A 62,938-nucleotide genomic window follows, 5' to 3' on the forward strand; every position below is an offset into this window, starting at 1 on the left:
TTTCTTTTCCATATGGGTTAGGCCAACCTTTTTTAGCCACTGCTTGGATTTCCTGATGTCAGCTACATCCTATGTTATCATTGGTACATCATATCCAGGGACTTGATCATCCATGATTGTTTCTCCTCGTGTTCCTCATCACCATTCGCCTTCAGCCATCTAAAGTACTTTTGGAGAAAAATTCTCAGGGAACCAGATGAACTTCTCTAAGAACTTCTCCATCATCCTGATCATAGAGCCTCAAGGTGCTGGACTTCAGCTGGACACCTCAGTTGTGTCCAGCCCCCTTGTGAGGAGTTTTTGTGTGTTGACATCAGTGACATATATCCTCTTCTGTGCCCATCTCTGACCATTAGGATGTATGTATTGGAGGCTTGGATCTAATCTCTACCATTCCACTGACTTCTCAACCATTGCCTTACATTTTGGAAGTATTTTGTTGTGGTTGTGGTGTTTTTCCAGACTTGTGCTGTCAGGCCTTCATTGAATAATATTACTGTAGCTTCTTCATGCCTGAGAGTCAGTGTTAGATATCTGCCTTTGTGATGTTCTGATTGTAAAACGTGTTATTTTTGACATTTTTCCTAGATTCAACTAAAGAAATGGGAAGAAATTATGGGTTTGTGACTAAGTGTCTAAAAGTGGAATTTCTGATTGGTTCTTTGCTAAGTGTAGACAGCTTGAGTTAGGTGCCTCATAATGCTGAATGGTTTTTAATTCGGTGGATTAAAAAGTAAACACTCCTTTAAAAAAAGGTCAGGTACAAGAATTGAAGAGCTCTAAAAGACTTTCAGAAAGCCTGGACCAAGACCACTTTTTAAAAAAGGACAAGACAGTTTGACTTCTTTGGAAACAAAATATAAAGACGTGAGGGATGACTCAAGATGTTTGCACAGTACTGTCTACATGGCATAGATTACAATGTTTTTTTCTATTGTACTTATACCAGTAACAGACTGACAGCAACTTTTACTGCTTGTCTTTGCCCTTGTTTCAAAAGCCCCACCTATTTGAGCAATGATAATTACTGAATTATCTTAGTGTGTGACAGCAGGGAAGACTCATCTATTTGTGTCAGAAAACATCTGACATAATAAAAAGCTTATCGTTGTGCTGCCATCAGAAGTTAAATTAGGTATATTTCATAATTCATACTCTATCTTCTATGTAATCAGGTTCAAAGTGTCAATCACAGGACTAATGTTTTAGATTCACGAGGGCTAGAAAAGATAAGATAACTATAATATTAGCTGAGAACAGAAATATATAGTTGGATGTTGCATTATTACTGTGTTACTACCCATCTGCAGGCTTGTTGAGAGAAACCAAAAGGTCCAGGTAATTCTTGGTGAATACTTTTAATGCAGAGGTTATTTAGAGAAGAAGGAACCAGAATTAAAAGACTCCTGTGAGACAGTGCCATCTAGTGCTTTGAGGAGTGCACTATAAACATCTTCAATTTCACGCAGCTTTTGACTAGTCCATGCATTAATACAAATAAAAACCAAACAAAAAAATAATACATGCAAACAACAACAACAAAATCTAACCTATTCTTTGAACTCTATTTGACCTCTTTCCTCACTTGTTTCAGGGAATTTCCACCTTCTGCTGAGTTCATCATCACGTAAATTCCAGTATTAAACAACATCAGTTGTGAAATCAAAGTGTGACTGTAATCTGCACTGTTTTAACAGATTTAGTAAATGATTTAAAACTTCCTCCCAGTAACTCACGGCTGTTATAAAAACAAAGAAGGTAAAGCAACCCTACAGCAGAGTCAAACATGACGAGTGTTACTGTGACATCCTGTTGGAAGAGTCTTCTGCTGGTGGCACTTATGGGTGAGAACATTTCATTTGTGTTCACTGTTATTATTCTTTTAAATGCTGACTATGAACATGAATGACAATAGTAACAAAGTAAGTGATACAACAGTTAATAAGAGGCTCAAGAATAAAGGTCTCTGTGCTTTGATTCAGGTTTTATTTTAGCAGATGTTTATCACATTTATCCCTACATCTTCTGAGTGTAAAGATTTTTCCTCGTGATTTAAGAATACATGGAAGGAATTAACTGAGTAAGGATTAAAAAGTAGCTTTTTCTTTATATTATGTGATCCTGTTTTTGAGGTTGTTGTGCCCAAACTGTGCAACAGCCTTCCTCAGTCACTCAGGTCGGCTGACTACGTTAATTCATTTAAGTGACTGCTGAAAGACAGTTGCTTCTTTAACTTCTGTTTTCTTAAATGTAAATTATCATTATTATTTGTATGTTAGCAAAGTTTATATTTGACCATACATCTGTGGACAGCTTTGAGTACCTGCTGATTCTAATATATGTCTTACATCATCTTTTTCTCACACTTAAGTTTGTCTGGACACACGTCTGAACTCCTGTTTAGTTAACTGATACTTATGCAGATAGATATCCATTATGGAGTGATGGATTATATATTATCTAATTCTCAGATTGAGTTATTTTGTGCTTTTAACCAGTATTGTACCAGTATTGACACAGAGTGGCTTTTACTGGTATGTGTTACAGCCATCCTGACTGCTCTGTCCCTCAGGTTTACCAGGTTTGGGGACCAAGGTGCAGATTTCTTGGACTGGCAGGGTGACAGCTGGTTCCCCCACTACTTTCACATGCTCATCTAATTGTTTTCCAAACTGCATCTACACCTGGTCCTTTAAGGGCAGCACAGTCAACGGGAGCACATTAACTTGGACACCAGATGGACTGGATGATACAGTGAAACTGCACTGCACTGTCTTCAATCCACAGACAGGAGTCTACACAAGTACTGACACCATTGTAGAAATTACAAGTGAGTACATCAAATTAAATGTCACATTAAATAGTGGAAGGTAACAAAGGTACCTTTTATTCTGTACTTCTAAAATGTTTGCCTTGATGACAGGAACAAGGTGAGTGTATGAGTTACACATAATTAAGACACACTACATGGACAAAACTACTTTGCTACCTACAGATTACACCTACCCTGTCATGAGGCCCTGGGCACGCAGTTTTTCAGCTGATGCTAATGCCAAAGGAGGTTTAAAACTCTGCAGTTATTGAGTCAGGAGGGAATATCTAAGAGGAAGGAAATTCCACATACTGATTTTTATCAATGGTGGCATGTTATTACATCTCATTCAAATTCAGTGATATTTATAGAACAACACATTCTTTCACAAATATTTGTAAAGGCAGACTGCATGGCTAGGTGCTTGACTTTACACACCTGGGACAACTGAATGCAAAGATTAAGAGGTGTGGCTTAACACTACTGCCCATATTTTTATTCTCACTTTATGAATTAAAAATGTATTTTTTCTTTTTGTACAGATCAAATATCTGTACATGTCAGTCCGCTGAACACTGTACCATCTCTCAACCAGTCATTAAATCTCATCTGCCATGATGCCAGATTTGGTGATCCACAAGGTCTATCAGACCTGGTCTGGTATAAAGATGGACAAGAGGTGACCCTGCGTGAAAATATGTGGCTTCAGCAAAACAACCTCACACTTCACTTTGACTCCCTGCTGCCCTCTGATGCTGGTTTCTACCAGTGTCAAACGTATCTGCCTACATCACAGACAACAGTTGTCAGCCTGGGCTATCTACTCAGCTGTAAGTACAAGGATACAGAGATTAAACCAGAACGAGAGAGGCTGTGTTTTGTCATAACTGCAACAAGCTTTCTAATCTTTTGCAGATGATCAGTGGAACGTCAGCATTAGCGGACCTGACACTGTGTTTCCTGGTCAGTTAAGTGAGTTCACCTGCCTGACTAGCTGCACCTTAAATGTGGAATGCACCGTCAGGTGGGAGTTCAGGGGAGGTTTCCCTGTTGGAACCTACTTTTCAGTTCATAAAAATGAGGTCAGGTGGACTCCTTCACTACCTGGGACTTTTCGAAATTTCACCTGCATTGCAGAGAATAAAGCTGCTGGACGTTCTGCTGAGGCCACCAAGATGGTAGAAGTTAAAGGTACGCACAACTCCTTAGCACTTGCTTGTTTCTATTCTTACTGCTAAATCAATTTCAATTACTTTCTTTTTCTCTCAACAGATATCCCAATCTCTGGATCGGAGGCGATGCAGCTTAGTGGACTTTTTGCAGGAATCCTCAGTCTGGGAATGTGGGTCCTCTTGGGTTGGGCTCTAGAAACAGTATAATTATATTCACTTTAAAGAGACAGTTCACCCCAGTATCAGCTTTATGCCCAAATAAACACATGACTACACCATGGATTATCATAGAATAGTTACTACAACTAAATGCAGCTGATATCTACAAAACTTTTCAACTCAGACTTACACTCCAGAGAAAAACAACTTAAATTTGATTTGGGGGTTTTAGTGTGAATATTTTCCACGCTATTTATTTCTGTAGCAGCTTATTCTTTTTATTATTATTTGTGCAAAAGAAACATATGTGATGTCAAATGTTAGAAAAGTAGAAGCTGTGGTTTTTCCTTATGAATTTTTGTAAAACATCTGAACTCGCATATGAAAAATAAATTATGTGCATTAAGTCACAGTTGGAGTTGATTCCTATTTAACAATTAAAGTTGACACACGATTTCCTTTATGCTCCTTTATAGTGTACGTTTTAATTACAAGCCATTTGTAATTAAAACGTACACTGTAATTAATTTAATTTAACCACAAGGTGTCACTAACAACACAGAAGCACTGGATTTCAAGGACAGTGGAACATAAAATGTAAAATATTTCTGTGAATGATATTGCAATAAGTACTTTGACTGTTTTGTTTTTTTCAAAAACAAACCTCAAGATTTATTAAAAATGCTTTCGCTGGGACGTAACTCCTTCAGTGAAAAATTACTTTTGTAAAGCCAGCTTGATAAACAAACTGTGTGACGTCAATCCTGCGCATGTGGTCAGTGATTCAACAATCTGTTTCATGTTCCTTTGAAAGTGAACAATTAATGCAGAGAAGACAACCACGCTAAGCAAACTGAGAGAGACTGAGGTTTTTACCTTTGTTTTTCTCTTTTCTTCTTTTGTCATATCTCAGTTGCTTTATCAGGCGTAAGAATAGGTGGGAAAAATGAAACTAAAACATCTGCTTTCATTTTGTTGTAAAAGAAACCAACATTTGCATGTTAACCTCATTGTAGTTTCAGTTGAAATGCTGCAAACTCTGTAGTATATGTATATATATCCTGTGTTTAATTATAAACTAGAAAATGTAGGTTGGTGTTTTATGTTATGTCTGTTATGTACTTTCTCTTTTAAATTATTGAAACAAAAAGATATTCAAAAAAAGATTAATTCCAAAATGGAGCCAAATACAGGGCAATCTTGGAAGAAAACCTCTTGGAGTCTGCAAAAGACTTGAGACTGGGGCGGAGGTTCACCTTCCAGCAGGACAACGGCCCTAAACATAAAGCCAGGGCAACAATGGAATGGTTTAAAACAAAACATATCCATGTGTTCGAATGGCCCAGATCTAAATCCAATCGAGAATCTGTGGCAAGATCTGAAAACTGCTGTTCACAAACGCTGTCCATCTAATCTGACTGAGCTGGAGCTGTTTTGCAAAGAAGAACGGGCAAGGATTTCAGTCTGAAGATATGCAAAGCTGGTAGAGACATACCCTAAAAGACTGGCAGCTGTAATTGCAGCCAAAGGTGGTTCTACAAAGTATTGACTCAGGGGGCTGAATAATTACGCACACCCCACTTTGCAGTTATTGATTTGTAAAAAAATGTTTGGAATCATGTATGATTTTCGTTCCACTTCTCACGTGTACACCACTTTGTGTTGGTCTTTCACGTGGAATTCCAATAAAATTGATTCATGTTTGTGGCTCTAATGTGACAAAATGTGGAAAATTTCAAGGGGGCCAAATACTTTTGCCCCACAGGGAACGGTTCTGGCTCCATTTGTCTTCACCATCTACACTGCAGACTTCTCTCACAACTCCATCTTTTACGGTGTGGTCTGCTGAGGTGGCAAGATCTCTGCCGGGGATAGGAAGAGACTGAACAGGTTGATCCGCAGGGCCAGCTCTGTTCTAGGATGCCCTCTGGACCCAGTGGAGGTGGTGAGTGACAGGAGAATGGTGCCTAAGCTGTCATCCCTGTTGGACAACATCTCCCACCCCATGCAGGAGACTCTGACAGCACTGAGCAGCTCCTTCAGTGGGAGACTGCGGCACCCACGGTGTGGGACGGAGAGATTTCGCAGGTCTTTCTTCCCCACTGTTGTCAGACTCCACAACAAAGACTTTTGCAGATGATCAAACACACAAACCCACACATGTGCAATAACACCAAGTGCAATACTCTTTTCTGATGAAGTTGTATTTTTACTCAGTTGTATATAGCATTTGTATTCTATTTTTAACCTATTGTAGATATTATTTTATTTTATTCTATTGTATATAGTATTTTATTTTAATTTATTCTATATTCTGTGCAGTTGTGTGCAGTATATTATTCTTATTGTATTCCAGTGTTCAAATAAAGGTTATCTTATCTTATGTTATCCTAGGTTTCCTGCAAGACCTGAGGCATGACTGTAAACAAATATTGAATCTGACTAGGTGTGCCCTCCAAGGATCCATGATCTGCTCACACCTGCTCACATTGAAGTTTTGGTTTTTTTTGTTGAGATGATGTCAGGCCTCCATCAAATGTTTCTGTTTCGTTCCCTTCTTTCCCTTCAGGCTCCGTGTCAAGTAAGGAAGGATGACGCTACCTGTTTATGGGAAAAGTGATTTCTGATAATATGCGTGCTGTAATATAAACTCCGCATATGAGGGTATCAAAGAGAAGCTCTTCCTCTTCCTCATTAACATTTTATTACCATTTTCTACTTATTTATTGTTGTTTTTGTTGTTCTCATTCTATTTACATGGTCTGACATTTACTTTGTTTTTCAGATGTATCATACAATATACTTGTTTTAAAAAGTACAACAGAACTTTGTATATGATGAATTCAAAACATATTACACCAGATATACTAAAGTCACATGATGACAGCGATGTTAAAAATATTAATGCAGAAGTCTGACAGGTAGTTCATACTTTATTCAAACCAAATAGTGAAACATGATTAAGTACCTAGCTTAGCTTTTAAGTCCATTACATTTGATTGATTAGCTAGCTAACTATTGGCTATTGGTTATGTCAAAAATTTGTAGATTAAACTACAAAGTATTGCATTCACTGGCTGAAATTAGACCCACCATTTCACCCTTAGCATTAAAATGGTGTACAAAAACCATTATCAAATGCAGGATGCAGCTATACTACATCATATTTGTTTGTAAAAAAAACATAAGGTTTTTTATAAAACTCTGCCATGGCTCATCAAATGTTGTTTTTTCTTTTCTAGGACTCTGACTAGTGATCAGCAATAGGGAACTAAAGAGTTAAGACTATAATTTCATGTTAACAGGGCCCCTCACACTTACCTTTAAAATCTACAAATGACCTATACATCAATCACATCTTCTGTTTGGCCAGTATACACAGCACAGGTTTGCTCAGATGCTGAACTTCGTCCCGTCATAGCTCAAACAATACACCCGCTGTTTACTCAGTGCTATTGAGAGGGGCATAATGGTTTGCCTGTGCTTCACATCCAACGTGGGAAAGAGTATTTCTTAGTGTGTGAAAACAATTGGTTGTCTGAAATAATACAGTTTTCTAAAAATTGTATCACCTTTCTGAGAAGTTTGACAAGCATGAAACCCAGATGATCTATAACACCTGCAGATAAGAAGCAAGTGGAAGCAAGCAGGAAAGTTCCTCATCCTTACTTGGCTTGGCCAGGTTGCGGTTTTTACAAATCACAGTAGGAGGGCGTCTGTCAACATCCTCATTGGAACGCTCACCCTTAGATCCGTCACATCTGTCCCACAACTTAGGGTCAACACTACCCTTACAGTTTTAGGTGAGAACAGATAAGTAAGAGCTGATGTTTAAGGTTGGGAGAACCATTTTTGTAGAATTTCAACTTGTTTATTAATAATGGTTTGAAGTTGGTAGTTTCTCACCAAACATTATAACTGAAACACAAGCATTTAAGGTAAATGTGAAAGCATAAAGTCCGAGGGAAAGGTTGGGAAAAAATATAAGAGCTTTTCCTAAAGTGTTTTTTTATTTGTACTTTTTATTATTAGCATAATTTTTTTTTTTAAAAAGTTTATCATTTATTCTGAAACATTTCAGCAAGTCACTCTGACACTTAAATCCTTCACCCTGGCTTTCATGCATTATATTTATTACTGACTTTTTATTTTGGGAATGCTGAAGTATGCTTTGAATAAACTGTGATCAGTGTTGAGTAAATACTATGAGATGAAATGCATGTGGGTTTTACAAAAAATGAAATCATCTTTTGTGGAAGTCCAGTTTCTGATAATGTTACGTAAGGAAAAAAAAAAGAAAAGTTATCTAACCTTAAATGACTTTAAATGACGCAGCAAATTGTGTAATGTAAGGGAGAACAAAGATAAATCCCATGAGCAAATAAAGGCACCATAATGAATGACATATTCAAAAAGCCAAAGCAAACTTAAAAGAAACTGTGAACACTGGCTATGAATTCTTACAGTTCTGTAAGGTGACCAAAAATATTTCGACACACTGAGGGTAAGCGGGATGGAAAAACTTTAAAAATATGCTGATGAATTGTTTACACTAAACACTTTACTGGAACAGGTTTCTGCTGTAATGAAAAATGATCCCAAAATAATATTGGAAAAGGTTTAATGGAATTCAGGAGGCCCCTGTCTCGTGGTATTTGGACTAACAACCAGCAAAGAGAAAAACAGCCTGTTCCTTACCGTATGTCTACGTTCTTTTGCTGTTTGTTGTTTTTGGTGTGCTGTTCGTCACGTTGCAGTGTCATCTAGTTTCTGCCTGTGTCTGTCCAAAGTAAGTAAGTATGTTAGTATGCTTCTTTTACCCCGATTGTCATTTCCAGTGTTGAGGAAGTTACATTGAAAAAATAATTAATTATAGTTACTAGTTATTTCTTCAAAAAAGTAACTGAGTTAGTAACTGAGTTACAAGATTCTAAAAGTAAGTAATTACTTGAAAAGTAACTATTGCTTTACTTTAAAAAATGTTTAACCCTCTGGGGTCCAGGGTATAATTGGCCATTTTTAACCACATTTTACCTTTAAAAACTGTTTACTTTGCCTTGTTTGGTATCATCCTTTTCAGCACAACCTCACGTGTCTGAATTTACAGTTATGTTTTCATTTTGACATACTGTATTAACACAATTGATATGCGGTAAGCCGAACACAGCTTCAACCGTCTGTTTGTTGACAAATAGTAACGGACCGCATTTTCTTGTTAGCAACTGTAACGGCGTTGTAACGATACTCGTTACTGAAAAAAATAACGCCGTTGCTTGTAACGCATTTCCATCACTGGTCATTTCCATACAACAAGGTTAATGATACGAATCTGCTCAGACCGCACCTTTTATTTGAATTTACATGTTGTTTGCATCTGGTTATTTGCAGGTGCTCTGGCTTCGTCCCTCAGTCCAAAGATGCCTATTTGGTTAATTGGTAATTTTAAGCATGGGAGGGTGTGGTTGTCTGCGTTGTTATGTTAGCTCCGTCATGATCCAGGGTGTAACCCACCTCTAAGTGAGCTGGGATAGGCACCAGCCAGAACATGGATGAATAAAGCAGAGAACTTCAGCTTGTCACATTGTTTCTGGCTTTTTGTTGTAGTTTAAATGTTCAGATAAGGCAATTTGAGAAACAATGTAGGGTATTTAGACCAAAATATTTTGATACTTATGGCAGGGATTATATATAATATTTTTTATTAATTATTTTAAGGTAATTAAAGCACAAAAACAAATAATCAAATAATAAAAGAAATATGGCTAAATTCCCATTTGTGCGTAAAGTTTTTGCTTTGTCTGTACTGTATACTGTCCTAAAACGTCATGGCTAATGATGGTATTAGTTTAGGAAACAATGATGGTGTAAAGCACAGTCATCGTTTAGTTATATCAGTTATATATTCAGATATATTCAGATATTTATAAGTACAAAATGAACGGACCGAACATTTTTCCTTTTTAGCTGGATCCAATCTGTCTGCGGTCTGTTCTACATTCTCCAATCCTCCAGCTCAGTTTTAGTGGGTTCAAAGCTGTTACATGTCAGCAAAGACCAAAGTGGTCAATATTGCTGTCTGGCCTTCAACAATCACGCCAACATAAGAAACGACATCACCGCAAATGTGCTCATAGCAAGTGCATTTGTTACTATTACAACAGCAACATCAGTACTTCTTGGTTTTGTTCCAAACTAACTTTGTTTTGTTTTTTCTCAACACAAGCTGTGTTCACTGTGGAGCACTGCCTCCCTTTGCTTTTCACAGATGATAGCACGTTCACTGTGATGAACCGAGCAGCGAAGGAAACTTAGGCACAGGTTAAAGTAAAAAAAAAAAAAAAAGGTCAAAATAACAGAACTCTACTCAAAGTTAACAAACAATACTGATAACGCAAACAAACTGAACTAACTTAACGAGACAAAGGGGAAACTTAACAATGCCTGATCACCCACAAAAACACAAAAAGGGGTAAAACACACAAAACCTAACTGAAACTAACACAATGAACTCCAATTCCCCCCCATGGTCCTAAATTATGAAATGAGTTAATTTGCAGCTTTCCATCAAGGCTTGTTCTGCCCCTTTTCCACCTGTTGGCTCCTCAATCAAGGGACGGGAGCAGCTGCAACTAAAGTAGCTCAGAAAACAAAGATTAAATCATACGTAATAGTGTAAACTAAAATGTGCACACTTATTTTAGAATACTGTGTTATGTGGATATGTGAACTAATTCTAAACCAAATCCAGTTATTCATTGTCCTGTAAATTAATTCCTATTTGAAGAAAGACAAATGTGAATGTGATGTTATGTATAAGCCTCTACACTAATATGGTGGCTATTACCAATGTGTGGCTGTAAGTGCAGCCATCACCATTATCTACTAGAAATACTGTCATACCTAAATTAGGATGTGACCTCAGCTAGTGAATGCAACACCCTTGTTTTTTAACACCACATGTTATTAGGTGCTCCAAAAAAAGAAAAGCAGATATCGTGTATATTGAAAATATAAAATTGAGCTGATTGTGAGAGGTATTTGTGAAAGTTTTTTTTATTTTTTTATTTTATTCTAGTCTTATGGGGGAAAGAAAATTGTAATTTTGTTTAGAGATGAATAGTGCATTTATCCCGTGTCTCTTTGGTTACTGTAAACAAAGTAGGAGAAGGAGACGATCCAGTATAGTGGGACAGAGAGTCCATTGTCCTCTACAAATTCTTTAAGTTTTGATATTCTGGGTGCAACTCATAACCAAATAATCCAATAAGAAGGCATTTACAGATATAGATTTGGATGGATCATCATAGCTGAATCTACAAATGCCTAACCCCAAAATTAGTTTTTATTTTGTCCAATTCAGTGGTTTCCATCTCTATTGTGGGAGGAAATGACTCATCTTTTTTATGAGAATACTAAAATGACGTTCAGAGACCAAGATTCCACAGATTCGGTTTGCATTCTAGGTACAGAGTCACGTGTTAAAATTATAAACGCTCTCCACATGTTTCCTTGGTTTGAAAAAGTTGCAGAACAACAGTATACAGTAAATGGACACTCATAGGTGTGCACCTGTAAAGCATCAATATAAAAGGGTAAAACAAGGTGTGGTCATGACTTTGAGGTGGTATGATGATGGTGAAGGCAGGGGAAGGCATTTGCATCAAGAACACAGAGAGCTGCAGTGTTACAGAGTAAATATTAGCTGATTTGAAGGCAGGTAGCAGAGAATATCACAGGATTTTATTCAGCAAAGCCAGATTCAAGTTTAGGGAAAGGATACCAAGGAGCTTAATGGAGTCTCCAGTGGTGTTCATCCTATTCTTGGCTGCAGTAACCTTCACAGGTAAAACTGAATGATAAGTGAAGTTCAATGAGAGCTTTATTGACTATTACAATAACTACAGGGTCAGAGAATTAGACAATTTATAGATCCTAATATCAATTAAAATTCTTTAAATATACTACTTTGACATATATCAGTACTTTTGTAACTACTTCTGTCCCAGTGTGTGGATGACAACTACGTGGCGACTGAATATTTTACTTGCTTTCTCTTTCTAGATCTGACACGCAGTCAGACATTATATGCCTCTGAGAACCCCGTCGCAGTGGGAAACAATGTTACCCTTAGCAGCAATTACACTGTCAGCTCAGGCGGATGGCTATTCAACACCCGCCAAATTGTGATAACACTAAATGGGGTTGTTGTTATTTCCAAAACTTGGCGTGACAGAGTATCTTTTAACCAAAGTACTTCATCACTGACCATACACTCAGTAAAATTGGAAGACTCTGGAAACTACGCACTACAGGACGTAATCAATGAAATTTCTTCTCAGTTAACACTTTCAGTTGAAGGTAAGTGCCCTCTCATTTTTCTTGTTTAGTCACCAGCACAGATTTCAAGAAGATTTCACTTCCTACATTATACTTCTTGCACGATTTCTGTATTATTATTATTATTATTATTAATAATAATAATAATAATTAACTTTGTTATGATTTATGAAAAGAGGCATTGTCAAGGTCTCTTGGTTCCATTATGTTAAGGAGAAAAACAACTCACACTATCACATTGTAGACATATCTATCTGGAAAAAAAGGGAAAACAATTACACTATAAATTTAAATAACACTATCAAAAATATGTTGATCTTGTTTTTCAACAATTGTTACAACAAAGGTTTTACATCAAACTGATAAAAGTCAGGGTAAATACCAACTCAGAACACGACATCACACCAAGTCATTGTTTAACAAAAATTTTAAGAGGTAAATGCAAATTAAAGTATATCCTTGATGAACCAAAGAATTGGACTGACAAATCAACAGACCAATACTGTCACCCAAGGAGCCCATTTTGTATAAGACTGTTTTGTTTTTATTTGTTTTTATCTTGAACCTGACTTTATTTCAACATATGGGTCACATTTTCATATATATTTGGTGGAGGACACATTTGCTTAAATAAAACATGACAAATGCCTTGTTGTTTTATTCTCCGCAGAGTCTGTTTCAAATGTGACCGTTCAGACAAGCACAACCAACCTGGTGGAGTTCAATGACACAGCAGTACTTATGTGCAGTGTGTCCAAAGGTACATCCCTGTCTTATCAGTGGTTCAATGGGAGCTCAATGATCACGGCCAATGAAAAAGTTCAACTCAGCAGTGGAAACACCATTCTCACTATCATGAATGTGACCCGCTATGATCAAGGACTATACAAGTGTAATGTGTCTAATAATGTCAGCAATGACATCAGCGCCCCTGTGACTCTGACTGTCAGCTGTGAGTTCTAACCAAAAGACACCAATACATGCATACAATCTATAAAACAATCTGCTGTCCCAACAATAACCTCTAAAACAATTTATGCCCTGTTTGTCACCAGACGGCCCAAGTAACACGGAGATGACAGTCATGCCCCTTATGAATATATACAAAGGCGGATCTAAAATCACACTGTCATGCTCAGCGGTGTCCAGTCCTCCAGCAATGTTCCAGTGGATGGTTAATGGAGTGTACCTAAACAAAATTGAACCAAAGCTTGAACTAGAGAAAGTTAATGAGAACATGTCAGGAAAGTACACATGCCTAATTCACAATAATGTCACGTTCAGATACAGCAGCCAAACAGCAACGATCCTGATTGTGGGTAAGTTTGGTTTAGTATCTGTTTAAAAATGTATTTTGTTTTATTTTTTACTTTGCTGCTTAGATCTGCTGAGCTGGTAGACCATTAAGACCAAAAAGAAAGAGTTGTGGTTTGTGCCTTTTCCTTTGTACAGTGCAGAGGAATTATCTAGTTGAACATGCCATATTTTTTCAGGTCAAATATTTGAGTGAATTTAAATTACTTACTAAACTCCAACAGATCCTGTGACAGCAGTCGTGGTGAATCTTACCAAACCAGCAATATTTGGTGAGACATTCTCTTTGAGCTGTGAAGTGACGGGACCTGTTGACATCATTCATTGGTGGAAAAATCATCAACTTATTTCTGCTGACAATAAAACAACGTTTGGCACGGGCAACAGGACACTGACTATTAGTTCAACCCAGCATTCAGATGGTGGACATTATCAGTGTGAGGCTTTTAATTCTGTAAGCAACCAAACCAGCGACCGCTTCACAGTCACAGTTTACTGTAAGTATTTGTATCATTATTAACATAACGATGATCACTGTGATGTCAGTTCTGTATTATCTGAATGTTTGTTGTCACATAAGCATTTTTCAGTGAAAGTAATTTGTGGTGTTCTTTATGTGTTTAGATGGACCAGAGAAAGCAAATGTTATGGGACCAAATTTGGCAAAGGCAGGAGACTACGTCACATTCACCTGCAATGCAATATCTAATCCTCCCAGCATCTATGAATGGTACTTTGAAAATGTTCTGGTCTCCAACAAGTCAGAGTATGTCACACCGTCTCTGACAACCAGCATGAGTGGAAAGTACCTCTGTGTGGCCTTCAACAGCATCAGTGGCAAAAACAGCACTGCCGACATAATGCTTACTGTTATCGGTAAGACTTACGTGACCATTTTTTTTGGTGTACACAAAATAACTTTTCATTCATAAAAAGGAGACAGGTGCCTCGAGGGAGAACTAAAGAGCTATTTTGTGATTTGCTTTGTTTGCAGAGCCGCTGCAAAACATAATAGTAGAAGCACCAATGATGCCTGCCAAAGAAGGTTACTCCTATAATTTAACATGCAACACAAATGTACCTGCTGATTACATTTACTGGATGAAGAATGAGGAGCCACTGGATGAAAACAACAGAATAGTTTTCTACAATGATAACAAAACACTTCACATCAGAATGGTGGAGCGCTATGATAATGCCAATTATGAGTGTATGGCTATTAATGCCGTTTCAAATAACACGAGCACTCCTTACATGCTCTTTGTCAACTGTGAGTATAATATTTAGTGATTTTATGCAGTTGAGTGTCATGTTTAAATGAACAATTTTTAAGTTTTACATTTATAGTTGTTTACATATTCATCTATCTCCTCTTCTGTTACAGATGGACCAGAAACACCTTCTGTTTATGGGCCAGCTTTTGCTGAAACAGGACATCAAGCTGTCTTCAGCTGTTCTGCCGAGTCAGTGCCTCCCAGTACGTTCTGCTGGTGGTTCAATGGATCCATCGTGGCCAATACATCAGACTACACAACTGATGTGTTGTCTTTAGGCATGAGCGGAGAGTACAAATGCATGGCCATTAATAATGTGACAGGAAAGAAAAGCACAAACTCCACGACACTCACCGTGATTGGTATGAAAACTTTAGGATTCAGAGGAATTAGATGAAACATTTTTAACATATGACTCTGGCTGCTATTGTGTTCAAAGAATAAAGAACACTAAAGACATCTTACCCTCTCAACTCTCATGTTCTGTGTCTACAGAGGCCATAACGTCAGTGATGATCGAAAGCACGACAATTCCAATCAACACTAAGAACTTTACTCTCACCTGTAATGTTATTGGGCCCTATGACACGATCTACTGGATGAAAGATAACGTGACGCTCAACATGGACCCCTCTAATGACTCACATATCTCCTATAACATTGAAAACAACATGCTGAACTTCATCCCAGTAACAACGTACAATGAAGGGATATATCAGTGTGTTGCTACCAATAAGGCTGGCCAGCGAAAAAGCCTCCAGTACAGACTACTGGTGAATTGTGAGCATGACAGAAAGCAATGAAAAGTGTTTTTTCTATTTTTTTTGAAAACTAGTTCTATTTAATTTTGTACTCATTTTCAAATGCTAGACACAAATAGTTTTAATATCTACATCCCTGAGAAAATGTTTGCTGTAAGGAAGATCCAAATGAAGAGTCATGATATGTTTTTAGCAGTATTTAGACATTTTGGGGATTTAAATACTTAACAAAACAGCCAACATGTTTTTGGGTTGATGTAAAAAGTGCATTTAATTTATTTTCCTTCTTAGAAAGAGGAATGGCAGCTAAATAGAGAAATTAAGTGTTATGTGGTTTGCTTTGTTTGCAGATCCAATCCAAAATGTAAAACTAAATGCACCAGTGACCTTTGTCAAAGAAGGTTACGCCTATAATTTAACATGCAATGTAACTGGACCTGCTGACTACATTTACTGGATGAAGAATGGGCAGAGACTGCATGAAGACAACAGGACTTTTTTCCACAAGGATAACGAGACAGTTGAGATTAATCCAGTAAAGCGATATGACACTGGAAACTACTACTGTTTGGCTATTAATGCTGCTGGAAACATGCCCAGCGCTATTTACATGCTCGTTGTCATCTGTGAGTTTGATATTTTAAAGATTTACGCAACTGAGTGATATGATTTTATACTTTCAAGATATTTGTTGCAAGTCAATTATCTGGAGTTCAGATAATTTCAGTTATGTGAAATACCAAAAGTTCAGGCACAGAAAAATTAATTACAAATACATAAAACATATCAATATCGTATGAAACTTTACAGAAGGCAGTAAATAAAAGACAATGCACAGATGTTAAATTATACTTGCATATCTACAGTATGTGCATGTGTGTTGTGTGTTTGTTTCATTTCTTCATGCTTGGGGGGTTTTGGAAAAAAAAGAAAGTGTTCCATAGCGTGCCAGTGTGTGATTTATCAATGTTATGTCTATAACCAGAGGGCATCAGGGACAATAGGCTGTTGTGTGGCTGCCGTGGGCCATTTAAAACTCACCGAGATACGCTAAAGGATGGTGTTGCCTTTGCTAGTGCGGTTAACATACCAGTTTTGGAGTATTTGAGGGCTCATACTAAAGGTTAAATGTGGGCACTGCTGGACCTTTTTAACAACAGCTTTGATGTAAGTTACCTTTGTCATGTCTTTCTGACCAAATGACTGTTGTGTTTGTTTTGTTTGCAGATCAAATAGAAAATGTGGAAGTAAAAGCACCAATGATGCCGGCCATAGAAGGTTATTCATATAACTTAACATGCAATGTAACTGGACCTGCTGAATACATTTACTGGATGAAGAATGGGGAGATACTGCATGATGAAAACAGAACTGTTTTCTACATGGAAAATAAGACGCTCCACCTCAGTATGGTGGAGCGCTATGATAATGGAAACTACTGCTGTATGGCTATTAATGCTTTTGGAAACAAGGCCAGCCCTGCTTATAACCTCATTGTCAATTGTGAGTATATTAGAATGTATAGAATGTATGCTACTAAATGGTTCAATGTCAATGGTGCATCACCTTAAATTAGGTAAATCCATTGTATTTCGGTTCTTCAGTTGGGGTGGCTGTAGCTCAGGTGGCAGAGCCACTAATCAGCCACTAATCAGAAGGTCGGTGGTTCGATCCCAGGCTGCCTCCTGGCTGCATGCCAAATATCCTTGGGCAAGATACTAACCCCATGTTTGCCTACTGGTGGTGGTCAGAGGGCCCGGTGGCGCCAGTGTCCGGCAGCCTCGCCTCTGTCAGTGCACCCCAGGGTGGCTGTGGCTACAATGTAGCTTGCCATTGCCAGTGTTTGAATGGGTGAATGACTGAATGTAGTGTAAAGCGCTTTGGGGTCCTTGGGGACTGAGTAAAGCGCTATACAAATGCAGGCCATTTACCATTCCAAAACATGGATTCTACAAAAAGGGTCATAATGTTCATAATGTGCAGACTTGCTTCTCATATGCCTAACTACGATTGCCCGATTGATCACTTTTACAAAAAGTGCACCTCAATTTGTATTAGCTTCACATTAATTATAGATTAGTAATTTACTTAATGCAGCAATTTTACAAAGTCAGCTTTCATTGAGAAAGCACTGGTGTTACATGCTATGGTGTGGATAGCAATCACACTACATGCTGAACCGTACCCACACAGCTGTGAAAAACATAATGACTATCAAAGAGTATTTTAGTGTTGCAACTACAATGTCTCTTAAGACACAGGAGTCAACACAATAAATATACAATGAACTGCACAGCTGACCAGAACCTATCCAAATTTGGATAATACTTTACCCAGCTCAAAAGACAAATTTGCATGCAATATAGTCAGGTAGGCTACTCTTTTGCATTAAAGGTAGGACTATGAAATTGCTTCATAATGTTAAATTGCTCGGTGGTAGCTCATACTAACTCAAAGCGTTATCTTTGCCTTATAATACTTATTACTTACTAAATTACTTACTTATTACTTACTTACTAAGTATTATACTTACTTATAATACTCCAGTGTTGCTTTGTGCTCAAAAGTTTAGACAATAAATTTCCTCAGGAGGGGCACAGATATTCAAAACGTCTGTGAGAACATTCATCAGGGACAGGTGTGTCAGTCTCTTTTGCATCATGCTGATCCATCACCACATTTCTAACCGCAAGTTGAAGAATGATACTTGCACAAGTCCAACATGGGCACAATTTAAAGAACTTTGTAGTTAACAAAAAAGTTAACACTCTAGATTCTTACTGTTAGAGTCACCTATCCTCTTTTGCTGTTACAGATGGTCCAGAAAAGCCCATTATTTATGGGCCAGCTTTTGCTGAAACAGGACGTCAAGCCGTCTTCAGCTGTTCTGCCATGTCAGAGCCACTCAGCCAATTCTGCTGGTGGTTCAATGGATCAATTGTGTCCAACACGTCAGTGTATGCAACTAGCCTCTTGTCTTTCAACATGAGTGGAGAATACACATGTATGGCCATTAATAATGTGACAGGAAAGAACAGCACAAACTCCACTACGCTCACAGTTGTTGGTATGAACACTTTAAGATTTTTGGGAAATTTGTTGCACATGTGGCTCTGAAACTGATCAAATACAAATTCTAATTGTGTTCTTAAAGTCTAAATATTTCATGGGGATGTACTCCAGTCAAGATGTCATGCTCTTTTGTGTTTAACACCTTGTAATTTGTGTCTACAGAGGCCATAGAGTCAGTGATGATCAAAAACAAGACAATTCCAATCGACACTAAGAACTTTACTCTCACCTGTGAGGTTATTGGGCCCTATGACACAATCTACTGGATGAAAGACAACATGAAGCTTAACACTAATCCCTCTAATAACTCATATGCGTCCTATAATACTGAAAACAACATGCTGCATTTCACCCCAGTGACACTGGACAGTGAAGGGACATATCAGTGTGTTGCTACCAATAAGGCTGGTGATCATGTGAGCCCCCAGTACAGACTGTTGGTGAACTGTGAGTGTTTGTTGAGAACTAGTTCTGAGTAATCTGCCAAATATTCTTTTGAATTAATAATTTTGCAGTACATTATTCAAACTAAATCTTTCTTTTCCAGATGGCCCAGTCAGACTGACCATTTCCCGTGCAAGTATGTTCATGCACGTGTCCCTGATATGCCAGGCTGATTCTCGACCAGCGTGTGACTTCTCCTGGTTCTTCAACAATCTGTCAACACCTCTACAGAACACATCTACTATTGTATTCCCTGCAACCAGCCAGAATTTTGGGAATTACATATGCAAGGCATGGAACCCCGTGACTGATATCACAATGTACCAAAATCTTACCGTCACAGGTGAATAAACCACACATCTTATCTCTACTCATTTTTCTTTAACAAGTTCTTTAGTGTTGTTGAGCAAGGGGTATTTTACTATAACCTATGACCTCATAAGAAAATTACGGAAGCGTAGAGCTGCCACCCAGGCAAAAGAAAAATAGAAGTATATCACGTTATAACGTGACATACTTCTATTTTTCTTTTGCTTGGGTGGCAGCTCTACGCTTCCGTAGAAAATAGAGGTGAAATGTACAAAAGATTTTGAGACGTTAATGCCAAAAGACGTCTTTGTAGTGTGGAGCATTTAAAGAAACTATGATGATCACACCCATCTTTTAAAATTGGCCACAGGCAGTGCTATAAATTTGCAAATATGCTGTAAGCGTTTTTCTTTTTCAGTCCTAACCTCAAACGTGTCTCTTTGCTTGTCATATTTTCCACCCCCAGCTCACGCCCCTGCCATCCACTTCCCATACCAAGGCAGCCTGATGATGATGGTTCTGTTTGCCTTTTCTGCGCCTGTGTTGTTCAACTGAGTTCTCCACACTCTTAAGTCTTCTGAGAATGAAAGGCTTCTTTCTCACTCCCTGTTTTTTGACAACAATCTTCCTGCACAATGATTAAGAAAACATAGCGCAGTCCATAATCCTAATGTTAGACATACACATTATTTAATTAGTGCAATGCCTACTTTTTATGTTCAATATTATATCTATTAACAGTAAAATGTAGTTTCGCTAGTTTTAATACTGTCATTGTAATCACTCCCCTGGAGCTAGTTCAGTGAGTACACTTGAATAGTTTCATAAAAGGAAAGCAGGGAAAGTGTACTCCTTACAAATTATAATCACTGTGAGCATTTAACCATGTTAATAATATATATACGTAGATGGTTTATTATACCTTGATTCACCTTATTTGATTGATTGATTACTTTTTTAAAAAATGAATAAAAAAAGACAACATAATATATTTTTTGGAGATTTTATTAAGTGGGATATTTAAAATAATAATGGTCCCATTCAGAAAGTTATAGTGAGTTCAAATTCCAGTGATAAAGTTTCTTTTACACTGCATTTGTAAAAAATATCATGTGTATGCATAGAAAATATGATTGGCAATGAGTCTTACAAAAGCATGCATGTGTAAGAATAGAGGGCTTCTTTATATTGCTCATATGGGCACGGAGGGGTTGAAGGATTTATTAATCCTTTGGCATATCTTCATGTTCTTGAACTTTTCCTTCTTGCAGTGTTTTTTCCCTTGTGGTTTGAATGAATCCAGAAAGATAAAGCAATTGGACACAAAAAAGAAAATTAACGAAAAAATGAAATGAAAAAAAAATGCGTAACTTCTATCTGTAATCACTCTTCAAAGCCATGATAATAAAGAGAATACAATAATTGATTTTATCACTGATTTTTCTCATCATTTTATTCCTTCCCTATTCCAAAAATCTTAGAAGTTATAGGCAACTTACACTTTCCAATGTATACAGCAGTATCCAAGCAGTGGCAGGCTTTGTTCATCACACCCATTTCCTTCCCTGAGTGACATATAATAAAAGAAGAAGAATGGGTTAGAAATACTGTATTTTTCTAAGAGAGAGGATGTACTTACATAAAAGCGATACATGTAAAAATTTATACATTCTTTGGTAAAATTCTCATGTCACCTTTACAGGTGCAAGGTCTTTTGTCCTGTCTTTGGATTACTGGACGTGCAGTTGTAAGTAGTTCTCCAACAGCAGATCCTGTAGCACAGTTTATTGTAGAAATAACTTTAAAAGATTTATAATAACAATTTTAATAAAGTAAGTATTTAGATACAAACCTGTAACTATCATTAAGGAGCTGGTCTTGTCGAAATGTGTTTAGAAAATAATCTCACATACCGTCAGTGAATGCGCTGACAACCAGGCTCTGTTTCTTTGTCTCATGAACACCTTTAACAAATGAAAAGGAAAATAATAGAGAAGGAGACTTCAGAATAGGGTGCACAGGATACAAAAAGATTTTTACGAAGTATAATACTATACCTTGGATGCAATCAGTTAATATTACCAGCCCAAGAGCCAGCGGCAAAAGCACCCTGGGTCCCATGTTGGAGAAAAGGCAATTCAGTGAACTCGGGGAAAGAAATCCTGCTTGTGCACTGACTTCAGTCCCAGAGAAGAAATGATGGGGTTGGTGTTCCAGCTCTTTATAAAGGATGATGGTGATGAAATCATGGCTGAAGCACATTAATCAACTGGCTGAAAAAACAATTTTACGATATGTGGCAGTGACTGACAGAATGATGTACACTTGCCAACAGATAGTGGTTTTGAGTAATGGCTTTTTGCTTTTAGAGAGATTCACAGGGTTACTGAGATGCGGTAAAAGAGCATTTGAATGTCAGATGTGCCCATTTGATAGCCTCTAGTTAAACTTTCCTGATGGGAACCTAATACATCAATAATCTTTTATATGCATTTTATCTTTTTGCTGCTTTTCACTAATTTGATAAAAATTGGGATCACATTCTGTCTTCAGGATATATCTGTTACTCTCGTTAAAAAACTGGCTGGCGGTTATCACTTCTGTCAGCATGACTGCAACTGATACATCACTGTCAATATTAAATCATGTTTGCTAATGTCAAGAAGAGCTGTAAGTGCTCTGCTTTTGTTTCATGTGTGATGACAGTTGGAGAAAGGATCAGATTCGTGGTAAAACTCACAAATGGGTGGTATGGACAAAGTTAGACTTGTTCGCCTTCCTCAAGTTTCTGAAACGTGCCTCCGCTCACAAAATATGCGTGAGACAGGAGCAAAACCAGTCAAGCAAAAGTAATAAATCTCTTTTACACATCTAACAATCTATATGTACTCTTGATGAACCCAAGGCCTAAACATGTGGCTCTGCATCAGTGGTACTCAACACACAGATCCAATCTTGTTTTGATATTTAATGCATATCTTTCATCACTTACACAGTTGGCCATCCAATTGTTCATGTAATGTAGCACAGTCGTCACACAAGAGGCCCAGAAGCAGGTTAGTGTGAAGTAAAGCCTTTAAATATTTGAAGGAGCCATTACAAAAGACTTATCTCAATTCACAGACATCTAGATATATCACCACAGCTTCTCGACCTACTCAAACACATCTATCCTTGCAACAAAACAGTCTCTCATATGAATACTCTGTTGCTGTTATGGATAAAGGAAAAGATACAAGGGCATTAATGAGATAACATGATATGCTGAAAAGCAAGTAAACTGTAACGGTCAATTGTTTGCAAGTGCAGACAAGCAAAAAAAACAAAAAAAAAAAACAACCCAAAACACTTTGGTCCTTCAAATGAACAGGTACAAAAAAGAAACCAAACACATCAGACATCGCAATAAAGCTATTGCCAAATAAAGGTAACCTGAAGAACAGTGAAATTGAGATGATTTACAAGGATCTTCTAAGAAGGGCAGTTGTTCTATCTTGTATACAGGCATGTTTTGGCTTAAACCTGATATATCCTGCATCCTTTTCCAACAAGCTCCTGTTCCTAAAGTTCAAGAAAGTGCAACCTGTTTTTGTGTGTGAAGGATTCATGAGCTATAGCCAAAGGGATAAGATCTGCAGCACAGCAAGCCTTTAACAAGGTGCTGCATTCAGCGGTTTGACCTACAGAATGTCTTCCTAGAATATAAAGCTGCTGCCTACTTTTGAAATTTATGCATGACCACTGAACATCTGGACTGATGTGTGCTCTAACAGCCATCTCTTCACGTATCGTTAAAGGGTGCTTTATGGTCAGCGCATTAGTCGTGTCATTTGCAAACAGTGATATCACCACAGCAGTCACCATTAATACTGGTGCTTAGGGCTCAGTTACCCGCTACAGCATTTTCTAAAACAAACTGTCATCACTGAGATAAAACCTCCACATCAGCCCTCTTTAAGAGTAGAAGAAGCTCAAACCAGAAGCTGAGTTTTTAAGAAGTCTTTTTGTCAAGCTGTTGCAGCATCTCCCTCTGTATAATTTGGGAATTACCGGCCATGGTGCCAATGCCACCCACACACAGGTAAAAAAAACTTGAGGTGTGCGACCGGCTAAAATGACACAAAAACTTGCACCGGTGGATATGACATCACTTTTAGTGAGCGGTGCCAATCATGAGGGCGATAATGGACAGTATAATTAGCTCATTATTATTCTCTTAAACCAGAGGGTCCCTGGATGACAAACAAAATTGTCCAATTGTATTGATTCTTTGTGTCAGAGAAGCTAATGGAACAGGTGCAATATTGGGAATGGAAGTAGGGATTTGTCAATTCATATAAACAAAAACCGTATGGTCACATTGTCTTTAACAGTGGTCACCAACCAAGGCCTTGAAGAGGTCTTCCACAAATAGTTTATGCAGCTCTTAGCCCTCAATAACTGATTCTATCCATCATTACACATCTTAATAATATAAGTGCAATGCTTTCTTGAAACAGGGACAAGGACCACTGTGGTAGTGTACTTTTGTGACCTAGATGCTCAGTTGTCAGTAGGTTCACCTAGCAGGGCCTTGAGATGGGCATGCAAAGGTTCACATACAGCTTGATATCCTTTCGGGGTCAGGTGAAGGTAGTCGTACATGTCCTGGTGGGAGATGCTACCATTGGAGTGAACAAAGCCGGGGTCTACATTGAAGAAGGAGGCACGGGGAAGGGATGTTAAGGTGTCCTTTACTAGCTCGTTCACCTTGGCATTTCTCTCCCGTAGAGGGTTTGGCATTTTTCCTCTGGGCAGTAAACTCTGGAAAACAAACATTAGCATACTTATTTTTAAATGTTTCATATACCTTATTTCATAACTTACTCATGTGCGTTTTAGCTGAATTTCCAATTAAGTTTCTGCCCCTAGTACACATACAGTAAATTAATACAGTTAAACTTCAGACCTGTACAGCTTTTTGGCCCCCTAACATTCACCTGACCAGGCAGAGACTCCTCTGGTTTACTTTTAACTACATATCATATAGCACAAAACCTTCTGATCCAAACAATCTAAGATATCCATTTACAAACAATACAATATAGCATCAGTTGATTTTTAAGCAGATTTTCTAAGCCGTTGCCGTTTAGTTTTTATTGTCTGAAAATCTCAGTCTTTTTTTTAATTACCAGAGTTAACCAGGTTTGCAGCACTTTTTCTAATTCTTTTTTCTGTATTTAGTGGTGACTTGAACAAAATTCTACTGTGGATCCAATTTTCTTAAACCATTAACTTACATACAGGTGACATACATCGAAGATGGCACATGAAACAAACGCAAACTATTAAGTCTTTTAAAAAAAAAAAAACCATAGATGTTAGTGATCTGATGTTAGTTTTGTTCAGACTGGCCAACCCCGTTAAAGAGGAGATCATTATAGCAAGATAAAAAATTCAAGAATTTTGGAATAGTTATTAGAATACATATAACACGTCATAAATACACGTAACTCATCCCAGTCTCAATAAACATATTCACCACAGGCTCATCAGACAACTTGCATTGATAGATTCTACAAAATTGGCAAAGACTCAAGCTGAAGAGAGTTCCTCTGTATTTTCATTTGATATTAGTTTCCAAGGTTCACCAAAAAAGGTTGTTCCAGTTAGCATTAAATTTTCAAGTCTCGTTTTATTCTAAGTACCTAAAATATTTCAGTTTCAGTCTCTAACTTTAGTTGCAACAGCATCAGCAGCGATTGCAGCTTCTACACAGCTCACATCAAGCTGCTATTCTCTGCAGACTCGTTGAAGAGCATGTCTGTAGAGTGCGTGCTGCATTGTTTTTCCAAATGGGCCTCAGAACAAAATACTTCCAAGCCCTTATTCTTATGAGCAATGTCTGCAGTGTATATTTAAAATCCTTGAATATACTACGTGAAATGGCTCACAGATAATCAAAGTTCCAGCCTATGAAGAAGCATCCATAACTTTACACTTCACCTCATTTCAGATAGCTAAGATGCTGCTAAAAGGGGTGACATCGCACTGTACTTTGATGGTTGAATTAACTTCATTAGTCATTTTCAAAAAACATGCGGGTGAGCAGATTAACACCCGATGCAAGGAATGCTTTAGGAAAAACACGTACAAGTACAAGCGTGTGGGCATTGGGAAGCTTGTTCTTGATAACTTGGATAATAGCCAAGATGCCTCCACAGATCTGTTCAGGAGTGTGACCGTGATTGTTAGTTCCTACCCACAGCACTACGACCTGCAACAACAAAAGACAAAGCAATGCATGACTGAACACATGTCGCTGATATTTTGACCCAATGTACCTGGAAGTGGGATTTTAACACAGAGTTGAGCACAATCAGTCTTTTGTGTGAATAAACAAGCATGATCATGTTCTCTATTTCTGGCACTGTTTTGAACCTTTGGGCTGATGTTATCCAGTTCACCGTTGCTCAGTCGCCACAGCACATGTTGTGTTGCATCACCACCCACCCCAAAATTAAGGCAATGGAGAGGTGAGAACAACTGACGCCATATCTGCAGACAAACCACAATAATATTGCATTCACATGTTCCACAACAAGTTTTCACACTTTGAAAACATTTATGAGAAAACATAAATCAGTTACATAATGGACAGAGGCACACATATCAATGCAATCTTTGTTTTACCCCAAACTCGTGCATGAGCTGAACAAGAGAGTCTCCAACAAACAGGACATCAGGTTCTTTGTCTTTGCTGTCGGACACAAACCGATTGTGCTACAAAAAGAAAAATTAAAAGATGTATATATATTTTTACTACAGTACCAACCATTGCACAACATCTGCACATATTGCAAGACAAACTTTTTAAAACCTTGTGTTTTTTTTAAGAATCAGCATGGTATGTTTCATTTGAATTTCTGGTGACTACTGACATTTGTGTTCATTTAGAGACATGCTTTAAAATAACTACCCAAATGAATGCCCAATGGCAATGCCAAAAGGCTAACGAGTGGCGAGTCTACTTTCTAGAAGCACTTTGGTATCATCACAGTGCAGTATTGAATGTAACACCAGCAATTTCATTTTTACATGACAAGTCCAGGTACAAAAATGCGCTGTTATGTGGATAGAGAAAACTTTTTCTAATGGGTTTTTTTTAACCAATTAATGAGATATCTACCCCCATGTGTCTGAAAAAATACTAATTTGCCAAGACTTTTCTCCTTTCTTTCACAATCAATTGCAAAACTGCACACCCCTCACAAGCCATTGCATTTTCATTTATTAGACAGGCTTAAATAATTTATGAAGGCCATTATTGCAACAATATGTACTACAATATGTTAGTAGCTGGCTCTTTTCAACTATGAAGCTTCCCTTTATCTTCACTGATTGCAGAACTAAACATCAGCAACGATGCAAACGGAATAATATAACACCGTACTTTATAAAACCTATAAATAATATAAAAGTCACACACCATAGACATCCATCGTCCATCTCCCTGCGTGTCTTCACAGGGAGTGGGTGTGGCGGCTGGGTTTGGTTCTCCTGCACTCATTCTGCTTTACCTGTGTTGGGAAAACAGTCGCATTGAGTTCTTCACACTTTCAGCAATGTATACAAACCAATTCATAAATAGCCCATAGCTCTGTTCGCTTGAGAGATCTGTGGAAGCTAACAAAGTTAGCTACAATAGCTAGCTCAACATGCTGGAACACATAAGAGATGTAGTTGAACAAAGATAAGAGAAATTGTGAAATTAAATAGGCCTGTGCTCTGCAGAATGGAAAAGGGTAGAGATTAACATAATGACTGCATTAAGAGGTATAACTTATCATAGCATACCACTAAATCAAAAACACTGTTGTCCCCCGAATCACTTTCCGGAAGTGAGGTTCAGCACAGCAGAGCGTACCATTATCATGAGTAGTCAGCAACATGTATGGTTTTAGATATTTTAATTTTCCGACGTTTGAACATATAAAATTGTAGTGTGCAAAATATGATATGAGAATGTAAATAATAAAGGATTACATAAGTAGGGAAATAGAGCAGAGTTGATACTGTGTAACCCCTCGTTTTGTGAGGGTAGTTTCGTCCAACTCGTGGGCTTTCTTGGGCGTTATCACTGCGTGTAAAAAACGCAACGGCTGCGTGTTGCCGTGCAACGACACATTCGGTGTGCGATAAAATTAAGCGGTTGTTAACGACTTTGGTAAGTAGACACTATGTTAATTAACTATTTTTCCTTTTCATTTATTTTTTTTCTCATGTATTTACGGTTTTAACTGATTTACAGTTTGCTAAAGTTGGAAATACTTTTCGCTTCTAAGCAGCTACAGCTTTGACTTCATGCACCGCGTGTCACCTTAATTTAAATTACACCTGGGGATAGTAGGTGCTTGCTAATCTCCAAGTTAGTTTACTGACATAATTCAGTTAGTTTGCTCGTTTTAGTTCAGTTTTCATTAAGTTTCAGTATTAGTTCGAGCTGATTTGTGTTCAAAATACCTGGGGGTCAACCATCCAAAGCAACGAACAGTCCACACAGGAAGTGGTGAAGAGGTTGTGGACGAGGTGGAGTTGGTGGGCACTAGTGTCAGGTGTGATTGGCGACATAAGCATAGAAGAATGCAAAAGGAAAGTTAAGATGATGTTAGTAAGACTTGCGATGATGTATGGTTTGGAGACTGTGGCACTGACAAAAAGACGGGAGGTGGCGCTGAAGATTCTAAAATTTTAGTTGCGAGTGACTAGGAGGGACATTGAAGCAAAGTTGAAATGGCTTGGACATATGGTGAAGATGGATAGTGGACACAACGGGCAAAGCATGTTAAAGATAAAGCTGCCAGGCAGAAGAAAAAAGAGGATGATTGCAGAGGAGGTTTATGGATGTAATGAAAGTAGCAGGTTGGTGTTACAGAAGTGGGATGGGGTGAGATGGAGGCAGATGACAGGCTGTAGGAATGCCCAACATGGCAAACGGAAGTATAAGTTCTAACTTTTTTGTGTGCATACAGGATATTGTCCGGGGCTTCCCCCCCCCCAGACATTCAGAGTAGAAATAAGTACATTCACATATATTATAAGCAGTACTTTTGACTTACAGTCATCTCAATACTGCACATATTTTTATTATTATATTTTTTTAAGGTTTTTATTTTTATTATTTTTTTTTACACAGGGTTAACAGCAGACCATATGAACTTGACAGGCAACTTTGATGGGTGTAGTCAGCTCAACTCACCTTACTATTCAGTATCTATACAATTACAAACGTTATAAATAATTACAACCATGCATGCACAGAGAAATGTAACCACAGCTATAAAACTGCAAAAATATCTGAAGGGGTACTTAAAGTGCTCAAAGTCTGACTGCAGTAGGCCCATCTGCTCAGTGTCTTTTTTTCGCCCATTTATGTGAAATGTTTTTCTCGAAACCTAGTTTTCAGTGTGTACAGCTGCACATATATGGTGAAACTCTTGTGATTGTGGAACACGTCAAATAATACATTATATATTGGAATGATTTTGTGTCTGTAGTTTAATATGATTTTAAATGTCATGCAAATTAATTTCCTTACAATTTGTACTGTACATGAAATGATCCTCACTTCAGGGTTTAATTGCACAAATAATGTTAAGGTAAAGGAGACATTTTTCATACTTTATCTATCTCTGCTAAACTATGGCAAGTATGTTACATGCTTTCTTATTATTTTTATGAAGTGCTTAGAAAGTTGTATTATGTGTGGTCTACATGTTCAAGTCAAAGCCCACATTCAAATTTATATTTAGTCAGTTTCACTGAATCATTGGTAAGTTGCTCTTAATTTTAATACTAGAGTCGACCTCAATGAGGTACAACCACATCCTGTATTATCAAGCCTTCTTTACTAACTGTGGTTATTTTTCTACAGAATAGAATGCAGCATGAGCCATGTGTGTGGCAGGACCTCTATAAGAAGGAAAAGTCAACAATTTTCAACAAGAAACAAAAACAACAGATAAAAAGTGTTGCTTTGCAAAAAGATTCAGTGCTCTTCCCAGATATTCAACCCACTACAGTAAGGCAAATGAGGAGAAAAAAATGAAACGACTGAAGACCCGCAAGGAGAGGAGTCAAATAAGAGGTGGCTGGAAAGAGATTTCAAAGATCAAGTCAAATCACCATCATCATCACTACCGTCATTGCCAAAGCAACATAGACATGGCACATTTGCATAACTGCTGTTGTGCTAGTTGCCATTGTTCTTCGAGGAGAAATCCACCATTTCCAAGTGTTGTGCGCTCTGTGCAGGAGCCCAGTATCATCACAGACGGCCGCCTGACAGGACACCATGGCCTGTTTAACCATGAGGTGAAGTCTATTGATTTTGAACGCTTGCTAAGTGAACAGCCAAAACTGGAGGAACAAAGAAAAGAAAAGAACACTGTAATTTCACATTCATCTTCAGCATCACACAATTCTGCTTCACTGTCCACTGATGCTTTGTTGGGAGCTGATACAGATGTTGGGAGCTGTGTGCCATTCAGAAAAAATACAGACCCTGCTTCAAAAGCCCACACTGACTGCCAAGAGAAGGAAAAGAAAAACATCCAGTTTGAGTCAAAGCAGTCAGATGTCACAACAGAAGAGAAACCACAACAACAACTCCCTCTTTCATGTGAAAGTTTTCAAAGCAGCCACTGGTCTAAACACAGCTTCCTCGATGTACTAACAACAGAAACCAAGTGGGCATGTGTCATGTCTGAAAACAGCAGAGAATCACTGCTGACTCCGGTTGTTGACAGAGACAATATTAAGTCTTTCAACACAAATGTAAAGAAACGTGTGATTTCTACTCTTGTGCAAACCCCAAAGAACCAGGAGCCCCCTGTTCAGCAGATACAAACTCATCGTCTCACCTCAAGCCCACTTAAACTCTCCAGTTCAGCCACTACTAACAGCTGTGAGATACAGGACAGAACACAAGATCCAGAGTATGTAACGAAGTTTGTCAGTGCAGTAGCAGCACGTTTGTGTCAACGTTTGAAGCTTCCGTCGATCAGTAGGAGAAACCTGCTGTCAGAGAGCAGGGAGGTCCTGTTAAACTCTCTGAGGGAAACGCATGGACCGTGGCTTCAAGAGAACCTCCTTAGACTTCAGCAACATCGTAGCTTTGCTGTGCATCCCACAAAGAAAGACCAAGATCATGATCAAGAGCCAACCAGGAAAAATGAAGAGAATCTCTTTGCCGCAGGTGAGCAATTAACCTCTTGAGACTTGAACTCTTCCATGGCATGCATTTTTATTTCTTTTTGATATTTGGGCTTATTGGGACCTGATGAGTGTAAAAACAAAGAATTGCCAGATTTTCTTTACCTGATTTTTGTTTCTGACAAAAATGAGACGCACATATGAGGATATTCGTTTAAAATTTCAATTGAACAGTGGCACTATAATGTCATCGTAAGTGGATATCAGGCCCTTGTAGAGCAAAATTTAGTATTTTGGTCTAGAGCTTAAAATACATGTCCCCCATAATATAAAAGAAAGCGCAGATTTGTTCAAGATCAGCGTTTCGTTTTTTTTAAGTAACAACTACTTGTTATACTTTATCTATCACTATCATAGGGGAGATATTCTGGTGCAAGTTTTTAACTGATTATGTCTAATGATCTCTGTTTGACCACAGCCATGCTGGTTGACATGGTAATAATTTCAACTGTGTAACTTCCAGCTGATCAAACATCTGTTTGATAGATGTTATTACATTGTGATACAGATTATATGCTCAAAATTTGTTATTTTAAAAGTGTTTATGGACTATCTTTGCATTCATTGTTACTTATAAGTACTTAGTATAAAAGTGATTGTTAGTAATATATTGCCAAGCTGATTGGTAAGAAATATTTAAGTTCTTACATTTACTTTTGTTTGATAGCTTGAACATTTACACTGTCTTTTTATGTTGGTGTATTTTAACCATTTAGTCATTCAGATTAAATTGAACTAGTAATAGTGCATATGCTGCATCCTGTAAGCTCACACACATTATTTTGTTCTTATGCACACAATACAAACACAACTTAAATACACTAATTGCGAATTCTGCACAAAGTGTTTCCCTTAGAGACTGACCATGACCTCCACCTACATCACGTTTACCTGTTGTCACTTTTTCTTCCCGTGTCTTTGTGCTGTCATGTACTATAGAATTTACCGTTGCAGTAATTGTTACTCCCCCTCAGCCTTGTAGACCTTGTGTATTTGGTTCAGATTTAACTTTGGCAGAGAGTTGTTGGTACTCCAGCTAGGACCAGCTTCTCTACTATCAGACTTACAGATGTTTAGTGTAAGTCTGCATCTGTCTATCTATGGTTTTAGAATAATTAACATTTCTTGCACTTCAATCAGTTGTCATTAACTCACCACTGTCCTCTCTTATACTTGTCTGTCTTTGCGCCACCTCTTCCTTCTGTCAAACACGTGCAAAAACAGTTATGGAAGAGAAGTGAAACACTGAAAAAACCTTTTTCCCCTTAAAGAATGACTGGATAATGCCTTCTGTGCTAAAATAGTTTTAAAGGTTTATTTACTGTTAAATATCTTTAAACCAACATCTCTGCTGTTTTTTTGTTTTGTTTTGTTTGTTTGTTTTTTTAAAAGAGAAAACATTGATCTTAACTCCATGTATTGCATGATGAGGAAGATTTAAAAAAAAACAAAAAACTTTTTTTTTTAATAGGCATCCATTGTGTGAAGATAGGTTTGGATTTTTTGACCTATCCTAAAAAGTGTTTTGTGTTTGTTTTATGTCAGGAGATTAATTTGTGTAAAGAATAAAGAATAGAGAAAAGACACAAACCATCAATTTGGTTTTACATCATTTTATGTGGTTATTTAAAAAAAATAGAAGTAGGCATGACATACCTACATTTTTTTCAGTTTTGTTTCCTTATTTTTAGATATCTCTTTTAATATGCCAGCAAATAGCCATTCCAGCTGGAAGACCAGTCTGCAGCAACACTGCAGTCAAAAACAGGTGAGGCCCTCAGTTTACATTGTCACTCTTAAGTTATTTTCAGATTTCTATAATATAAGATTCTCTGATAATAAATAATGATTCCTTATGTTAATTGTCAAGGTTACTGAGTGGCTGGCGAGCCCTGCGGATATGGCCGACAGTGTTTTGGATGATATCCTCAGACCAAGTCTCTCTCCTCCATTGTTCATGAACCTTCAGACCTGTGAAGCTCCAGAAAGCATTTTGTTTGCTCCTTCTACCACTTTATGCCAGAGAGAAGTGGCTTCTGTACCTGAGAACTGGCAAGATGGTTTAAACTGGTCAAAGAGCAAAAATTCAGCTACATTTGGTTCTTTTGAAAATAGCTTCATGAACCAATCCAGCTTACTTGGAAATCAGAGCCTACAGTACTCTGACAGCAACTCCCAGCCCTCTTTTCCTTACCAATCACAGCTGCCAGATACATACGCAGGAGAGCCAATGCACTTTGCCCAGCAGGAAGACCCATTTGGAACTGATATGTACTCTTGTGTTCCCTCTTTTGCTGCCCCAGTTCACCATCAGAGCAGCCATTTCCAACCTTCAAACCAGTTCAGTCACGCTTCAGCTTGTTCTCTGAAGTCCCAGGACACTGATATTATGCACTACCCTCCGTCATTCATTCTTGAGAGAGACCCTTCACCTTCCCTTTCTGCTTTCCTTAGCCCTGAGCAGTGGTCCTTCCCTCCTATGAGACTGTACTAATGTGTGGTAAAGCTGTCCATACAAGCATGTGGATCAATATTTCTATGACTGATTAAAGTACAATTCTCCCTTAATTTATGCACTCCAAGGTTTTTGTTTAGTGAGTGATAAACATGTTATGTTCCCATATTAATATAACCATAGCATTAAGCATAGATGCAATAGCTCTCCTCTGAAGAGTAACCTGTCTTTTTCTATTGTCCTGTTTTTGATGAGTTAAGTAGCCTTTGATTATGCATCATTTTCAACCTTTTTAAGCATTTATGTTTATTTTGGACTTCTGTACAATTAAAAACACAAATGTCATAATGGAATATTATTTGTTTGTGAAAGTTGCGCATCCCTTTAAATGCAAAACAGTAATTTAAAAGACATTTTTAGAAATTGCATATATACATAAACACTGCAAAACATAAAATTAACAAAAGCTGCTCTTACATTTATAACACATTATATTGCATATTTACAACATAACTTCATCACAGATAAACACATTTAGACTGAAAGGTTAATTGAGTAAAACCACAAATCACACATTCTTATTTTCTTTCTAAGGTTGCAAGTAAAAGTTTTCATCAGATCTCTCATCCGTAAAGTCTTCAGCTTCTTTGCTCTCACGAGTTGCAGAATATTCTTCTGTCTCTAGTCTGGTCCCTGTTTTTATTCCTCTACGCAGCTGATTCCAGAACAGTTCCTGCGCCTGTGTTGGGTTAGTACAGTCTGAACCAGGCCACTGCAGGTAAGTCTTTTTTAACATAACTTTCCTCATGCGATGATACGAAGACAGCTGCCTCTCAGAGATTGGCTCCAGAAAAACGAGCAGGAGAACATCTCTGTGCTCATCAAAGAGTCTGTAACTGGCAAGCTGGATTTCCAGAGAACACCACTCACTTTGCAGAAAATTCCTGCTCACCACACAAATGGTTTTCCGGCTGCTGTATACAGCAGAAACAATATTGTCCACAATATCACGGCCCAACTCAAAGTCCCTGTGGTGCAGGCAAAGCTTAAAAGATGATCCGCCTCCCTCCAAGTTGGGTAACAATTGGTCCATGACCCATTGTTCATCAGATGAGTTATAGGAAATAAATGCATCATATTTACAATTCTCCTCCTCCTCATGGAATCTGCTCCACTGCTCGCTAAACCAGGCCCGAAACACATAGTAGCTGTACTTCATTTTCCAGTAGAGTTTAACATAGAATAAGGGAATGATTGTAAACAAGAAGATTGCAGCTGATGTGCTAAAAAACAGGTACATTCCTATATCTCCGCGACAAACTTTAGTGTCAAAATTGTAAAATTTGAGTTTTGGATTGTGTTGGCATGACAGGTTGTACAGGTACACCACCTGAACATCTGTGTTATTCTTTGTATAATTTTGCAAAGGCCCGTTGTTGCAGGTGCAGCTTACAGGATTATCTCGTATGTCAAGGTAACGAAGCATAGGTAGACTCATTAATGCGTCTACAGAAAGACTCTGCATGGCATTGCGGTTGAGCTGCAGTAAACGTAACTGTGTAAGATTCCCAAAAACCTCTTTAGAGAAGTTCTGAATGCCCATATTTTCTGCAGCCAATCTGGTCAAATTTCTTAGATTTTTAAAGACCCCTGGTTCTAATTTTTTCACCCCAGCACAGCAGTTATCCAGTGTGAGGAAACTTAAGTCTGTTAGGTCATCAAAGGTATCAGGAGCAAGATGGTATATGTTATTGTTGGTGAGATACAAAGATTTCAGTGAGTAGAGGCCACGTAGTAAAGTGCGTGGTAAAACGGTGAGTCCGTTAGGTCGCTGCCGATCTAATTTCAGATCAGTCAGTCTGCTGAGATTCATGAATGGTGACTCATGAGTTTCTGTTATGAAGCAAATCTGATTACTCTGTAAATCTAGCACAGTGAGGGTGTCTTGAAATGCACGATATAAGAAAGGGTCAATTTGTTTTAGCTGGTTTCCATCTAGATAGAGCTTGGACAGGCTTTTTAGTCCATCAAGACCCGATCGCTGAAAATGGGTAATCTTATTACCTCCAAGATCCAGTGTATTTAAAAATGTCAGGTTGAAAAAAGTCCTATTGAAAATGACAGAAATGCGGTTGTTGCGAAGGTTAAGAATTTGCAAACTGACCAGATCTTCAAATGTGACACTGAACAAATCAGTTAAGAGGTTATTGTCTAAACGAAGTGTCTCGAGCTTTTTTAGTCCCTTGAGAGCGTGTATATGGAGAAATGCAATACTGTTTATGTTAAGTTGTAGCGTCCTGATATTTGGTGTATGATAAAAAGCATGAGAGTCAACTTTTAAGATGCGATTGTAACGATAACTCAGATTTTCCATTTTTTTTAATTGAAACATTTTTTTACAGTATATTAGGGAGCTGAGATGGTTGTGCTCTGCTTTGAAGTCTTCTATGTATACATGACTTCTAAGAAACTCAAGGCAATATGCACTCTTTAGGTTGTTGCGGGATAGATCCAAAGCCCCTGTGATATTAGGACAATAGGACAGTGTGTTATTTGTAAGTTGCCTAATTGCATTATTACCCAGGTTCATATTTTTAAGATTTTTCTCTTTCAGACTTTTTTTCAACAGTATGCATAATTCTTTGAGCATGCTGTCATTGTTCAGTCCTGTACCAGAGAAATCAACATGACTTGGATTGATGTTGCTAATGTTTAAAAACTCCACTATTGTTACATTTGTTGAACGCAAACGCAAATAATTTATAGTGCTCAAATCAATTTGATCAAAGGCTTTTGTAGGCAGCTGAGAATTGTATGACAAATCTAAAATGTTGATAAAGCTGAGAAATGAAGGCTTACATCCCAGCGTTAATAGATTATTATGGCAAACATACAAAACAGTGAGGGACTGGGGCAGTGACACATTTGAGTGTCTGAGGGAGGTCAAATTGTTAAAGCAAAGATCCAGTGTCGTCAGATTTGTCAGATGTGCCACAGACTTAGCAATGCCTGAGAAATCTGACAGAAAGTTTTGTCTCAGGATTAAAGTGTGTAGCTTGAGAACAGATGAAAAAATATCCTCGGGCAGCCGCTCCAATGCATTGTTGGCCAAAAAGAGGGAGGTGAGATTCTGCAGGTCCTTAAACAGAGAAGGGTTGAGCTCTGATATTTTGTTTAATGACATGTTTAGATTCTTCAGTTGATACAAGCCTTGGAAAGCTAACTGACGGATGGTTGTCAAGGAATTATTATCAATTCTGAGGTGCTGAAGGTCTACTAGGTTACTAAAGCTGTTGTTAGGAAGGTCCGTCAGAGGAGTTCTTAAAATGGTGAGATTGATGGCAGATGGTGGCAGGTCACTGACAATATCAGAAATATGCATTGCATTCCGATGCATGCAGTTGAAAGTTTTCCCATCAGAATCTGCTTCTGCAATGCAGTTCCTGAAACTGTAACTACTGATGAGTTGAACAGCTGCAAGAACAACTGTAACTGACAGCAGCTGATGGTTTCCCATTTTGTCTTCTTGCAGTGCAAAGAAATAGTCCTTTAAATAACTTCTGTCGGCTCCTTTTTTTCGTTTCGTTTGTTTAAATATTAAGTTGAAAACGTCTAAAGGCCTCTGTGTTTTTTCATCAGGTGAATGCAGGGATCTGAAAAGAGAATACTTTCAAATCAGAAAAAAATTCTAATATCAGATTGCAAATTCTCGCTTTAGGTATATCATTGATGTTTTCAGCTGTCTCTTAAAATCTGACAATAATAATAATGTGCTTTTTAAGACCCTCAAAAGCGCTTTACAATTCCACTATTCATTCACACACTGGTGGAGGCAAGCTACAGTTGTAGCCACAGCTGCCCTGGGGCACACTGACAGAAGCGAGGCTGCCATATCGCATCATCAACCCTTCTGGCCATCGCCAGTAGGCGGTAGATGAAGTTGCCCAAGGACACAACGACCGAGACTGTCCGAGCTCAAACCGGCAACCTTACAATTACAAGACAAACTACCAACTCTTGAGCCACGATCGCCCCAAGTACAAGTACATTTAAACATTATAAAGACGTAAATTGACAAACTAGCATTGTATATCTGATAGATTTTTAATCATTTTTAAAATATTGTAGAAACAGTATACAGGACACTCATCATGGTTGTTGGAGCCTGCTGCCTTCAACTGACATTTTAATTTAGACTAAGTATTTTTATAATTATTTTACTAACCCAAGCTCAGATTCTTACCTTTTCTTGTTGCTGTTACCGTTTCTTATTAGAAGCAGTTGCGAGTCTCTAGGAATAGTCTCAGCATAAAAGAATCTTCTAATCCTGAGGTGTGAGGAGCGTGTCCCCGAAGAAATTTATACGATGAGAAAAACTTTGTTCCTCTTTTCTTATGTTTTCACATCCACTTTCAATATAAATGAATGTTTGCCCTTCTCCTCCTCTTTAGGGTTTCTCTCACGTCATTGCGGTCCACACAATGCACAATGTTGAAAAGCAACGAATTCCTAATTGAATACTACAGGAATACAATATATGGCAAAAATCACGATATCAATAATTTTAGAACGATAAAAGAAATGCATAGAAAGAGTTGAGAAATAATTTGGTTCTTTCCTATGTATAATGTTTAATTTTCACCCTTTACAAACATAAATTCTTATGATTTTGCAAATAAGATAACGTTTATTTCCTTTCCTTAGACGATCCCAAGAAAACTGAAAATGTCATGATGTGTGAAGTTAATCTAATTTGTACTTACTTAAATTAATGCTGTTTATCCTGCCTTCTCAGACAGCTTTGTTTTTGGTGGCTGCAAAAACACTGAGTCAGAAAGAGGAAGCTGTCTATAAAAATAAAATGTATAGAAAGAGTTGCGAAATAGTTTTCAGAGAGTTTTTTTTATACAATGCGTGCCACTTTTAAGATTCACCCTTTATGAGCATAACTTTATAATATTGATGTCATTCCTCAAACTTCCCCAGGAAAACTGAAAACATGTCCTGATAGTTTAAAGTTATAAGGTACCCTAATTTGTACTTACTCAGATTAATGCTTTTCGCCTCGCCCTGTGCCTTTAGACAGCTCTGAAGTACATGGTCAGCCAAAAATAAAACACTCAGTCAGAAAGGGGAAGATGTCTCCAACATATTCTTCTTCTTTCATAATCCTTTACAGCTGTGTTCAACTATTTAATCACAACACATTAATTCCAATAGTTTTATTGAAATATTGTTTTTGAGAGGATATACAATTTGCATTCACATATCTATAAATCACGTATTTTTAACACAATTATCTTAAACATTAAAAAAAGAAAAATATAAAATTGTGAACATTATTGAATTATATTGTAGGTAGTAAAAAAGTTCTCAGAAATGATGATGATAGTTATTTGAGTTTACCACCATAAACTGGTTGATTCTTTTTGTTTTGTTTTGTTTTGGGGGGTTTTAAGGGTGGTTAAGAGTTACTCGTGCTGCAAATTCCCACATATCCGTCAGATTTTTTCGCTGATTTGTTGCACAAACTTGGTGTCAGCACAATGAGTCGCTGTTGAACTTCGAGTGAAAGATACGGGGGTTTTAAGCCTTATTCTAAGACTCAGAGCTCACATTTCAAATATAACAGATATACTATGTAATCCTATTAAACTATAGAATAAACAAGGAAAAACAAGAAGAAATTGTCAGTTTAGTCCAGTTATCTGACTTTATTTCTTATCAAATCCTTTAGCTTTACTACAATATGTCTATGCCATTTTTTCTAACATTTTAATTTAAGATACAGAAACTGAAGAAATACATTTTCACATATTATATTACTTTGATACTTTGAGGATATCATATATTGTATAAATTTTCAGTTTCCTCTTATCTTCTGCTCACGTGCCATCTGACATAATCCACATGCTGGAATGCAGGCCATGACTAACCAGTCGTCACACACAGAGCCCTGAGGAAAAGCACAGTCACAGTAAACTGGTGACAAACATCATAGTTTGTTTTTTTTACAGAACCATATTTAGAGTGCTGGGATTTCAAAAATGTAATATAAAACACCATCTAGATTAGAATTCTAGAGAATTTTATGACTTCATGATTGAATTCATGATTAGAATTCTAGTCTTCTTGTTTAATAAATGATTAGACATCTGCACCACACTTACACCAATATTGTATCTGTTGCGTATGCTTGTCCGTAAAGCAATCAGGGCGCCGGGAAGGCAGGCCAGACAGCAGCTTTCATCGCTGTCCTGAGCCACCTGACAAGCCAGGATGCAGGGAACGAATGTTCCACAAAGACCTGTAGGTGAGAGATGTTTTATCATATTTCTGTTATGTTACACTGTTGGTAAACTTCAGCATGTTCCCATAGAACTTATATAGACACGTACAGATGCCGCAGTCTTCACAGCAGTCGCATGCATTTGTACTCCACTCTGACGACCCACGGGAGACCGTGTACTGTGTCACAGTCACCTGAGGTTGTGCATTTATCACATTTGTCTGGAATTCCATGGCTGCAAGAAGAAGAAAAATAACTTGGAGCAAATTAAACATGAAGGTCACTTACTTTACCAATTTACTTTCTTGTTTATAGAACCTTTGAGACACTTTTACACAGTTTCTTTATAACAAATGTTATATATCCAAATCTGTGTTGTGAAAGCTTCTTAAGATTTTATTCCAACCAAAAATTATTAGATCTTTCTTGATTAAGAGTTTACCCCAAATCAGATATAAAGAAAATCAGTTAGTAGGATGAGTTTAAACTACCTTGATTTGTAGGAAAATTTGCAGTCCCCTTCAACTCTTGAAGTTAGTATCTGGCTCCTGAAAGCAAGGTCTGAAATTGAAGACTAGGATAGGGTTTACAGCCACAGCTCTTATACCCAGTGACACAGTATGCATAGGTTGTAGTTCAGTTTCTATGCTGATATGAGATGGCAAACAATGACCAAGTAAACAGGGCTGAATGTCTTGTAAAGGAAAAAAGGAAAAAATGTTTGGTTTTGGGGTGTATCACACACCTAAAACGGTGCACCTAGAATTATGCAGGCTGAATCACATTAATAGCACTCGAGGGACAAAGCAGGAACTTATTGTACATTTACATATGAACAAGGTTTTGATTTCATGCCAGGTGTGGTGTGTGTACACAACAGGGGACAAGCTGAAAAAATTAAATGAACTGTGACGCTGAAGCGCATACTCTGTTGACTTTATAAAGTGGCACTCCGTATGTAAATACCAGTGACTCAAGAAAGTACTCATGAAAAGCGCAGAAACATTATACTTGTATAATACAATTTAGCAAAGTATTTCTGACTTCTAGGCCGTTCAAATACCACTTTTGTTGTTGTTATTTATGGCTTTTTCAGTTAAAAAAAGGTAACAAATCATCAGTTCAAATGTACAGCGTATTACATTCAGTTTTAAATATGACTAACTTATCTCTGTTAATCAACTCTATACCACAGGCCTTCAATCTGGCAGTAATTAAACCACTACTTAAAAAGCCATCACTTGACCAGCTTTCTTGACTACTTATCTCCAACCTTCCTTTTATCTCAATAATTCTTGAAAGAGTGGTTGTAATGGTAATGCTAAATGGCTTATTTGAAGAGTTTCTGTCAGGTTTCATAACTTGGCAAAGTACAAAAATAGTGTTAGTGAAGGTTACAGAGGCGGAGGTGTAAGTGCCTGCCTCAAAACAGGACAATTTAGCTGCATTTAACCTTCAGTTAATATTTATATAGTTAGGTAGGAGTCAGACCATGTTTCTTTTTAGCTGAAAAACATTACACCAGGTAACCTGCAGTGTTGAAAACGTGTTTTCCGACGATGTTTGCTACCCTACAATCCGTCCTACTCTGTAGTAAAATCAGCGACATTTGACAGTCCTGTTGCTCCCATTGAAATTTCTATAGCCTATTTAAAATCTAAAACTTAAAATTGTCCGTAGCCTACTGTTGTTACCACTGTCCTGTCATATGTGCCAATATTAAACCCAAGGTACTAACTAGCTAACTGACTGGATGCCCATTAACCTTATAACTCCTGTTGTGTGTGTGTGTGTGTGTGTGTGTGTGTGTTTTGTGTACAGAGAGACAGCCAGGTTCATAATGGATATAAGGAGGTTTTTCAAAAAAAGGTGTAAGATCAAATGATCCGTCAATAAAGGATAATGTTGGATCAATGTTTCAATATTTATATCTTTTATTAGTGGTACATGTGGTTTGGTTATTTGCCTTTTGGTTGAAAGTACACTGAGAGAGGGCTTTTTTCATATTAATGTAATTTTTTCATCTAATTGAATACAATCTATTTGTGTATGATTGTCAGTCCAAAGAGGGAGAGAGGAAAGAGGGGAACGTGAGGAGAATGGTCAGGAAGAACCAGGTAAGAAAACGGACAGGGAATAGTGACAGGCAAAACTGAAACAGATAAACTGCTTGAGAGAGTTGATCACCAAAAAGTGACAGACAGATTTGCCAACCTCAAGGTGAGGTGACATCTGCAGAGCCATACTAGTATCTGCAGTAAAGATCGTCTTGATGCATTCTCAATCATCCAGGAAAGTAAATCTCCAAAAGTCGATTCTGTTCATCTGGACGTAGCGTTTTGTGGGAGAAAGGTTTCGTCACTCACCCAAGTGACTTCTTCAGTCTCAGCTGACTGCAGGTTTCCCCAATCTTATAAATTTGCAATTCATTATGCAAATGTACTGTTTATAAGATTGGGGAAACTTGCAGTCAGCTAAGACTAAAGAAGTCACTTGGGTGAGTGACGAAACCTTTCTTTCACAAAACGTTACGTCCAGATGAACAGAATCGACTTTTGGAGATGCAGTAAAGATCGTTTCATACATAGTATACATTGTACCATAGGCAAAGTTGCCTCCATTTTTAAGATTTAAGGTTTTTTTTTTATTAATATTTTGTACATTTGTACATGTGAAATGCACTTCACACACGTACACACACGCACAGTTGTTTGTCGCCAGATGGCACGTTTATTTCTAGTTTTCATTTGTTATGACCGTCCACAGTCTGACAGCTCCGGTCTCAGCTGATTTCCAGCTCTCCCTCCGCTCCTCTCCGCCTCACTATAAAAGGGGAAGGAAACCATCATCAGTCCAAACGCCATCAGCTGTTCTCACCTGCGTCTCCAGCACCGCCCCTTTGAGCTCACTGCACCACTCCTCCCCTGCAGCCGCGCCCGGGACCACACCTCCGCCACAGTACATTTCAAGGACTCTTCTATTTTTGGAGTGTATTTTTGTGTATCTGTATTATATTATACATACACATTAAAAGTGAATCTCTGTCCACTCAGTTTACTTCTTGCTCACTATGAACATCATTCATTTTTCTTCCCCAGTAATTAAGGTTAGGATATGTAAATTTATTTTTTTATTCCAATCCATTCTTCTTTTGCAGCATTTAAATAACCTTTATCAGATTTGATGGTTTTGTTACAGACTTTTCAAAAAAGTGTTTTGCTTTTTCACAAATGTGGGGATTAAATTGTGTTAAAATGTACAAAACAGTCATGTTTTGTGATGAGGACCCAGGCACAGAGAGACTTGATGAATTTAAGAATCTTATGATTTAATAAAGAAATTTGCAGACTTGCACAGAGATGGTAAAATTATGATGACTGATAACGGAGACGAAGACAACAGATGACGAGGACAGGGAGGAACAGAGGTATAAATGCACCAAGGAGACAGTCAGAGAGAACCTGGGATAACTGGAGACATTAAAGGATGCAGGGACTGACAGAGACAGGGAAGAAGTCTCATCGTGACGAGTAAAGTTTATCTTGTCTGGCTGGGCAGCTCTCTGGGTGCTCCACACCCCCAAAGCTCTGATCCTAGAATCCCCCCTGGTTAAAAATGATCTTCTTATGGCACCTGACAGTAACATCATCCTTTTGCTGTCAGAGGCTATACTTCAGTGCATCATTCATTGTTGACCACAATATTTTATTAGAGACATTGGGGCAAGCATTAGGTATTTAAGGCACTGCTATGCAGTGGTTTGAATTTTATCTAGACTCCAACAGATTTTATGCTAGGACCAGTTCTGTTTACTTTGTATATGCTATCATTAGAAGGCATAGCATACATTTTCACTGCTATGCAGATGATCCCCAGCTTTATCTAGCTCTGAAGCTAGATAACACACACCAGTTAGTTAAACTGAAGGAATATCTTAAACACATAACTACCTGAATGACTTCTAACTTTCTGCTTCTAAATTCAGGTAAAACTGAGCATATTGTACTCAGCCCTAAAAATCCTAGAAATATGGTCTCTAACCAGACGCTTTCTCTGGATGACAGTACCTTAGTCTCCAGTATTACTGTGAGGAATCTTGCGACTGTTCTTGGTGAGAATGTGTTCTTCAATGCGCATATTGAACAAATATGTAGGACTGTGTCGCGAAATCAATCAATGTAGAGCAGTGTCACAAACCACGGAAGCCCCAGAAAAGTGCAATCAAACAATGAGTTTATTAACAGCCCGGAGAAAACATCAACATATGTCTTCTGACCAAAATACATGTTGTGGATACTTATAAAGCAGTGGGGTACACGCCCCCCCATGGCGTCAATGACAGATTAAAATAGGTTCCAGACATTAGTCACAGTTAATCGTACATCTTTAATAGCTATAAGCAGACATAGAACTTCTCTTTTCTATAACACCTTCCATATAAGGTAATAAACTTCAAGCCCTCAGGGTCTCTGAGGCTAATTATTGACTCTGATCATCTGTTACCAAGTAGAATAAAATATAGTAAGACACCAAATGAGTTAAGGCCTCAGGCCGGACACATTCCTAGATTATATGTATTATATGTACTGTAAGCATGCATTGCAGTTATCCTTCTATGTTCTAGTTTCCCTCAGCATGTATCACCTGGACAGTCACGCCAGTGAAGCTTAAGACCCTTAATGAACCGAACATCAACTCAAAATAAGCACAGATATGCAATGTGTATAAAATATTTACTTGTAATAAAAGTTCACATAATGGAAGGATTCTCAAATGGACATCTTCAATAAACAACTGTAATGCAGTCTCAATACTGTACGATATATTATTAAATGGAATAATACTGTAAAGAATGATATTAATGCAGGTATAATGATGCAGATTATATGGCAGTAATAAAAGAATTTCTGTATCTCCACAATTGCTTCCCTCTCCTTTTGTGCAATATCTTTCAAATTAGAAACGTCTGATCGTGATGCTAAAAAATGAGTTAGTTGAGAATTACTTTCTGGCTGGACTATTGGATATCATTATTATCAGGCTGTCCTAAAAACTTACTGAAAAGTCTTGAGTTTATCCAAAATTCAGCAAATAGAAAGAGAGAGTGTATTTTTCCTATATTATCTTCTCTTCATTGGCTCCCTGTTAAATCCAGAATCAAATTTAAACTGTCTCCTCACATACAAGGTCTTGAATAATCGGGGCCCATCTTACCTTAATGACCTCATTCATACACTCTGCATTTAATTATTAGCTGTTATTAATCTCAGGCTCTCTTCTACACTCTGTCTTTGGCCTGTTTTTCCCTTCCCCCTCCCAGCCAGTCGAGGTAAGTGGTTGCCCCTCCATGACCTTGGTTCTGTCAGTTGTTTCTTTCCATTAAAAGGACATTTTTCCTTCCCACCATCGCTAAGTGCTTGCTCATATGGGGCCATCAAATTCTTGGGGGTTTCCCTGCATTATCATACGGTCTTTGCTATCTTACAATATAAAGTGCCTTAAGGCAACTGTTTTTGTAATTTTGCACTATATACATACATTAAATTGAACTGAATACATTAGTTGACTTGATGATTCAATGTGGAAATACTGAAACAATATTGTCTCTTCATCACTGACAAGTTTATTTTTAGCACTTTGTAAAGTCATTGATCTGCACTTGGACCAAGAGGTTTTTGTCAAACCCCTCTCATCACATCAAATTTTTCCCCATACATCCTCATCCATTACACTGAACACTGAATCTCTTTGAGGTTGCTTCTTTACATAACGCACACCAGTGACTGTACAGCTGTCCACTCATCCAACATCATTGTTTAATCTGCTGATGATGCAATTGTTGTTGAGCTAATCTCAGGTGAAGGTGAGTCAGCATACAGAGATGAGATGTGCTCATCAGCAGTAGCGGTTTTTGATAGGGGCGACATGGGCGGTTGCCCAGGGCGGCATCGTGGTGGGAGCAGCATCACGGGCATCTCCAATAAAAAAAAAGTTGCTCGTACTCATGCTGCCAGACATCAGCCAGCGCATTTTGGAGATGGCATAGGCACCGGTCGGTTTTCTGCCGCCCATTTACTGGGAGTAAAGGCGCCCTCCGTTTGCGACGTGCGCCTGCTGCTTGCGGCACATGGAGGAGAGGGCGGGGCGGCGGATGATTCACTGCCTGGAGCAGCATCTAATAACCAGCTCGCAGAATATAACAAAATAAAAACAAACCAACAAACACGAAACACCAGACATTATGATACAGACTTATAATTTGTTTGAAAAAGTTTTTTTTTTTTTTTTCTTCGAAATTCTATAAAGTGAACGCGAGAGCCCTCGGTGCGCCCGTTTGCTGCTGTGCTGAAGTCAAAGTAAACTTTATTGTCATCTCCGCTACATGCAGTACAGTATACAGAAAGACGAGACGACGAGGCTCCAGTTACAACAGTGCAAGTAAACAAACAATAAATATAAAAAGTAAAATATATATATATATACTTTAGGACTAGCGGTAAAGGGATCAATAACAATTTATAATTTACAGTTTGATGATTTAAAGTCTGGCACACAAAGTGTCAATAGGGGAGGGGGGCGGCTGCTTCCAAATAGAGCACATTTCATTCATAATGTGGAAATCCAAGCCCATTTTGTATTCCTGGTCTGACTCCTGGGTTGTGCGAAATCCCAGAAATAAACCCTAGACAAAGCACATCAGTGAACTAAGGTATAGGTCTATTAGGTAATGTTGTGATGATCCTCGGGTTGGGGGGTGGGTGTTCATACTGGAGTGCAAAATTAAAACCAATGGAAGGTGGACAAGAAAAGTTCAAAGCCATCAGGTGCTCAGTTTAGGAAAAAAGAGAAAAGAAGAGGAGGAGAAACGAGCAAAAGATACAGGTAAGCAGATGTGTCATTGGAAAATGGCAGGTCATGTGTCCTGAAACAATCAGAATCAGAATACTTTATTAATCCCTATGGAAATTATGTGGGTTACAGTTGGTCCAAGAAGAAATTCTAAAAATAGTAACAGTAACAGACTAAACTCCAAACAATACATTGTGTTACAGATTTTACACATTTGGGAAATAGCACTAATATATACAGATCACTCAATTATAAATATCAAGAATTAACAGAGGTGATTATAAATAAATATCAACAAAATTGACAGGAATATTCCAGAGTAGGGAGATGGCCACGGGCAGGAGAGATTTCCTGTGTCATTCAGTGGTGCGTTTGGTAATCTCAGTCTCTCACTGAACGTGCTCCTGTAACTAGCCAGTACTTCATGGAGTGGGTGGGAGGTATTATTCATGATTGTCCTTATCTTGGACAACATCTGCCTCTCAGACACCACCCTGACAGAGTCCAGCTCCATCCCCACAACATTACTGGCCTTGTGGATCAGTTTATTTAGTCTGTGGGCATCTGTGACCCTCAACCTGCTGCCCCAACATGCAACAGCATAGAAGATAGCACTGACCACAACAGAGATACGACAAGATAACATTAATTAGTAGGGATAGTGAAAATGTCTGTTTACGTTTGTTAGCCACTTGGCTACAGTAAACAGTAGACACTGATGTAGCTTACTGAATCTTTTGGATTGTGTTCAGCACAATATTAAGGTGCATTAGTCATTGTCAGTTATTGATTTGTTCCAGTAACAGTAAAATATGTTATTGTACAATCCTTAATATATTGAATGTGTGGGTGCGGGTTGTGGGGTGGGGCGGGGTGGAGGGTACTGGGTGCGGGGGGCGGGGTGGGCGGGTGCCAGAGGGGGTGTTCCAGGGCACCAAACAGGCTAAGACCGCCACTGCCCATCAGTGTGGTGTTCAGTGAACATAGTAGCTTAGAATACCTTTAGGACTAAAGAGTTGATACTGAAATACAGGAAAAGCTTGACTCAAACCAAGCGTCATTTTGTATTGACTGTGGAGAGCTTGTGAGTTCCTCAGTGAGACTCCACTTTCTGCTGTTATAACATAATTCGCATCAGTGTGGTATGCATGCTGCTCTGTGGCAGAAAAAAAATGGTGCTGCAAGCACTGGTGGAGAAAAAACCAGCGGTTGCTATCTGTCAACCCTAGAGGACATTGCCACCTCAGACCACAAAACGTCATCAGGGACTGCTCTCTTTCCAGTTAGGGACTTATTCTTCGTCTAAAACATGCACCTCTAGATTGTGACACCCTTTCTTTCCAAAAGCTATCTGTGTTCTGAACACTTGCATCCACCAATAAATAAAATAATGTGGTTATAAATGTGCCAATAACTGACTCATGCTGCAACATTTTTATTTCAATAAAGCTACAAAATACAAGTGTAAAATGTCACATTAATAAAACAGAGTTGATTTTTTGTTTACATTGGGTAACATAAGAAAAAGTCTGAATTTAAACATGGAAGCATAGTGTTTGAGGGGCTGTCAGAAGACACAAAAACATGTATGATGTTACACAATAGCTTAATTTTCCAGGAGACCTTCGGTTGAGACAGATGTAACCACAACAGTATTCAGTTCCTCTCAAACGAACTGCTTTTCAAAAATAACACTTGTACCGTGAGGGGATATGGCTCACTCAGACTATCCAGCCTCTGTCTAGTTTATGACTCATTTCTTAACTGAATTTTTCAATTTTCATTTGAATGTTCTTGAACCTGACTATGCAATTATCTACTGCTTAAACATACTTTTTTTTATGTGTTCACCTTAGTTTCAAACTTGTGGACTGACTGTCTTTTGGTGTCATTGGTGCCCAAACCTCATAAACTTTTAAAGATTTTTAAAGTCTGCATAGAGACATCATCTGCAGGAAATCCTATCGACCACAGTTCAAGCAAACGGTTTATTCTGATGTCATCCTCTTAAACCTATGTTTAATTTAACCACAAAGATAAAGGCAAATAATGTCATATCCTGTCTTCTTTAAAGCCTGCACAATCATAAAGCCTTCAGTATCTCTTTCACCAGCCTTCATCAGCTTGTATCCTGTTTTTATAAAAGTACAGAAGGTAAGTCTTGTTTGCTCTATTTATACATATATATATAATATTTGAGTGAGTTGACATGGCTCACTCAGTTAATCCAGCTTTAGTAGTTTTAACTGAGTGACTTTAATTAAGTCGTCCACTGCTTGCTAACACGCTTTTTAAAATGTTTTCATCTTACCTCAATTTAAAATTTATACCCTGAAGTGTCCGTGGAGTCTATTAGTATTTAGTACACTAATTTAGTAAAACAGTTTTAGCATTTACTTTTAATTCACTTCCGAGAGCCTTTGAAGTACCTCTAACATTGTTTCTGCACACAGCTTATATCCTTTTGTCATCCTTTAAAACAGGGGTGGGGGAACTCGAGGCCTCAATGGCCGGTGTCCTGCAGGTTTCAGATGTGTCCTTGATCCAACACAGCTGATTGTAATGGCTAAATTACTTCAACATGTCTTGAAGTTCTCCAGACTCCTGGTAATGAACTAATCATTTGATTCAGGTGTGTTGATCCAGGGTGATATCTAAAACCTGCAGTACGCCGGCCCTTGAGTAATATGTAATGCATATTTATAGAGAGATCTTATGTTTTCAGTGAGGGATGTTTGTTTTTTTTCCAGAAGTCCTTATGTATTTTTTCATTGCCTCCCTACAGGTTTACATTTTGCCAGGAATGTCATTGCTAAAAAAAAAAAAAAAAAAAAGAGCACAATTATTAATCTCACTGAGGAAAACACTAAATGGATTTAACCTCTATAATCTAGCATGAAAATACTGAAAATACCACAAAGCTAATAAACTTTGTTTTGTGCAAGAACGCACTCTTGGCTGGAAACCTGAAGGTTGAAATAGCTCACTTCCAGGTGCAAAGTTCCAGGAAGACAGCTCTCTGTTTTTCTTGCTTATTTTTTTATTATAGAAAACCGCATGTGGCACCATGGTGAAGTGGTTAACACATTTGCCTGACATGCAAAACCTGCTCAGTATGTGCCTAGATAAATGGTAGTGCATCAGGAAGGTTATTTGTCATAAAAAAAACTCTGCCATATCAAATATCACATATGCAGACCCACTTTTTGTGATGAATCTTTCAGAAATAAGGGAGCAGCTGAAAGTCAGATCTGTTTTACAGGGAACTTCAGTGGCACACAGTTTGGAGCCAGGTGGTCCGAGTTTGACGACAGAAAGAATTTTCACAAATGAGTGATTCATTAGCTCTAAGCCATTGCAACACATCTGCACTTGCAACATTTACTTGAGGCACACTGTCAAGTTTAACGGAAGATTATCTGTCAAGATAAGAACCTTAACCTTCATAAACCTCACTGGTTGCTAAATGTAAAAATGCACTTAGAGGAAACCATGCATAAGTCAACAAATATAGAAACTGTAACTAAGACATCAACTCTGTTATTTCATGAGCGAAATCCAAAGTCACCAATGTTTGAAATCACTTAATAAATCTTGTAATGCAGTCCTGCTGAGCTCTAAACTGTTTTATATTTTCACATTCTATAAATTGACAAAAACAGGAAAAAAATACTCCTGAAGAAACAAACAAACAAGTTCCTACATTGTAGGTTGAGTGAAATGCTTGATATGTCGAAGCAAGTTGAACTTGCAGCATAGTGGCGAGTGTAAAATTTGTGCCAACAAAGCACTTTCACTTCTCCTTAGTTGTGGAGGATTTCTTTGCAAAAACAACTTTCTGCTTTTTAAAACCTGACAACTTATAGTTTTTTACTTTATGATATGTAATCAATTTATGTTTTCAAAGAGGATGCATTTTCTTGCAATGGAATATTTTTCATTTTTCCGCACAGTAGTCATGCTCTGTCTGTCTGGCTGACGCTTACAGCTAGGTGGAGACACAGATTAAAAATATGTGTAAAAAATTTCCTGAAACAGTCATCAATTCCCACTTTAGCTATGTTTTCATCTGTCTAAAACTGAAAAAAAAAACAATCAGTTCCTGAAATTCTTACTTCTTCTTTCTGATCCTCTGTCATCTGGCTAAGGCAAGATGTGAAAAGGGATGTTTGGCAAACGTGTTTATGAGAACAGTGTACTCTCATCTCCCTTGGAAGGTTTTAGGTCTTCTGCTGGCTCGCCGTCCAATCCCAGATTCAGCCATGTCAACCACAGACAATATCTGGGTGAGTGGATATTTTTAAAATTTTAGTTATTAATTTAAATTAGTTATTTAGTTGTTATGCATAATTGTTCATTAGGAAACACAAAGTGTTACCTGAACCTTATCCAAAAGCAAGTCTTTTTTTTTTTAATTACCCAGGTCTTTGAAAGATATTGATGAGTTCTGTATCTCTGTCTTCTCACAGGACTATGATTATTATGGAAATACTACAGAAGCTGTTGCAGCCCCGTGCTTAGAGGAAGACATCTATGGTTTTGCAGAAAAGTACTCCCCTGTAGTATACAGCCTGGTGTTCGTCTTGGCAGTTGTTGGCAACGTGCTGGTGCTGTGTGTGATCAGACGCTACAGAATCTCTCAGAGTAGTGGAGCTTGTGCCTTTTCCTTAACAGACACCTTCCTCCTTCACCTGGCCATTTCAGACCTTCTTCTGGCCTTCACTCTGCCCCTGTTTGCAGTGCAATGGGCTCACCACTGGATATTCGGCTTGGCTGTTTGTAAGATCTCTGGTGCTCTCTTCTCCCTAAACCGGTACAGTGGCATCCTCTTCCTGGCCTGCATCAGCTTTGACAGATACCTGGCAATCGTTCATGCCATCAGCTCAAGTTGGAAACGAAGCACATGCCATGCTCAGTTTGCATGTGCCATCATCTGGGCAGTCTGTCTGGGCTTGAGTGGAATTGACATTTACTTTAAACAAGTGGTGATGATAGACCTTGTCGGTCAGCAGAGGGGGCCCGTGTGCCAGGTGTGGTTCACTGAAAACACTTTACAGTGGCAGGTGGGGCTGAAGTTTGTCAGTGTAGTGCTGGGCTTTGGGGTTCCCCTCCTAGTTATGCTCTACTGCTACATCCGGATCTTCAGGTCTCTGTGCAATGCCTCTCGCCGCCAAAAGCGCAAGTCTCTCCGCCTCATCATCTCTTTAGTGTCTGTATTTGTAATCTGTTGGGCTCCATACACCTGCTTCCAGCTGGCAGATAGTCTGCTAAGGCTGGGTGTGTTAAGTGCATCCTGTGAGCTTGGCTATGTGCTTGACGTTGGAACTCTGATCACTGAAAGTCTGGGGCTGTCACACTGTGCCCTCAATCCTCTGCTGTACGGCTTTGTAGGAGTGAAATTCAGGCGGGAGCTAGTCAGAATGTGTAAGGGGCTACTGGGACAGAGGAGCTGGCTGGCAATGGAAGGGTGGCGAGAGCGAAGGCTTAGAAAAGCCACGGGATCGTTCAGTTCTGCAGAGAGTGAAAACACCTCGTATTCTGTCATGGTGTGATTTTAGTCAGAGATACATAAAGAGAAAGGAAGATGAAAATATATTTTTGTGGTTTTGGGTGTGAAGCTTGTATAGTAAAGTGAGGTGAAAACTGAAATAAAATGTTCTCAAAAATATTTGCTACATGTTATTGGTGCTTTTTTGGAAGTCTGCAGTTTGTATTCTTTTGATTTCTTTTGTGTGTGACACGAGCCATGGAGTAAAACGATTGCAAAATGCTGATGTTGTCACAAAATATTTCTTGCTAACTTACTGTGAAAATTTTTGATTTCCACATTTCTAAAAAGCTTGATCAGCAGTATTGGGTAACGTTTACGTAAGTACTCAGAGTCAGATCTCATGTATTTATTCCCAGTAGATTGTAAATTTTTAAAAGATTTTAAATCTGTATATGTTATAATTTATGTTGTAACATGTATAAATCAATCATCCTATTTGTGTCCTTTAAAATGTTTAGTGCTGCAAAAGATGAAATGGCTATAACGCTTCTTAAATTTTCTATGTATCATTGAAACGCAACCTTTATTTTGACCGATACTGAATATTTTTGTATTAAATGTTTTAAAGAAAATGATTATTCAGTTGTCTTTTATGTATTTTTTCATTGCCTCCCTACAGGTTTACATTTTGCCAGGAATGTCATTGCTAAAAAAAAAAGAAAAAAAAAAAGAGCACAATTATTAATCTCACTGAGGAAAACACTAAATGGATTTAACCTCTATAATCTAGCATGAAAATACTGAAAATACCACAAAGCTAATAAACTTTGTTTTGTGCAAGAACGCACTCTTGGCTGGAAACCTGAAGGTTGAAATAGCTCACTTCCAGGTGCAAAGTTCCAGGAAGACAGCTCTCTGTTTTTCTTGTTTATTTTTTTATTATAGAAAACTGCATGTGGCACCATGGTGAAGTGGTTAACACATTTGCCTGACATGCAAAACCTGCTCAGTATGTGCCTAGATAAATGGTAGTGCATCAGGAAGGTTATTTGCCATAAAAAAAACTCTGCCATATCAAATATCACATATGCAGACCCACTTTTTGTGATGAATCTTTCAGAAATAAGGGAGCAGCTGAAAGTCAGATCTGTTTTACAGGGAACTTCAGTGGCACACAGTTTGGAGCCAGGTGGTCCGAGTTTGACGACAGAAAGAATTTTCACAAATGAGTGATTCATTAGCTCTAAGCCATTGCAACACAGCTGCACTTGCAACATTTACTTGAGGCACACTGTCAAGTTTAACGCAAGATTATCTGTCAAGATAAGAACCTTAACCTTCATAACCCATACGGAAAAGAAATAGTAAAAACTTATATGTGATTACTCATGAAAGTGGCCACTTTCATGAGTAAATCATATAAGGCTTACATGATTTACTCATGAAAGTGGCCACTTTCGCATTACTTTCATACATTGTTTTAGTTTCATTATATAATTTTTCAAGGGATCTTATATCTGTTTTCACTCTTATATGCTTTTCATACAAGTTTCACACAAGACAGATACAAACTTTATAAGATTTATATATATCTTTTCCATATGGGAAACCTCACTGGTTGCTAAACGTAAAAATGCACTTAGAGGTAACCATGCATAAGTCAACAAATATAGAAACTGTAACTAAGACATCAACTCTGATATTTCATGAGCGAAATCCAAAGAGCCGTTACTAGACCCAACATTTGTTTTTATAAGAAGCAAAAGTACCAAAAGGTTTGGAAGCTCATTATGTTTGATAACATCATTAATTAAAAAACATATTTATGTCAAAAGTATTCATGTAGTTGTGAGGTTTAAATGTGGACAGATCTGACCTTAAAGTAGCTTACTGCAATGAAAATACTTTGAAGTAAATAAAAATTGGACAAAAAAATAAAAACATTTGAATCTACTTGAGAATTACACATTTCAAAGTCAGCAAACTTTATAGTGGTATTTAGTATACTGTCTTTATGTCTGTTATTTGAAGTTAATTTAAATACTTAAAAAATAAGAGCTGAGTTGTGAGACCTGCTTGTTTCTACGAAGACAGATGGGCTCATATTACATTACATTGATCAACTGAAATGAAACACAACACTTGAGTGCTACATTAAGTTTAACTGTATGTTTACAATAGATGTCAGACATGTCAGACAATGTCTAATGTAAAATAATACAATAGAAAAAACACATGTAAAGTCTGATTACATGTAAGAGGATTGCCCTCTGGTGGAATCTGATTAAAAGACAGTGTAGATTAAAATAATTTGCCTGGAGATTCAATAATATAAACAGTGGTGATTATAGAGTCTTATGGAGACCTAAAAAAAAAATCACAGCACGTCCTTTCATCACCTTTACATTACTGTGTAAAATTCTTGAGCCTTTGCTTCCAAGGAGTCAGATTTTGGACATGTTTACTCATTTTTCATTTTTCCGTACAGTCCTTGTACCTGTGTCATGGTCTCCTGGTCCTTCTCCAGGTGCAATGCAATGATTTGGCAATCTCTGTTGGGCTCACTATGGTGAGCAGGCTACTACTGAAGAGGTGATTTCAGATTTACCTGCGCTTTCTCTTTTCACATGCCCACTGCTGTCAACAGAAAGAGTTGTTTACGAGGGTGAAGTCAGGAATCAGCTGTTTTGATAGAATTTGGAAACAGAGTTTCAGAGGAGACAGACCCACCAAGAGAAGATCACTCACCTACCCCACTGACAAAAGCCTGACTTATGCTAAATTACACAAGAACTGGACTGAAAATCAGTGGCAATAGGTCATATTGAGTAGAGAATCCAAATTTTAAAACTGTGGTTCAAATTACCATAAAGTAGCACAGTCCTGCTTTCTATGTCAGGTAAGATGAAGCACATTTACTATCATACCACTCAGATTTTGTTTTTCAAAATCAATGTCTTTTGAAATTTCCAATGTGAAAGCCTTCAGAAGTCTTCAGGTCTTTGAGTGTGGAAGAACTGCAACATTTACTGACTTTTATAAAGTATTTTAAACTTCTGTTAAAATACTTTATAAATGTTTTATTTGCAGCAAGGTAAATCTTTTTGCAGTCTTTTTGTATCCGTTTGGATTCCTATGCATGCACATTTACTGGAAACAGTTGCCCTGAACACTTCTGATTTTATAGAACCTTTGATAATTACTTCACAAAGAATAAATAGAAAACCTGTGAAACTGTTTTATAGATTATGAATGCCTATATTCTACCTAATCCTGCCTCACAGTGCCATCATCAACACATTCTGTTGGGTATATCAAGAACTCACTTGTGTCATAGGACACACAATGTGATGTCAAAATTATAAAAATTGCATATGGTTGTAGGGATGAGCAATTAATGTCCCATGGGGCTACATGAGAAAATGGGGCTGCTATGAAGAGCTGCTTGAGTAAGCTGAACTCTGTTCTGCGCATTATTAAGTTTATCCTTTATAAGTTTATTCGTGTGGCCTTGCACAGCAGTTATGTAACACTTGGGGAAAATCAATTGCTGAGCCCTGTTGGCACTGCAGAAGTTAAATTTTTACGTTTATATTTTACAGGCAATTATTGTATTTCTTGGACTATAAGGCGCACTTAAAATCCTTTAATTTTCTCAAAAATGACAGCGCACCTTATAATCTGGTGCGCCTTATATGAATTAATTCTGGTTAACGTGTTATCCGTGGATATCTGCATTTTAGCATTCCTCTTTCAGATGCTGCCTTTAGTAGTCACCACAGCAGACCATTTCCCTCCAGCTCACCCTGTCCTCTGCATCCTCCTCCGTCACACCAGGCCTCTGCATGTCCTTCTCACTACATCTATGAACCCCACATTTCTCTTTTCCTCCTGCCTGACAGCTCCATATTCACCATTGTTTGTCTAATACATCCACTGTCCTTCCCCTGCACATGTCCAAACCATCTCAGCTTTGCCCCTCTAACTTTGTTTCCACTCGAACCGAGCTGACCTCTCCTGTCCTGTCTGATAAACTATTCTAATTTCTGGGAAAAAAACCTAAAAGCATTATTATAAAAATGCTCTTTTATGCTTTAGTGGGGGTTTTTGCAAAGCACGGTTGCACATTCCCCCAAAACTAAAATAATTCTTGGAATTACACACAAAACTATGAATGCATTATTTTATGCATAGCTGTATCGGATTGCCACAGAAAGCCTATACATCAGGAAGAAAAAGTCCACAACAAATTCATTCACATCTTTGTGGACCTTAGTTTGCCCACTGGTGTGCAGTCATGTTGGAACAGGAAGGGGCCATCTCCAAATTATTCCCAGAAGGTTGGGAGCAGGAAATTGTCAAAATGTCTTTGGATGCTGAATTATTAAGATTTCCTTTCACTCGACTTAAGTGGCTGAGCCCTGAAAAACAGCTCCACACCATAATCCTCCCTTTACCTAACTTTACACTTGGCACAACACAATCAGACAAGTACCACTGTCCTGGCAACCGCCAAATACATCCATTGGATTGCCAGGTGGAGAAGCGTGATTTATCACTCCAGAAAAGACATCCCCACTGCTCTAGAGTCCAGCGGTGGTGTGCTTTACTGTACTTTGCGTTCACTTTGCCTATGCTGAGTGTGTGAAGAGTTTTTAAAACAAAAATTAATTATAAGAATTTTGTAGCAAGAAAAATCTAAGGGTGTTTATTTTAAGAAGTTTTCTAGAAAAAAGGGTGTAGCCATGGGTAGGATCAACATCCTCAGGAAATCCTGTTATTTTCAAAAGCAGTCTGGATGTTTACATATTAACAAATCCAACTTAATACACTTGGGTTACCACATAAGACAGATGGAGACATGTAGCATTCCTATTCAAAGGATCACTTTCAGTCAGAAATCTCTGTAACTGTAACATTAAATTCTGTACCAATGACTTCCTGACTATGTTGTTTTCTGCTGACTCTGAGTTTGGTATTTATATTTCTTAATTTCTTGTTTTAGTATGTTAGGTCCATGTCCTCTTTCCATGTCACTGACATCTATCTTTGTGTGGACCTCCGCTCTTTTCTACAGTGTCTTTTTTCATGCCACTCTTCCATAAAAGCCAGATTTGTAGAGTGCATGAACAGAGTGCTCCCGCCATGAATAATTGTCCTGTGGACAGATTCTCCCACTGCTCAGGTGGATCTCTGCAGCTCCTCCACAGTCACCATGCTTCTTGACTTGTTCTCTTCGCCCTCCTGGCTGCCAAATTAGGTTGACAACCATGTGTCGGCAGGTTTGGAGATGTGTCACACTCTTCTTCAGATTAATTAAACAGTACTCAGTAAAATTTGGGATATGTTTCCATAACCTAACTCTGTTTTAAACTTTTCCACAACTTCATCTCTGTCCTGTCTGGTGCTTTCCTTGATCTTCACGATGCTGTTTGTTCACCAGTGATCTCTAACAAACCTCTGAGGGCTTCAAAGAGCAGCTGTACTTAAGCTGACATTAAAGTTCACACAAGTGGACTCTTATTTACTAATTACGTGACTTCTGAAGGCAATTGGTAGCACCGGATTTTATTAAGGGATATCGGAATAAAGGGGGTATAAATAGTTTTTTAAGAAGCTGCTTACTCACCATTTCTTCTGCTTTCCATGTTTTCCTTGCTTGTTTGTTTGTTTCTCACTTTGAAACTCACTAGAATTGTACAAACTCTGTTTTTTGCCTTGTATGCTGTATTTACATTGACATGTCTGCACAGGATTCAATTTATCGCTGTTTACCTTTACTTCAGCTCCTACATTGGTCTTTGACTGTGAACTTAATGTAATTAGGTTTACTTAAACAGCATCTTGCACCCCACTTGAAAAGGGATTGAGTGGAGTCAGGATTCTGCTTCAGTTTTAGGTTTGTCAGTCCTGACCCGCCGCCCCATCTCACAATTTTACAATATCAACAGCTCCCTCTAGTGTTAGCGGCTCTTATTGTAGTGCTTTGTCAGTTTTGTGCCCCTCAGTTTGCCAGGTACAGGTTGTTAGAAAGAAGCAACACTGAAGTGGGTTAACAATAAAGACATAGGTCTCAGAGACTGAGCCTGTATAGAGCCCTCTCTTTTTTCAGATTATCTTTAGTGTTTTTAGTTGAAGCTGTTGCAGCAAGATCTTTTCAGTGAAGCAGTGAAGTTGTTTTTGACTTTAAGTTAAGTTTGATTAAGATTAAGTTTGACTGTGCTCCAGTATTTCCGGTTGAATCCAGATCCTTGGCTGAACATGCAGAACAGGGTCATTGTATTTAATGGGACGATAGCAACATCCTCTGAGCATTAAGACACTGATAGGAAGACGAGGGGATAGCACAATATTTTATCTATAAAAATGAATTTAGTCTTTAAGATTGAAAGTAAAATCCTCGTCTAGGGGTCCTTTTGAAAGTATTATAAAATCAAGGCTATAGCCTCGTGTGGGAGAAAACCTGTTTTGGTTTTGTTTGGTTTTTTGTTTTCAAAAACAGCCTGGATGTCTAAACGGGAACAAACTTAACTTAATTAACCTGGTTCGACACATAACTGGATGAATATAGCATTCCTACTCAAGGAACGGCTTTCAGTCAGTCAGAATTCTCTGTAAAAGCACCTGAAGCATGAAGTTTTTAACTGCTGTTCAAGTTAACTACTTAACTTGAACATTAAAAATTCTTCTGCAGCCCCCACCTCCTCCTTTGTTTTACTTCATCAATTTCTACTATGGATTTTGAGTTATGTTTTTCATTATGTTCATCTGTAGATATTGTCAAAGTTTTGTGTTTTATGCTCGTGTTTTCTTTTCTTGGTAAATTTTACATTATTTTCACCACAAAGATGATGACAAATCATTTTTCTGCCATCTTTCTGGCAAATAAAGAAAATTAAACAAACTCGTCAACAGGCTTCAAATAACACCTGAATCACTGAGACCGGTACACCTCATCAAATGAATTTACCAGCTGTTTTGAGAGCTTTTTTCTAAAATTCCTTGGACAGCGTTCAATGACAAGTAAGTCAATTTTCAGTGAATAGTGTCAGGGTTCCTGGGTCGTTGACCCAGTGATTTCAGTTTGTTCATGTTCAGTTTAGTTCGCCACATTAATGTTCTCACTTCCTGTCCTTTCCCCGTGTCAGCTTGTCCCTCGTGTCATTAGTCAGATTATGTTCAGCCCTGTACTCGCCTGTTTCCAATCACTGTCATCATTCAACCTGTGTATTTAGTTCCTCGGATTCACCAGTTCTTTGTCGTGTCATTTATGTACGTCTGATGTTACGTTATCCTTCCCGTGTGTTCCCTCAGTTCAGTCAGCCGTTCAATTGTCTAGCCAGTCAGTGTCCGTTCACCCTCTGTTCACCCATTCCCTATAATAAACCTTCACCTACCGGCCAGTCCTGCGTTTGGGTTCCTTCTTCCTCGCCTCCACACAACGCCTGACAGAATGACACGACCCGTGCCACGAAGACACGATTGGAACCCAGCGGACTCGGTCCTCTACGAGCGGCAGGAGGCAGCGCTCTCCTTGTGGGCGGAAAAGCTCAAGGAGAGACAGCGGCTCTTCGCGGAGCGAGAGCACGTCTTCGAGGGCACTCGCTTGGCTCTGGGCGGGCCTCGGAGACGCCGCGTTCCTCCACCTGCTGCCTCACCTGCACCGGGGCATCTGCCGCGGAGAGTGGACGTTTCACGCCGCGCTTCGGCCGCTCCCTCTCTCGCCACTCCGCTCCACGCTCACACACCCGCCGCTTCATTCACCGGACCTCCACCATCGCCACGGCACAACGGTTACGCCTCCCACCTTGGCTCAACGGAGGCTACCGCGCCAGAGGCTCTGCTGTTTGCCCCGGCCGCTTCCTCTTCCCGGAGAAAGCGGCGCACACGCCGCCATAAAACGGACTACTTTCAGCCACTCCCGATGGTGAGCTCCAGTGACTGTTTTTCGCACTCACCATCTGACTATTCACTCAAAACGCACAATAGCCCCATTTCTGATTCATGGGGAGTCTCCCTTCTAGACGAGTGGACTGGGAAGAGTTTTTCTGCTCTTCTCCAAAGACTGTAAATAGCAGTGGCAGGAAAAACCAGAACAATCTCCAATAAACCCGCCAGTAACACACACACCGTCACTATTTCCACACCCATTATTCAGCCATTTCCCACCAGCACGGGGGCCCAGTCTACGCCCACACCAGTGCCAGCTCCCAGGAGGAGGGCAGCTGCGACCCGGTCTACCTCCACACCCGCTTCTGTTTCTCAGGTGGGGGTGACTGGTGTCCAGCCACCTTCCGTGCCCGTCCCAGCGCCCAGGCTGAGGGCAACCAGAACCCAGCCTGACCTCCCTAGAGGCTTGGAAGAGCTAACCGGTTCACCTGCTACGTCACCACTTCATCCACCTCCTGACCCAGCCTTTCACGCCCTCGCAGTATCCCTCGTTAGATTAGCTGAACTGTCCCCTGCCCAGGCACCAGCCTTACTAGCCCAAGCCGTAATTTTATCTCCGTCATTAGCTCAGCCATCAGCCACACCAACCTCAGCTCCGTCGTCAGCCTCGCCTACCTCTGTTCCTCTTTTAGCATCTCCACTCCAGTCAGTTCCCTCACCTGCTGTTCAGCTTCCAGCCCCGTCAGTTCACTCACCTGTAGTTCAGCTTCCAGCCCCGTCAGTTCACTCACCTGTAGCTCAGCTTCCAGCCCCGTCAGTTCACTCACCTGCTCTCCAGTCCGCTCCTGTCCAGTCACCTGTAGCTCAGTCACCTGTAGCTCAGTCACCTGTAGCTCAGTCACCTGTAGCTCAGTCCAGTCTGCTCCTGTCCAGTCAGTAGTCCAGTCGCCTGTCCACCATCCTGTTCAGTTCCCGGACCTGCAGCCACAGCACCCAGAGCCAGCTGTGAGCTACCCTGCTCCTCAGCCAGGGGTTTCCGCACCCGCTGGCCCGGCCGCTCCTCAGCCAGGGGTTTCCGCACCCGCTGGCCCGGCCGCTTCTCTGCCAGAGGTCCCCGCACCTGCTGGTTCTGTCCTGTGTGTGCCAGGGGCTCCAGTGCCCACTGGTTCTGAGACCGTTTTCGCTGGAGGGCCCGAGGAGCCCGTCCGGCCTCATGCCTCGTCAGCTGGAGGGCCCGAGGAGCCCGTCCGGCCTCATGCCTCGTCAGCTGGAGGGCCCGAGGAGCCCGTCCGGCCTCATGCCTCGTCAGCTGGAGGGCCCGAGGAGCCCGTCCGGCCTCCACCTGCGGCTGCCTCTGCTTCGCCTGGTCCAGCTTCAGCCTGTGCCTCGGACTCTGCCTCGGCCTCTGCTTCGCCTGGTCCGGCCTCGGACTCTGCCTCGGCCTCTGCTTCGCCTGGTCCGGCCTCGGACTCTGCCTCGGCCTCTGCTTCGCCTGGCCCTACAGCTGCTTCTCAGTCTCCTCGTCGCCGGCGTGGTCGGCCACCGCACCGGCTCAGTGGCCGCCGCCGTCTCCTCGCTGCCGCCCATCGGATCGACTTCAGCGTCTCTGCCGGCCGCGTGGCCGCCCACCTGAACTGTATGGGCTCAGCCACTGGCCGCGTGGCTGCCCACCTGAACTGTCTCTGTTTGGACTCCGTCCCTCCGTCCTGGGCCCCCTCCGCCCGCCCTGGTCTGGTTTTTCTTTCTTTCGGCCGTCGGGTGCCGGCCTTTGAAGGGGGGGGGTTGCTGTCAGGGTTCCTGGGTCGTTGACCCAGTGATTTCAGTTTGTTCATGTTCAGTTTAGTTCGCCACATTAATGTTCTCACTTCCTGTCCTTTCCCCGTGTCAGCTTGTCCCCCGTGTCATTAGTCAGATTATGTTCAGCCCTGTACTCGCCTGTTTCCAATCACTGTCATCATTCAACCTGTGTATTTAGTTCCTCGGATTCACCAGTTCTTTGTCGTGTCATTGATGTACGTCTGATGTTACGTTGTCCTTCCCGTGTGTTCCCTCAGTTCAGTCAGCCGTTCAATTGTCTAGCCAGTCAGGGTCCGTTCACCCTCTGTTCACCCATTCCCTATAATAAACCTTCACCTACCGGCCAGTCCTGCGTTTGGGTTCCTTCTTCCTCGCCTCCACACAACGCCTGACAAATAGTCACCCAAGAGTTCTTTAATTGGTCTGTTAACCCTTTGGATGTTCTGTAATGTTGCAAACAGAATTGTTTATGCATTTTAACATTTCACACAAAAACACGAATCAATGTATTTTTTAGGCAACCTAAAATAACATAACATCTCATGTCATCTTACCTCTATTACAACACTTTCCAGAAATCAGAAAAGCAAAATATTATAACCTGCCAACAAATGCAGGTGTGAGCCCCAAATAGACAAAATTATTTTTGTCCTATCACGTTCAACTACTGATGCACTAGGAAGTACAGAAAACAACAAAATAAACTGTGCTTATTGCAGATTATCTCATATACAAGCATACTTTGTATGTGTGGATGTTAATGTTTTTCTCTTCATGTTCATTTACATGCTATTTATTACAGCCATCCTCAGATAACAAGGGAGTTGCAAGTTTCTACGTTTGCTTGAGGCTCCCTGTCAAGCTTAATGGAAGATTAACTGCCAAAAACCACTGATTGCTAAAATGTAAAAACACACAGCTGGGAAATAATGAACAGAAAGTTTTGGAAACACCGGGTTAATCTTGTGTTTAATAACTGCATTATTTTTATCTAAAACATTGATGTAGTGCCATGGTCCTTGGTCTTTGACCCAGTGTTTCGAGTTTGTTTTTCTTTGTCCTGTTAAGAGTAGTCTTATTTAAGATTTCCTGTGTTTTCCCAGGCTAATTCCTCTCTCCTTTTTTATTTCATGTGTTTTTAAGCTCTCGGATTTCCTCAGTACTTGGTTGGTTTTACTTCTGTCTCCCATGCTCTGCTCTAGTCCTGCTGCCAAACAACTGCATATTACATAAAGAAAACAAAGGATAACACAATGGAGA

At 39.0% G+C, this 62,938-nt stretch overlaps 7 protein-coding genes across 9 annotated transcripts; 4 read left to right on the forward strand and 3 right to left on the reverse strand.

The window, feature by feature from the left end:
• The first annotated feature begins 1,715 nt into the window (after window positions 1-1,715).
• On the forward strand, window positions 1,716-4,768 carry LOC120732539 (carcinoembryonic antigen-related cell adhesion molecule 20-like). The gene is made up of 5 exons (XM_040030213.1): window positions 1,716-1,844; window positions 2,573-2,830; window positions 3,355-3,642; window positions 3,728-4,003; window positions 4,085-4,768. Exons 1-5 carry the CDS (start codon window positions 1,787-1,789, stop codon window positions 4,189-4,191), a joined length of 987 nt encoding a protein of 328 aa, XP_039886147.1. The 5' UTR covers window positions 1,716-1,786; the 3' UTR covers window positions 4,192-4,768.
• Window positions 4,769-11,750: 6,982 nt separating this feature from the next.
• LOC120732540 (hemicentin-1-like) lies at window positions 11,751-21,076 on the forward strand. Its single transcript, XM_040030214.1, has 15 exons — window positions 11,751-11,986; window positions 12,205-12,501; window positions 13,151-13,432; window positions 13,536-13,799; window positions 14,019-14,291; window positions 14,419-14,670; window positions 14,789-15,064; window positions 15,179-15,430; window positions 15,564-15,848; window positions 16,180-16,455; window positions 17,057-17,332; window positions 18,645-18,896; window positions 19,064-19,348; window positions 19,449-19,688; window positions 20,121-21,076. Exons 1-15 carry the CDS (start codon window positions 11,935-11,937, stop codon window positions 20,207-20,209), a joined length of 3,651 nt encoding a protein of 1,216 aa, XP_039886148.1. The 5' UTR covers window positions 11,751-11,934; the 3' UTR covers window positions 20,210-21,076.
• Window positions 21,077-22,604: 1,528 nt separating this feature from the next.
• On the reverse strand, window positions 22,605-27,570 carry pafah1b3. The gene is made up of 6 exons (XM_040030219.1): window positions 27,491-27,570; window positions 27,123-27,213; window positions 26,327-26,416; window positions 26,075-26,191; window positions 25,788-25,910; window positions 22,605-24,457 (listed from the first exon to the last, which is right to left on the reverse strand). The coding sequence occupies exons 2-6, from the start codon at window positions 27,201-27,203 to the stop codon at window positions 24,197-24,199; spliced, it is 672 nt and encodes a 223-aa protein (XP_039886153.1). The 5' UTR covers window positions 27,204-27,213; window positions 27,491-27,570; the 3' UTR covers window positions 22,605-24,196.
• A 158-nt stretch (window positions 27,571-27,728) lies between these two features.
• si:dkey-250k15.4 lies at window positions 27,729-33,418 on the forward strand. 2 transcript variants are annotated; one of them, XM_040030217.1, is made up of 4 exons: window positions 27,729-27,860; window positions 29,568-30,890; window positions 32,599-32,675; window positions 32,778-33,418. In XM_040030217.1, the coding sequence occupies exons 2-4, from the start codon at window positions 29,738-29,740 to the stop codon at window positions 33,399-33,401; spliced, it is 1,854 nt and encodes a 617-aa protein (XP_039886151.1). In that variant the 5' UTR covers window positions 27,729-27,860; window positions 29,568-29,737; the 3' UTR covers window positions 33,402-33,418. The 2 variants fall into 2 exon arrangements, with proteins under 2 accessions (XP_039886151.1, XP_039886152.1); XM_040030218.1 differs by lacking the exon at window positions 27,729-27,860 and adding an exon at window positions 28,228-28,248.
• Window positions 32,505-38,519, reverse strand: tlr21 (toll-like receptor 21). 2 transcript variants are annotated; one of them, XM_040030216.1, is made up of 2 exons: window positions 38,408-38,519; window positions 32,505-37,015 (listed from the first exon to the last, which is right to left on the reverse strand). In XM_040030216.1, exon 2 carries the CDS (start codon window positions 36,877-36,879, stop codon window positions 33,952-33,954), a length of 2,928 nt encoding a protein of 975 aa, XP_039886150.1. In that variant the 5' UTR covers window positions 36,880-37,015; window positions 38,408-38,519; the 3' UTR covers window positions 32,505-33,951. The 2 variants fall into 2 exon arrangements, with proteins under 2 accessions (XP_039886150.1, XP_039886149.1); XM_040030215.1 differs by lacking the exon at window positions 38,408-38,519 and adding an exon at window positions 37,606-38,321.
• Window positions 38,520-38,789: 270 nt separating this feature from the next.
• Window positions 38,790-40,508, reverse strand: cnfn (cornifelin). The gene is made up of 4 exons (XM_040030220.1): window positions 40,143-40,508; window positions 39,761-39,886; window positions 39,533-39,669; window positions 38,790-39,318 (listed from the first exon to the last, which is right to left on the reverse strand). The coding sequence occupies exons 2-4, from the start codon at window positions 39,882-39,884 to the stop codon at window positions 39,226-39,228; spliced, it is 354 nt and encodes a 117-aa protein (XP_039886154.1). The 5' UTR covers window positions 39,885-39,886; window positions 40,143-40,508; the 3' UTR covers window positions 38,790-39,225.
• A 10,119-nt stretch (window positions 40,509-50,627) lies between these two features.
• On the forward strand, window positions 50,628-52,627 carry cxcr3.2 (chemokine (C-X-C motif) receptor 3, tandem duplicate 2). The gene is made up of 2 exons (XM_040030221.1): window positions 50,628-50,786; window positions 50,970-52,627. The coding sequence occupies exons 1-2, from the start codon at window positions 50,685-50,687 to the stop codon at window positions 52,050-52,052; spliced, it is 1,185 nt and encodes a 394-aa protein (XP_039886155.1). The 5' UTR covers window positions 50,628-50,684; the 3' UTR covers window positions 52,053-52,627.
• The last annotated feature ends 10,311 nt before the right edge of the window (window positions 52,628-62,938 follow it).

Source organism: Simochromis diagramma, unplaced genomic scaffold, assembly GCF_900408965.1.
Source record: "Simochromis diagramma unplaced genomic scaffold, fSimDia1.1 OVJJ01000361.1, whole genome shotgun sequence".
Lineage (NCBI taxonomy): Eukaryota > Metazoa > Chordata > Actinopteri > Cichliformes > Cichlidae > Simochromis > Simochromis diagramma.

Excerpts from the sequence above, each read along its gene's own strand:
- LOC120732539 (XM_040030213.1), top strand. The coding sequence starts at position 1,787 with ATGACGAGTGTTACTGTGACATCCTGTTGGAAGAGTCTTCTGCTGGTG. Across the intron at positions 2,831-3,354 it reads CACCATTGTAGAAATTACAA|ATCAAATATCTGTACATGTC; the intron begins GTGAGTACATCA and ends CTTTTTGTACAG. Across the intron at positions 4,004-4,084 it reads CAAGATGGTAGAAGTTAAAG|ATATCCCAATCTCTGGATCG; the intron begins GTACGCACAACT and ends TTCTCTCAACAG.
- LOC120732540 (XM_040030214.1), top strand. The coding sequence starts at position 11,935 with ATGGAGTCTCCAGTGGTGTTCATCCTATTCTTGGCTGCAGTAACCTTC. Across the intron at positions 17,333-18,644 it reads TTATAACCTCATTGTCAATT|ATGGTCCAGAAAAGCCCATT; the intron begins GTGAGTATATTA and ends TTGCTGTTACAG. Across the intron at positions 19,689-20,120 it reads CCAAAATCTTACCGTCACAG|CTCACGCCCCTGCCATCCAC; the intron begins GTGAATAAACCA and ends TTCCACCCCCAG.
- pafah1b3 (XM_040030219.1), bottom strand. The coding sequence starts at position 27,203 with ATGAGTGCAGGAGAACCAAACCCAGCCGCCACACCCACTCCCTGTGAA. Across the intron at positions 26,417-27,122 it reads ATGGACGATGGATGTCTATG|CACAATCGGTTTGTGTCCGA; the intron begins GTGTGTGACTTT and ends TTCTTTTTGTAG. Across the intron at positions 24,458-25,787 it reads ATGCCCACACGCTTGTACTT|AGTTTACTGCCCAGAGGAAA; the intron begins GTACGTGTTTTT and ends TTTGTTTTCCAG.
- si:dkey-250k15.4 (XM_040030217.1), top strand. The coding sequence starts at position 29,738 with ATGAAACGACTGAAGACCCGCAAGGAGAGGAGTCAAATAAGAGGTGGC. Across the intron at positions 30,891-32,598 it reads AGAGAATCTCTTTGCCGCAG|ATATCTCTTTTAATATGCCA; the intron begins GTGAGCAATTAA and ends CCTTATTTTTAG. Across the intron at positions 32,676-32,777 it reads AACACTGCAGTCAAAAACAG|GTTACTGAGTGGCTGGCGAG; the intron begins GTGAGGCCCTCA and ends TTAATTGTCAAG.
- tlr21 (XM_040030216.1), bottom strand. The coding sequence starts at position 36,879 with ATGGGAAACCATCAGCTGCTGTCAGTTACAGTTGTTCTTGCAGCTGTT.
- cnfn (XM_040030220.1), bottom strand. The coding sequence starts at position 39,884 with ATGGAATTCCAGACAAATGTGATAAATGCACAACCTCAGGTGACTGTG. Across the intron at positions 39,670-39,760 it reads CTGTGAAGACTGCGGCATCT|GTCTTTGTGGAACATTCGTT; the intron begins GTACGTGTCTAT and ends TCTCACCTACAG. Across the intron at positions 39,319-39,532 it reads GCAACAGATACAATATTGGT|GGCTCTGTGTGTGACGACTG; the intron begins GTAAGTGTGGTG and ends GCTTTTCCTCAG.
- cxcr3.2 (XM_040030221.1), top strand. The coding sequence starts at position 50,685 with ATGAGAACAGTGTACTCTCATCTCCCTTGGAAGGTTTTAGGTCTTCTG. Across the intron at positions 50,787-50,969 it reads CAACCACAGACAATATCTGG|GACTATGATTATTATGGAAA; the intron begins GTGAGTGGATAT and ends GTCTTCTCACAG.